Here is a 72089-nt window from a genome sequence, read left to right as displayed (position 1 = left end):
TTGATAGAATTCACTTGTGAATCCATTAGGCCCTGGGGATTTTTTCTTAGGGAGTTCTTTGATGGCCTGTTGGATTTCTTTTTCTGATATGGGATTATTTAAGAATACCATTTCTTCTTCTGTTAGTCTAGGCAGTTTATATTTTTGTAAATATTCATCCATATCACCTAGATTGGTATATTTATTGCGATATAATTGGGCCAAGTAGTTTTTAATGATTGCCTTAATTTCCTCTTCAGTGGAGGTTATATCTCCCTTTTCATCTTTGATGCTGTTAATTTGCTTTTCTTATTTCCTTTATTTTAATTAGATTGACCAGTACTTTGTCTATTTTGTTTGTTTTTATCAAAGTACCAGCTTCTAGTCTTATTTAATAGTTCAATAGTTCTATCACTTTCAATTTTATTAATTTCTCCCTTAATTTTTAGGATCTCTGGTTTTCTTCTGGGTGTTTTTAATTTGTTCACATTCAAGTTTTTTTGTTTGCATTTCCAATTCATTGACCTCTGCCCTCCCTAGTTTGTTAATATATGCATTCAAGTATATGAATTTTCCTCTGAGTACTGCTTTGGCTGCATCCTATAGGGTTTGAAAGGATGTCTCACCATTGTCATTTTCCTCGATGAAATTATTAATTGTTTCTATGATTTATTCTCTAACTAATCGATTTTGGAGTATCATATTATTTAATTTCCAATTAATTTTTGATTTGGTTCTCCATGTATCCTTACTGATCATTATTTTTACTTCCTTATGATCTGAAAAGGCTTCATTTATTATTTCTGCTTTTCTGCATTTGTATGCCATTTTTCTATGACCTAGTGTATTGTCAATCTTTGTGAATGTGTCATGTGGTGCTGAGAAGAAGGTGTATTCCTTTTTCTCTCTATTTATTTTTCTCCATATGTCTATTAACTCTAATTTTTCTAAGATTTCATTCACTTCTTTTACCTCTTTCTTATTTATTTTTGATTTGATTCATCTAAATTTGATAGTGGTTGGTTCAAATTTCCCACTAATATGGTTTTACTGTCTATTTCCTCCTTCAATTTTCCTAATTTCTACATTAGAAATTTGGGTGTTAATAAGAAAAAGAAATATAGTCCCTGCCCTTGAAGAGCTTATAACTTAAAAGGGGAATATAACACAGGAAAGGATGTTGAAAAAGACCAGGAATAGCAGAAGATACTTGGTGCAGGGGCATGATGTTCCATGGACTGAAAATCAATCAGAGCTGCTGGTGCAAGGTAGACTTACTACTTTCGTATGTACCTAAATACACTGAATCTGTGTCAGCTTGTTTACATATGACACCATGCATGAAACACAGCCCCCGAAACAGGTTTATCTTTTTCATAATGCAAATATCGAGTGAAACAATGCTGATGGCTAGGATGGATAATTTACACATCACAGACACTTTCACTTTCTGATAGGATCAGGGGTTTTCCATTTGCTTCTGACATAGGAGTTCATTTTCCTTAATAGGGAAAAAGTCCTCTGGAACTTGATCGGTCCCTGCCTCCCTTGATGTAGCTTCCTTGTCACCCAAGGGCATAAAACACCTGTCCATATAGAGTTGGGACTCCTCTGACTTGGGGGATTTCTGAAGACCACAGGACTCACCCTACCCTGACTTACTGACCAAACAAGTTCCCATATAGAGACAAAGCAGGTCCGTGTCCAGAAAAATAAGTGCCACTGTATCCTGGTTGCATATCTTTGTTTACTATGTGACTAGGTGAGCCGGTGGATAGAGTTCTGGGCCTGAGGACAGGAAGCCCTCAGTTCAAATCTTGATTCAAATATGAGGTTTATGACCTTAGGAAATCCCTTCACCTCTGTCTGCTTCTGTTTACTTAAATATCAAAATGGGATAAAAATATCTCCTACCTACCTACCAGGATTGTTGTGATATTCAGATGAGATAGTTTTTGTAAAACATTTAGTATAGTTATTGGCATATAGCAAGTGCTTAATAAATGCTTGTTCCCAACCTTATATTGGGGCAAGGAAATCCTCCTTTTGTTAATTGCTCAAGAACATGTGAGTACATCATTTTGTTCCAACCTTGAACATAACCTAATAGACTACTGGCTTTAGACTTACTACAAAGATACTAGGAATGTTCTTGTTATGAAATAAAAGGTTTCTTCTATGCACATTTTTATATGGCTTCATCAACACATGTGTAGCAAATCTATTGTATGTATAATAACTTACTGACTGCTGGGGATATAAATAAGGCAGAAAAACTGGTTCTTACCATGAAGTTTATTGTCTAATTCAAGAGACAAATAATAAATACTTATGGAAAAACAACGGACCCTGATAATATTATAGATAATGACAATTGTTATGAAAGCACATTCATGAGGGCTTTAAGGCATTCTTCTCTATAATATTGTGAATTAAGTACTCTATATTATTGTGAAATTAAAAAGATTATATTTTTACAAATAGAACAATTAAGGTCCAGAAAGTCGGAATGAAGGTGGTATAGCCTAAGGACTAGATATATGGTATAGGAAGTCATTACAAGAGAGGCTACTGGGTCTTATTTTAATAAACCAATAATAACTTACATATGTTAACAAAGTTACAAAGTGATTTCATATCCATTTTCTCATCAGAGCATCACAGCAGCCCCACAATAGTTATTGCCAGTATTAACTCCCTGTTATGGTTGAGAAAAGTCAATTATTTGTCCCATGATCACACAGCAAATGAGTGAGAGAACTTTAAACTCAGATCTCTTGAATCAAGGTCTTCCTTCTATATTCTGCTCTCATTATTTGCCTTTGTACATGTCACCCTTACATGTAGACATGAATCAAATAGCCTAGATGATAAACAATCCTTATCAAAATCAAAATAAGAAGTAACTGGGACCAATTAGGCTGGGTGGGGATGAGAATAAGCTATCTAAGAAGCAGGTGAATTGGTTTTAGGATCAGAGGCTCATAGAATTAGAAATTAAACAGACCTCAGAAGTTATTGCCTTCCTCTTTCTTTCAAATAAGGAAACTGAAGTCCAGATCATGACCACATAGCAATTCCAAAAGGATGGGATCCATGCTCATCTGACTTTTCTTCTTCTTCTTCTTTTTTTTAAATTTAAAACCCTTACCTTCCATCTTGGAGCCAATACTGTGTATTAGCACCAAAGCAGAAGAGTAATAAGGGCTAGGCAATGGGGATTAAGTGACTTGTGCAGGGTCACACACCTGGGAAGTGTCTGAGGCCAGATCTGAACCCAGGACCTCCCGTCTCTAGGTCTGATTCCCAATCCACTAAGCCACCCAGCTGCCCCCCCCCCCATCTGACTTTTCTAATTCCAAATTTACTCCTTTTATGGGAGCTTCCTTACCAAATAGGAGAGTTTTAGGGTACACCTTAGAAAGAGATGATGCAGGAGAAAAGAGAGGGATGGAGGGAATATGGAAACCCATGCACAATGTCTTTGCTGGTGATTCTTTTCCTCTTTTTTTTCCTATATTGATCTCAAGTGGAAGCATCCTCAATGTCAATATTGTGCTCCTTTTGTCTCAGGACATAATGTCAGTGCCTAAAACTTCTACTTTCTAACTCCAACAGGCAATTATTTTTTGGTTGTGTGAGTTACACTTCAATTAGAACCCAATTTCACTCTAATTGGGTCTGTGAGATATTGTCCCCGAAGCATCAGAAAGTTTAGTTTCAGAAACTTTACACCACATTTCACTTTCCAAAAACTTTAAATTGCTTCTGGGATTAGAATCTATCCTTTAATCAACAAGGGATTTTAAATTGCCTTGTGACTGGCTACTCCAGCTGAGGCACTGGGAATGGATCTAGAACCTGGAATGCAGGAAAACATTGAAGAGAATGGGACTTGACAGTTTTATTTTTCCTGTGGACTAGCTGTGTTAAAAGAGAGGGATCACTATCACTGTTGAAAGCTTAGGTAGAGGTATTCTTGATATGCAGACTCTGCCACTTTGATATTTCTTTATTTTATTGACTTACAGTGAATGAAGAGAGAAAACTGATGACCACAAGAAAGTGAGCTTTTCAGACATCCTCCTTTACCCCCCGTTTAAAATTCTCTATAATGTCCCTCTAATTTTAGTCTAATGATTAAAATAACTACAAAAATATTTGACATACTATCTTGATCAGTGTCTTGTATTCTATGAGAGGCAATTTTCCTGGTTCAGTATATCAGAGTAGCTGGACGTCAAGTAATATTCTGCTTCTGAGTAAAGAAGGATCTTATTTCCCAGACCTAGAGGTAAATGCTCTGTTATGTATAAACTTCTGTCTTTGGAAATAGAGCTTTCTGAACGTACATGATCAGAAGTAGAGCATACATATTTTGAGTAGTTTGAGTCAGATCATTGCTAGTATCAAGTCACTATTTAAGGAAGTACATCAAATATTTTTGGTTATTATAATTACTTGTTTCCATTGACCAGGATTGTATGGAAGAAGTAAGATTACTATTAAATATATAGCTGTTTTTTTGTGACCAGTGGTAGGGTCGTCTCATGTCAAACTTCAGAAAACAGATTAATACTGCCCCAATTGCCTGTCTTTCAAACAAAATATGTCACAGTAGCTAGTGGGACCAGGAGGCAGGAAGACCAAAGTTCAAATCATGTTGAAGACATTATCCTAGGTAAATCATTTAACCTCCATGTGTCTCAGTTTCCTAATTTGTAAAATGTGAAGGATAATAACACCTATCATATAGGATTATTGTGTGGATTAAATTACTTAAAATATGCAAACACTTTGCAAATTTTATAACCCTTTATGAATACTTGTTATTTTCATTATTAATTAAAACAAATGTTAATTGTAAAGGCTCTTATTAAAACAGTTCTTTAGTCAAGATAAACTAAAATTACTTTTATTTATATAGCACTTTGTTAAGTATTATGTACATATACAGTGATTAACTCATTGAAATTTCATAAGAACTCTTAAAAGCTCATTTTATAATCTCTGTGAGATCTAGAGAGCCATAGCCTCTTGTACTTTATCCAAGACATACAGAGAATACCTGGTAGAAAATGGATGGACTTCAAGTTGGCTATTATTGATTCCAAATCCATTACTGTTTTCCATACCATTACTTTACGGAAACTGATGTGACACATCCTTTTCTCTTTCAAGTTACTACTTATTGTTCTAACTTAGATTTGTATATGAGTTATAAACCATCCTCCCAATACTCATTAATGGTTTTAGATCTGAGCTCTTTTTGCTGAGATGTCTAAGAGTATTTGTCTCATGCTGGTGATCTTTACATAGTGGGAGGAAATTTGCTTTGTGGTTTAGTCTTTAAAAATTTAAATATCTTTTATTTTCAACCATATTTTTAAACAAATTAATGTATTAAAGAGTCCAATGGTATACTCTGCATTCTGCACCTGTACCTTCTTCTTCTATCAAGAAGGTAGTGGAGTGCTTGTTCTCTTCTATTCTACTGGCCAGGCTTACACACACACACACACACACACACACACACACATTATAATTATAATTTCATTATACAGGCTTTGTTATTTTTCTTTCTATCTCTAATCAATGACAAATGGGGCATAATCTCACTAGGGGGGTCTCTTAGGGGGTCTCTTGAGTTAAATTTTTTTGACATTTTATTCACTTGCTTAGCATATTTTCAAATGGTTTTCTAGGCTGGTTGGTTCACAACTCCACCAAAATCCTATTACTGTGAAAGTTAGAAAAAGGCCTGACAGTTGTTTTTTCATTATTATCATTTTGAAGTAAACCTCTTATAGTTGATTTTTTAATATATTTTTAAAAATATGTTTTGTTTTAATTAGCCAAGATCCAACTTCTTTCATTCCCCTCTTTCCACTCTAGGTGAGAATACAAGAAAAACAAAACCAATTACAAACATTTATAGTCAATCAAAACAAATTTACAAATTGGCCATGTCAAAAAAATTTTTTTTAGGTCTCATTCTATCAGGATATTGTAGTGAGGGATTTCTAGCAGGGCATAACAAGACAGGGCTGTTGCAAAACCAAAATTCCACAGAGCAAGGACTGGGTCAACATTCTAGGCACTGAGTATCTGAGAGGCAGTTGGGGACTGAAATTTGGGAACTGAGAGTGACTCCCTGGAAGAAGACAGAGAAGGTGTGGCAGTATCTTTTTCTGAGGCAAACAACTTTGGAGCTGCCAGGGAATTGGACCATCTTCAAGGAGTGGTTGAGTGAGTGATTACCCCACACTGGTGGGCAGTGTGTGTGTGTTAATCCTCATTCCCCCTTGAATCCTGTGAGGATGCTTCATCCTGAGACTGTTGTTTGACCCAAAGGAGGACTCAGGTGTTGTGAGAATCTTGGGACCTGTTGACTTTACAAATCCCTCTTTATCTAATTACTCCTTTAATTAGTTAGATTAAGATAATTTAGAAAGTTTAGGTTTTTAATAGCTGGGTGGGGTTAGAAGTAAGTCATTCCCTGATTCCCTTCCCTTCCTTTCTTCCTTTAGTTAAATCAACTTTTATTTTATATTTATATATAGTTTAAACCCTTCCTTTAACCCTTCCCATAACAATATTTATAGCTTGTTTACTCATTTGTCCCTTGGAATCCTGGTTGATATGACTTATATGCTCATAAGAGTTGATCCCAATAGTATTCAGTCACATTTATATATCAGAACTTGTTCATTCATTTCTTAATTTATGAGCACCCTCTAAAATTCTCACTCTTTGCCATCTTAAAAAGGGTTATGCATATTTTTGTACAGCATTACAGTTTGTTTTATTTAGGTCTAATCTCTCCCCTTTTCTATTCATTTTAATTTCCTTCCCCTCCTTCTTTCCTTTCTTGCTATTTTCCTGTTGAGTGAAATATATTTCTGTACCCAACTTGAGTATGTGTGTATATATGTATGTATGTATATATTCTTTTGCCCAGTTAAGATAAGAGTTTCATATGCTATTCCTCTCACTCCTTCTTCCTTGTGTGCATAGGATGGCTACTCCATATTTGAATGTAAGCAGTTTGTCTTTGTTTAGTCCTTTATGTTTGTTCTTTGATGTTTAACTTTTTATGTTTCTCTTCCTTCCTTTGTTTGATTGTCATCCCAAGTGTAGAGAGGTCCACCTATGATGAGGGCTACTGTTTTGTGGTTTGAAGGTGAGGAAGAATAGAGATCTTTAGCCTTAACTTAACACCCTTCCCCCTTATTCCTTCTCCAATGAAGACATTTAATCCTGTCAGGCAGGGAAGTAGGAGGTTGGGACCAGATACTGATCTGAGGAAGAGGGTGTACTGTGCTAGAATTCTATCTATTTATTACCTTAAATATATTTCCTGGGAGTTGTCATATGGGAATTTATTGCTGGAGATGATCAATGTCCATTTTGCCCTTTTGTTAAAAAATACCAGGGCAATTTTCTTGGAAAATTTCTTATAATATGATGTCTATACTTCTTTTTCTTTTTTTTTTTGATCATGACATTCACATAGTCCAATAATTTTCAAATTGTCTCTCCTAGATCTGTTTTCCAGGTCAGTTTTTTTCAATGAGAAATTTTATGTTTTTATCTATTTTTTCATTTTTTAAATTTTGTTTTATTATTTCTTGAAGTCTCATGAAATCATTAGCTTCTACTTGCTTAATTCTAGTCTTTAAGGACTGATTTTTATCCATGATCTTTCGATTCTCCTTTTCTATTTGCCTTATTCTACTTTTCATGTCACTTTTGCATCATTGGATTTTTTTACTTGTTCTTCCAGCAGGTCAATTCTGGTTTTTATTATGCTTATTACTTAATTTGATTTCTGTGTCTCTCTTTCCATCTGACCAATTTTGACTTTCAAACTATTTTTTTGCATTACTTTCATTTCTTTTCCCCCACTTTCCCCCCCATTTTTCTTCTATCTATCTTACTTGTTTCTTGAACTTCTTTTTGAGTTCCTCCAGAGCTTACAACAAGTTTCCATTTTACTTTTTTGAGAGAGTTTCATGTGTTTGCTTGTTTCTTACCATTTCCTCTTGCTTCTGATTTTTTCTCTTTATCTCTGTAAAAGTTTTCTAGGGTCAAGAGATTTTTTTGCTGCTGCTTACTCATTTTCCTGCTTGAGGACTGGGAGACCTGTAAGTTGATGGCCATTTCTGTCTTAGCTTATGACTCATAGGATTTTGCCTTGGGGCTATCATCAATGCCTTGTCAGAGGCCCAAGTAAGCTTATTGGTATGGAGCTCTGAACTTCACCTCCAGTGCCAAGGATTTCCTGGGGTAGGTCTGCAGCATTTTTTTTTTTGGTTGTTGGTGGTATAGCATGATTTATTGTATTTTGCTCTGAGGCTATCTAGTTATTGATTGGGATCTGGTTCTTGGTTTTAAATATTAAAACATATTTTGGTATTCAATCATAGATTTAGTTATACACTAGAGATATAATAAAATTCTTGATGGTAGTAATATAACAAAATCATTTATGTTCTATTTCTTCAGAATGCCTGAGAGTAAAAGAAAACTTTAAAAAATGGAAGGGGCAAATCAAACCACTGTGACAGAATTTGTCCTGCTGGGCCTCTCCGGCCACCCAATGTTGGAGACCGTTTTCTTTGTGCTGGTCTTGTGGATGTATTTGGTAATCCTTCTGGGCAATGGTATCCTCATCATAGTAACTGTCTATGACTCCCACCTACACACACCCATGTACTTCTTCCTTGGTAACCTCTCCTTCCTGGACATTTGTTATACAACCTCTTCTGTACCCCTAGTTCTAGACAGTTTCCTCACCCAAAGGAAAACCATTTCCTTTTCTGGTTGTACAGTACAAATGTTTTTATCCTTTGCTATGGGAGCAACTGAGTGTGTGCTCCTGAGTATGATGGCATTTGACAGATATGTGGCGATCTGTAAGCCTCTGAGATACCCTGTTATCATGAGTAAGGGTACTTATGTGTCAATGGCCACTGGCTCCTGGATAGCAGGGGCAATCACCTCTACAGTGCAAACCTCTCTTGCAATGAAATTGCCCTTTTGTGGAGATAATGTCATTAATCATTTTACATGTGAAATCCTGGCTGTCCTCAAACTGGCGTGTGCAGATATCTTACCTAATGTGATTAGCATGACAGTTGCGGATATAATTTTTCTAGTTTTCCCAGTGCTATTCATTTTTACTTCTTATGTTTTTATCCTTTCCACCATCCTGAGAATCCCTTCAGCAGAGGGGAGACGCAAAGCCTTTTCTACCTGCTCAGCCCACCTGACTGTAGTGATTATATTCTATGGAACTATCTTCTTCATGTATGTGAAACCCAAATCTAAGGATTCTCTTGGAGTAACCAAAGAAGATGTTACTGACAAGTTCATCTCTATGTTCTATGGTTTGGTGACACCTATGCTCAATCCCTTGATTTATAGCCTGAGGAACAAAGATGTGAAGACAGCAGTGAAGCGTTTGCTGGGTCAAAAGATCTTCACTAAGTAAAGTCAGATGACCTATATCTGATCCTTGGGAAGGAGAGAACATTTATGCAAAGATATACTTGAGAAATATTTAAAAGATAAAATACTTTTAAACAAAAAGATTCTGTACAACAAAACAAAGAACTTTTTTTTGATTTAGCACTCATTACAAATGTTATTGTAGACAACAGACTAAATTTTTAAAGCCATTTCATGTAAGAAACACTTCCTTGTGAAGGTACACATAAGTATGGCATACAAAGTGTGGATAAGTTTGACCCTGAAGAAATAATTTATCTTCAACTATTCTCTTCTGTCATTATTATTCAATTATGTTCATGTTGCCTCCCTTAATTATTTCAACCTGACCAATATAAAAGCCTGCATAAAATTTCAAACAACCAATTAAACTAAATAATAGGAAGACACATAGATCTGAGATCTTTGAGAAAGAAAATTGGGATCAAAAAGAGAAATGTGAAAGTTGAGCCTTGAATGAGAAAATTATACCTCATAAATTAGTAGGTTCTTAGTGCTTAATTGGATCTGAATTTGACAACATTTTTTCCAACTATCTAATAACAAAAAGACATTGTCTATGAATTCTTTTTTATCTTTCACTCTTGTAGATAAAGAACATAATTTTTTATATTGTATGCATTAAAATAAAAATCCAATAAACAAAATTTTGTCATAAAATTTATTTTAATGGAATTTAAATGTCAAATATTATAAAAGGTAATTATTAGGAGACTGAAATATGTAATATTTTCAGATTTAAAGATTGAAAATAAAATATAGGATAAAACTGAAAATTACTTGTGTTCCAATGTAATAGTAGAATTATAGAGATAAGAGTAAGTTTTAAGAAAAGTTGAAGATTGTCTTTAAGGTGCTACCATGAGCACACATTAGGAACTCAGGAGAGAGGATTCTGGATTACAGGGGGCAGGGAAGGAAGAGTTTTGAAGGTACAACTGGCACATCCTCTCCTAGCTAGGGGAGGAAGAGATGCTTCTCTGAGATTTCCTACCTCAATTCTTTGGTGGACTAAGGGAAACCTTCAATCCATTTTCACAAGATTCCTGTTTAGCTGGTTAATATCCTGGAGAAGAATTAGTTATCCCTGCTCTGTGTGTCAACTTGCCTGGTGATTTTACCTTGAAATCCTGACTCTTTGAGACCCACCTTGGTGGACTCAGTCATCTTGGTTTCACTCTTAGCACAATTTGGAGACAACTTTGGGAGAAATAACTGAATAAGAGTTTGAGGATTATAGTCAGATGTTGGGAACATTTAGTCAGATATAGGGATCTGTTAGGGAGCCAGAAGAAAAGCATTCATCTTGTGATGAGCTTAGTTTTGGTGGGTGTGAGTTAAGAAAATTAGAGCTAGCTAAACCTTTTTTTCCTAATCCTCATTTCCTAACCTTGATCTACAATAAAATAGATACTCTTTCTCCCTATAAATTATCTCTAGGGGTATTATGCTCTACTGGCCCACTGAGGGGAACCTGCTTTACTCTCACAGATAGAGAGCTAAGATACTAAGAGACAACAACTGGGTTTCTGGGCAGCTCTCTAAGGTGGATTGCACCATCAATCCACCTTGGTCTCTCAACTAGGGACCTGTTTTATCACCAATTAGACGTTCTTTAATATTATTGAGTAGAGATTTCAAATCTGTGAGATCTATAGAAAATCATTTTTCAAAAGAAAAGTTCTTTAAAAATAATTTCCTATGTAACTTAAAGGTACAAGGTTACACAATTAAAGGAAAATGGGGCTAGTTATCCATTCTTTATGAAATAATTAAACAAATGGTGATAATCTGAATGTAATAGAATATTCTTGTGTTATCAGAAATGACAACTGTGATGAATTCAGAGAAACAGGCGAAGACATATGAATTGATGTAGTGATATAAATAGGGCCAGGAAAACCCATACATAACCATTACAGAAATATTAATAGAAAGAAAAAAAAGAAATATTACATTATAATTATAATGACCAAGCTTGGCCAGATGCACAGTTGAAGAAGGTATTCTGAGTGTGGAGTGTGTTCTATAATGTCAAATACATTATTTTTGTTGGTTATTTTTGTTAAACCTGTTCTGTTCTCTTCACAAAAGTGCAACTTTGTTGCAATACAGGTTATATGTGATACCTTCTGCTGTCCAGTATCCAGTGGCCATTGGCACATAATTACCATGATGGTAGGATGGATATCTCAGGGATTTGCAAATGGTTGCAAAGTGTTCAAATGCTATTATGCTCAGAAATGCAAACTATTTTGCTCCCATAACAAAGGACAGAAGCATGACTGAGAATTTCAAATCAGTGCAATGGTGTAGTAATTATGGACAACAAAAATAGTTAGCATTAGGATTTCTTGAATGATATCTATGCTGACCTGAGGTCCTTTCTTTTTAAGTTATGGAAATGAAAATGCCTTAATTCCAGCCATCCTAATCCTGCTAGATTCATCTATCAAAATTCTATCATTTATTTTTACCACATATTGGAGATAATATCTTTTGCCAGCCACTATGCTTCCTCATTCATAGTTTTGATTTTCATATGATGTTTATTTCTAAAAGTATCCTTTTCTTTCCCTACTGTGAATTTTAGATTTATTCCACCCTGCTTAGTCTTTAAAAATTCTAGCAACTAGGAATGTATACACCCCTACTTAAGGATTAAATGTTGAGGAGGACGGCCTATGACTGACATGTGCTAGCAAGTGACAAACAAACAATAAACAACTGACAGACCCCCTTGTCTGTCCTAAGTCAAGCTTAAGCTTCCATTGGTACATTTGAGATGCAGGAAGTGATGTAAAGAACTGTATATATGCTTTATGCTTCTCTGAATTCTTAATTTTCACTTGTTTTTATAGTGTGGCATATTTTATTTCATGAGTGTACCATAACTTATTCAATCACCGTATTTTAATTTAAAATCCAGGAATTTTTTATTTTTTGTTTGAGATTGTATTTTTATAAAAATCTAAGATTTTGATTTTGTTTGAGAAAATATCTTCAAGGAAGAAGCTTGCTAATTTCTATATCCAGAGAATGAACTGTTACAGAAAGATGCCAGAAAATCCACACTACATTAAGAAGATCAAGAATGAACTTTGGATATGGTTGATTGAACTGAACTTTGATTGAACATTTATTATAAATGTACACATTTATGCCAAAAGGGACTGCCCCTAATTTGGCTTTCTGTCAATGCGCCTAGCAAAACATTGGTTTTGCTTTCTTTCTTTTTCTATTTCCTCCCTCACTACTTTAATTTTCTCTTAGAAAACTGGATATTGTATATATCTGTAGTTAGAAGTGCATTTAGGACTACAAGATGCTCATGTTAAATGATCAATGGGGAGACTAGTCTCCCAATGATCACCAGGGGTGATTGTGAATCTTAAAAATTCTCAGACCCTACTTCATGAGATTTGGTTAAGACCATTCCCCATTTTAAACAATGAAGGAACTTAGATCAGGAATATGAGATCTCTACTCCACCCCTACTTAAGCCTGCTTTAGGGGAAGAAACTCCTTGCTGAACAATGAAAAATACTTAAACCCATACTTATAGTAAGGCAAAAGTTCTTAAGCTGTGCCTATTTTTAGATCTAATACAAAAGGGTGCTAAGTACCTATAAAGGTCAGGCAATTTGTGAATTTACAAGGAGCAAAGAGGTGAGAACTTACTCAGAGGTTTTTTCAGGTGTGAACTTAATCAAAAGTTTAAGTCTACTCAGGTGTGAATTAAGAATGGTCTGTCCTTTGAAAAATGTCTACTGTGATTGGTAGATGTGAGAACTTAGGGGAGGTGACATAGGAGAAAATTCCCTTTAAAAGGAGATCAAAAAGGAGATCTTGGGAGATTCAGCTGGGAAAAGCTGAATTGGAGGAGGCAGCTGGTGTCTCTCTGAACACTAGAATCTTGCTTGGACAAATCTTGTGGTGAGTGGATAAAAGACTGACTGATCTCTCTCTTAGGGTTTTCAGCCTAGGCTGGCTCATGCTGCCCTTGGCTGGTCTAGCCCTTTTTCTCATTATTTCCTTTCTCTCTCTCTCTCTTTCATTAATTCCTCATTTGTATTAATTAAAATCTCTATAAAACCCAGCTGACTTGGGTATATTTAATATTTGGGAATTTTTCCCTGGCGACCACCTTATATTTGATTTAAAACAAGACACTGTCTTGAAACCATATTTTCTGCGGTCACAATTTAAGCCAACCACTCTTTTATCTGTCACAGTTTATGAAACCCACTAGTTACACACCTCTCCCTGATATCAACAGTAGTCATCTTTTTTGTTTCAGTTCTCTGCTAGCAAAAAAATATAGTTGAAAATATATTGATATATATGAGACCTTACTGTCTTTGAACTCCTTGGGTTAGGGTCTCTGGGTCAAAGACATGGACTTTTAAGTCATTTTCTTACTAGGATCATAAATGTCTTTCTAGAATATTTAGATTGTTATTAGTCAGTGAGTTCTCCCTTTCTCTGTGGAGGGACCACAAAACATCTAAGACTCAGAGTTAATTATAACAGAAACCTGTTTTTTCCTTTCCTACTCCAAAACTATCTTTGAAATAGATTTTCCCACTGGATCAGAAGTCTCCACTTTATTCTTCCCTGCCATCTTCATTTTATACATCCCATTGTCAAGGCTGTACTGCCAAATTGCTCTTCAAAATGGTTGAATCAGTCCACAGCTTTACCAACAGTGTATTCATTTTCCCATTTTCTCATGTCCCCTCCAGCATTTGTCGTTTTGTCCTTTTGTCATCTTAGCCAAATTTATGGATGTGAGATGATATCTCAGAATTGCTTTGGTCTGCAATTCTACTAATTAATCCCTTTCTTAGGGAGTCTATCCAATATTCTTGGGAGGGAACTTCCTCTAAATAAGGAGGTAGTGAATTTCTTAACACGGGAAGTCATAAAGCAAATTCTGTGTAACTATTTAGTAGAAATAATAAAGCATGAAATATGGCAGCCAGAAAAGTTAATGTGATTTTGATCTACAGAAGTATAATCCCATAAATATGTGTTGATATGATATATGTGAACTCAGATCATAACTAAAGTATTGTTTATAATACTAGATACCAAACTTTAGAAATGATAATGACAGCCTTGGGTATAATTGGTTCAGTGAAAAAAAAAAAACATGTTTGATTTGGATTCACCTAGTTTCACATTCTGCTCTGCAACTTACTACCAATGTGCCTTTGGAAAACTAACTTTACCTTTATAGGCTTCAGTTTCCTCATCTGTAAAATGAGAATAATCAATTCAATTTTTTTCCTATGGTTCCCTCCAGCTCTAGATTTATTGTCATATAGCCAGAATTTTTAATTGTCAAAATACAAAGGACAAAAACATGCATTTATAATTTGAGAAGCATTTAAGTCCCTCCACAAAAGAAATACTAAGATGCTAATTTTTTTTTTTTGCATTTGGAATTTTAATGGTTCCACAAAATTCCAATCAGTTACTAGTGTGCAAATGAGTATTAGAAGATGATATAGAAGGGAATGATAGTCTTCTAGGGTCCCCAACAAATTTTTATATAACTTTGGAAAAAACAGTTTAGGGAATACTTAAACCTTGATGACTCCAGCAAATAGGAGCCCAGAAAATGTGCTCCTTTGGAACTGTGCAGAAAGTCCAGAGTCTAAAACTTAAACCATGTAGTGTGAGTATCTACTCAAGGAACCATAGGATTTTATCTTGGGGTACAGAAGGCTCGGGATGACTATTTGTTAGGGATGTGATAGAGATTAATATGGTAGCTAGAAAAGTTAATCTGATTTTGGGCTTCATTGATAGAAACATAATACATGAGGTGACTGTCCCTCTGTATTCTGTCATAATTAGCTTATACCATGGACACTGTTTACTGCCCTATGTGCTACTGTTTAGAAAGGACAATGACATCCTGGAGTATGGTTGCTCCCAGGAAAAGTATTCTTTGCTTAAAAAAAGAAAAAAATTCTCCTTATTCTCTACTTCTTTCTTCCACACAGGTGTGTCCTTCTTAAGGATAATCAGGTGTGGGTTCCTTGTCACTTTATTACTCAAAATAAGGATTTCATGTCCATTATTGGAGATGTTGTAAAGTAGAATATGACATTGCATTTTGGGCTCAGTTAACACAAATATAATGTTCATGAAAAAGGAAGTGATACTGACACTGTGTTTTTCCATCATCAGAATGCAACTGGTATGTTTCTAGACCTAGACACCACTGTTTAGAAAAACAAAAATTGATGAGAAGATAATTCTTCTCTTGTCCAGTCCTCCTATTATTCCCAGCCTATTTATATTCTTTTGGGATATCAAAGATTACTTTCACCCCAATGATTTCTGTTTCCACAATGTATCTCCTAACTCCTTCCTCTGTCTCATAATTTTACTGAGGGATATCAGGTTAAGAAATTGAGAAGATGAGGATAGATAGTATGAATCCTCCATTTCATTAATCCTTATTATCATTAGATATTAAAATTTTTCATTTCCTTATTTTCTTTCCAAAATTTTCTTAAATAATTGGAGGACATATACTTGTCTTCATTCTTCCTAGCTTATAGTTCAAGTTGAGGATAATATTGTTAATTTCAAGAGATAATGGTAATAGGAATGAAAGAAACTTTGTTCTCTCCTAAAATTATCACTTCTGCTTTTGGTAAGCCATTTCTCTAGTTTAGTCAAATTGCTAACTATCCCTATTTTGAGATCTTTAGTCCAGTGCTAACCCAATATGTTCCTTGCCATTTAGCTGAAGTACAAGATATTGATTGATTACTTTATGGCCCTAGTAGTGGTGAGAGGGATGCTTATCTTTCTCTCTGGATAAACAACTTTACCTAAAAAAAAGTCTGGTGTTTATATAGTGCTTTAAAGTTTGTAAAGCTTTAAATGAATCTTAACTAATTTTATCCTCACAATAGCTCTGGGAGGTAGATGTTATTATTGTCCTCATTTTACAGATGAGGAAAGAACTAGACATCTGAATTTCTTCATTGAAGTGATAGATGGCTCTTTCCACACATGAATTTTGGAGCAGTAATTTTTATTTTAATCATTCAATACCCAAGATTTCGAAGAGAGACTTTAAATATCTGATCCACACTATGATTCCAAATGCCAGAAGTTTTAACTATTTTTTTTTTGCTTTTTAATTACAATTTGTTTATTTTTTTTTGAACATTATTTTATTTGGTCATTTTCAAACATTATTCATTGGAAACAAAAGTTGTTCTTTTTCCTCCCCCACCTTCCCACCACTTCTCCCATAGCTGATGCGCGATTCCACTGGGTATCACATGTGTCCTTGATTCAAACCTATTTCCATGTTGTTGGTATTTGCATTAGAATGTTCATTTAGAGTCTCTCCTCAGTCATATTCCTTTAACCGCTGTAGTCAAGCAGTTGCTTTTCCTCGGTGATTTTATTCCCACAGTTTGTCCTCTGCTTGTCGATAGTGTTTTTTAGATCCCTGCAGATTGTTCAGGGACATTGCATTGACACTAATGGAGAAGTCGATTACGTTCAATTGTACCACAGTGTATCAGTCTCTGTGTACAATGTTTTCCTGGTTCTGATCCTTTCTCTCTGCATCACTTCCTGGCGGTTGTTCCAGTCTCCATGGAATTCCTCCAGTTCATTATTCCTTTGAGCACAATAGTATTCTATCACCAACATATACCACAATTTGTTCAGCCATTCCCAGTTGAAGGACATCCCCTCATTTTCTAATTTTTTGCCACCACAAAGAGTACGACTATAAATATTTTTGTACAAGTCATTTTCCTTATTATCTCTTTGAGGTACAAACCCAGCAGTGCTATGGCTGGATCAAAGGGCAGACAGTCTTTTATCGTCCTTTAGGCGTAGTTCCAAATTGTCCTCCAGAATGATTGGATCAATTCACAACTCCACCAGCAATGCATTAATGTCCCAACTTTGCCACATCCCATCTAACATTCATTACTTTCCATAGCTGTCATGTTACCCAATCTGTTAGGTGTGAGGTGATACCTCAAAGTTGTTTTGATTTGCATCTTTCTGATTATAAGAGATTTAGAACACTTTTCATGTGCTTATTAAGAGTTTTGATTTCTTAATCTGAAAACTGCCTATTCATGTTCCTTGCCCATTTATTAATTGGAGAATGGCTTGATTTTTTGTACAATTGATTTAGCTCTTTGTAAGTTTGAATAATTAAACCTTTGTCAGAGGTTTTTATGAAGATTGTTTCCCAGTTTGTTGCTTTCCTTCTGATTTTAGTTACATTGGTTTTGTTTATACAAAAACTTTTTAATTTGATGTAGTCAAAATTACTTATTTTACATTTTGTGACTCTTTCTAAGTCTTGCTTGGTTTTAAAATCTTTCCTTTCCCAAAGGTCTGACATGTATACTATTCTGTGTTCACCTAATTTACTTATAGTTTCCTTCTTTATGTTCAAGTAATTCACCCATTCTGAATTTATCTTGGTGTAGGGTGTGAGGTGTTGATCCAAACCTAATCTCTCCCACACTGTTTTCCAATATTCCTAGCAGTTTTTATCAAATAGTGGATTTTTGTCCCCAAAACTGGGGTCTTTGGGTTTGTCATAGACTGACTTGCTGAGGTCATTTATGTCAAGTCTATTCCACTGATCCTCCTTTCTGTCTCTTAGCCAGTACCAAATTGTTTTGATGACCACTGCTTTATAGTATAGTTTGAGATTTGGGAATGCAAGTCCTCCTTCCTTGGCATTTTTTTTTCATGATTTCCCTGGATATCCTTGATCTTTTGTTCTTCCAAATGAACTTAGTTATGGTTTTTTCTAATTCAGTAAAGAAGTTTTTTGGTAGTTCAATGGGTATGGCACTAAATAAGTAAATTAATTTGAGTAGGATTGTCATTTTTATTATGTTAGCTTGTCCCCCCCATGAGACCAATGATTCTTAAATTATCTCTCCTTGAACAATTTTCTAAATACTCTGTTTTGTGAATGAGATGCTTCATATTTTCCTCAATTTTTTCATTCTTTTGGCTTTGTTTTATAGTGTCCTGATTCCTTGTGAGGTCACTTAATTCTAGTTGTTGTATTCTGGTTCTTAAAGACTGGATTTCATCCTTGGCTTTTTGGTCATCCTATTCCTTTTGGTCTGATTTTCTTTGGAGGTCATCTTTCATCCTCTTTACCTCATCTTTCATCTCCTTTGCCTCATTTTACAGCTGGTTGATTTTGGCTTTAAAGACACTATTTTCTGTTTCCAGATGACTTATGTTAGTTTTTAAGTTCTTTTCCCAATTGTCTCCAGCCTCTCTTAATTGTGTTTTGAATTGCATTTTGAGTTCTTCCAAAGCATGTATCCAATTCGCTGGGATTTCTGATTTTTCCTTTGCTGATCTCTCCCCCTCTATTTCATTTGCTCTTTGCTCATTACCTGTACAGAAACTGTGTATTATAATTTCTTTCTTCTTTTTCTGTTGTTTGCTTGAGTTTACCCCTTCTTTGTTCCCCGTATTTTTCTGTGCTCTTGCTCCTCTCATTTTTTTTTTGTTGTTTTGGGGCTGTCAGTCTCCCCTCTTGGAACTTTGTCAGATCTCTTGGTACAGTCTCTAGAGGAAGAATTTTAGCTTCCCTGTCCTCTGGACACTTTTGATCGGATTAAGTTTAACTGGGTTGGGCTGTATGTGCTCTGAGGCCGAAGACTCCTGGAATGGTTGGAGCCGCCCAGGCTCTCTCCAGTTCTCTTTGGGTGCTTCTCCACTGTCGGCAAGGTACCCCAGTGCCTTTGCCCACCCCGAGGTTCCTGTCCTTGTGGGAGGCTCTGCACTTGGGGGGAGGGAGGGGTAGGTCCTGGCCTCTTTAAGCTCTGAGCAGTCCTGATGGGATTAGGTTCAACTGGGTTGGTCTGGATGTGCCCTGAGGTGAGACTGGAGCCAGATGGAATGACCCAGCCACGGGGCTGCAGGCTCCCTGGTCTCTCCCTGGCTGCCTCCCCACCACCCGTGCTGAATGCTCTGAGCCCGGCGCCCCACTGCTTATAAGGTAGACCCTCCAAACCAGCACCTTTGCCCACCCAGAGGTTCCTGCTGCCGCTGGGGGCTCAGTGCTCTGGGTTGGGGGGGGAGGGGTCCTGAGACCTTCCTTCTGCCTTCCCCTTAGACCAGAGTGTTCTTGGATCAGGCTTTTGGGGGGGGAGCGTACCTTTTGATTTGAGTCCAGAAGGAGGGTTCCCCGCCTCTGTCATGTTGTTAAGTTTGAATTTCAGTCCCCTAGAAGCATTCAGTTTGTGATTGGTAAGGAAGGGTTTTCAAAGGTCTGAACTTTTGCTGCTTCTAAGCCGCCATCTTGACTCCGCCTCCAGCAGTTTTAACTATTACCTATGCATATTTTAGGTGTAAGTTATTACAATATATCATGTACACTCAATGAAATGGTTTTTTATTCAAATCATTCTTCACAACTGCCTAAGGCAGCTTGTTTCTCAAACTATAAATGATTGCTATTGAGCATGGGAGGCACAATTCTATAGAATAATGTGATTAATCTGTCTGTGGTATCACTGTCTGCTCTTAAAGTCTTCAAATTTGCACTTTGCAAAAATGAAGATGATAGTTCTATAGAATATAATCACTACAGTCAGATTGGCTGAGCAGGTGGAAAAGGCTTTTCATCTTCCTTATGGAGAAGGAATTCTGAGGGTGACAACCAAAATGAAAATGAAACCGATGGTAATTAAAAGGTTAACTAGAATGATGAAGTTTGATCCCACTGTGCTAAGCACATTGATGAAAAAACATCCACAGGACAATTTCAAAGCAATCAAGATTTCGTAAATAGAATGATCAAAAACATTGTTCACACAGAATGCTAACTGAATTGTAAGAGATGTTTGTGCCACCGAGTTAAAAATTCCTGCTACCCTGGATACAAATGCCATTAACTCATAATCATAGGATATCTCTGAGGCTTGCAGTTTGGCAAATAGTGGTCAAATGCTCAGGCATACACATTTACTTGCTCCCATGGCAAAGGACAGAAACATCTGTACTACACAGCTGAGAAGGAAATGGTTTTCCTTGTATTGAGGAAGCTCTCTAGAGTTAAGGGCACAGAGCAGGTTGTGTAGCAAATGTCTAAGAAGAGAAGAATATGGGTGAAGGAACAAGAATATGAGTGTGTGTAGGTGAAAGCATAGATGTTTACTGTGATTAGTACTCCATTGCCCAGGTATATCCACAAGACCAGCAGAATGAAAAATGTTTCTAGCTCTGGATAATCAGAAACCCCAGGAGGACAAATTCTTTCACAGTGGTTTGATTAGTTCCTTCTATTTTTAAGTTCTCTTTTACTTGTGTGGATTTTGAGGAAAACAAAACATAAATAGGTTTTTTTTGTAGTAGTATCAGGAAGTATTTATCATTACCTCTTCAGTAAACTGTCAGCATATTTTGAATATGGGAATATATTACAGTATAAGAAAGTAGGATCCACTTCCCAGTGGTCAAAGGATATGAAAAATAGAAAATTTCCAAAAGAATTGCAGTTATTAATAACTATATTGAATAGTGCACCAGATCACTATTTTTATGGAAAATGCAAATCAAAACAGCTCTGAGGTTTTATGTCATATCCAACAAAATGTCAAAAATGTTATATAATATTCATTGCTTGAGGGGTAGAGGGAAAGCAGGGACATGTAGTTATTGTTTAATAGAGCTTCATAGTGGCCTAAACTTGTTATTGCAATTTGGAATTATCTAAAAAGTGAAGCAAATATTTAGGAAGAAAAGGGTCACATATACCTAAATATACACAGTAGACTTTCTATGATAACAAAGATCTGAAAACAAAATAGTTCCTTGTGAATTAGAGAATGGTTAAATACATGATGGTACATGAATGTAATGAAATATTACTGCAGAATAATAAATAACCAGTAGAACAATTTCAGAGAAGCATGAAAGGATATATGAACTGATGTATAGAGAAATAAGAACTAGAATTAAATGTTGAAGAAAACATTGCAAATGAAAGGGACCATGATCTTCAAAACAAACAAAGCCATGTATTTATAATAACCTTGCTCAGTCAAAGAGATAATAAAAAACTCAATTGTCTTCTTTCTTTCTAGACATGTGGAACATTGCATTTACACATATTTCACTCTCAGTTTATGTGCTGGATTGTTTTACTGACCTGCTTTTCTGTTTTTCTTTTAAAAACTTCATTACAAGGTATAGCTAACTGAGTAGAGAATGGAAAAGGGATATATTCAGAAAAGAAAATGACATAAAAACAGTAGACATGGAAGTTAAAAATTAAAAATGCTACAGCACAAAACAGGTTTGCTTCCTTGTAATGGTCGCCAGCAACAAAAGATCCACGTGGAAATCCTAGAATAGAGATTTCAGATCTAAGATAAAAACTTGACTATTGGAGATCCATTTTAAAACTCAGGCACAATTGGATTAGAGAAATGATTCACATATGCATTTGATTGTTATTTTGAATGTGACTTCACTAATGACTGAGCAATTCAGGGTAAATATAACATCAAAGAAAGTACAGATTTTGAAGGCAGAGAAGACTTGGATTCAAACCCCGGATTATCAGCTCATTAGATATGTGACTATGAGCAAAATCAAACTTCTTTGGAACTTATTTTTCTCATCTCTAAAGTATAAGGTTAGATTGAACAATTTACAAGAATCTGTCTAAATCATACAAGTTATGATTATAAATTAATGCATATAACGTATCGACAAAGATACTGGTTGGCCGTTTTAAACATTTAGACCATGTTGTCTTCCAAACATTGAAAAAAAGTGAATATTTTTATCAATGAGAGCACATCACCACTGATATTTGCGTCAATCACAGAATCCTAGTGTGTTCTCCTCAGTTCCTGAAAGAGAGTAAGACCCAAGCCTTTTTCAGCAAGATACACAGTGTTCCCAAGACTTGACTGGAATTAGACAGACATGAATCAAGAGTCCTGCCTCTATCATTGTGACCTGGATTGAGTTCAATTGTCTTTGCTTCTCTTAACCTTAGTTTCACATAGGGATAAAATGTGCTTATAAAACTTGTGAGGTTCAGAGAAGAGCATGGTTTTATATATATTTTGTAAGCCATATATATATATTTTAAACCCTTCACTTCCCTCTTAAAATCAATACTGTCTTTGGTCCAAGAGAGAAGAAGGGTGAGGACTAGGCAATGAGAATTAAGTGCTGTAAAAAAAAAGAGAATATACATGCATGCAAAGGACATCATCTGTCAATCAAAAGGTAACATTCTGGAATATTACTGGGAAAAACAGTTGAAGCTAACCCCACAGCTGAACTGAACTGGATGCTCTTGGTTTTTGAGAGAGGAGGGTTTTTGTGTGGCTGAGGGTGGTAGCTGAACCTGAAGAGCTAATTGTGTCTCTGGACTTGAATTAATCAAGCTGAGATTATCTGACTGTTTGGAAAAGAAGAAAGAAGAAAAATAATTGTCCTCTTATCTCTCTCTGACTGTCTCTACTAATGACTGACTGCCATTTCCCCAATATCCTCAAAACCAAGGCTCCTTGTATAAACTAGGGAAACCCCATCCCTCTTATCTCATCCTCCATCCTTTCCTGTCTTCCCCAATAAAACCCTTACTTGAGAAAAGAGTATCTTCTCTAAACCTCATTGTTCACATTGTAAGTCTTGAAATTTCTCAGACTTGTGAATGTTAAAAATTTCTACATTGAGGAATCCACCATTGGAACAAATTTCCTACCAGGAACATTCCCCATTTTGACTCGCCAGGATCAGAAATGGGAGGACCTCTACTCCACCCGTACTTAAGACTGCTTTAGGGGAGAAAACTCCTTGCTAAACAATGAAAGTACTTGGACCCATGCTTATGATGAGGCAGGGAGTTCTTTGAGCCATGCCTGTTTTTAGAATTGATACAATGGGATGCTAGGTACCTATAAAGGTCGGGCAACTTGTAAACTTGCCAGGAGCAAAGAGGTGAAAACTTATTCAGAGGTTTTCTCTTGAGGAGATTAGTCGACTCAGCTGTGTTTTCTCTGGTTCAGACTTCCTGAGGGAATTAGTCGACCCAGCAGTGTTTTTAGAATGGGTTGTCCTTTGGAAAACGTCTATAGTGATTGGTAGATGTAAGGACTTAGGGGAAGTGTCATAGGAGAAAACCCCCTATATAAGAAAAAGCAGAATCTCTTGAAGGACAATCCTTTTGGAGAAATCTCTTATGAGGTGGATGAGGATTGCTTGAGGAGAATCCTTTTGGAGGAAGCTCTTATGAGGATCACTTGGGAAGAATCTCTTGAGAGAGGCTCTGGAGAAGGGAAGCTCTTGGAGGACAATCTCTAAGGAGGTCTCGCTGGAGCTCCTCTGAGGGGACTCTGTCCCTCTGGAGGCTCTGGAGAGAGGCCCTTTGAAACAGTCTCTGGCTGGATCTCTCTTTGAGGAGGACTCTGGCTGGAACTCTCTCTGGTGAAGTCAGCTGAGATGGAGCTATCCTGGTGTCACTAGAATCCTTGCTTAGACAGACCTTGTGGTGAGTGATAAAAGACTGACTGACTGATCTCTCTCTCTTAAGACTCAGGTCTAGGCCATGTTGGCTTAAGGCCCTTCATACTTATTTCCTTTTTCTCTCTTTTCTTTAATTCCACATTTGTATTAATTAAAATCTCTATAAAACCCAGTTGACTTGGGTATTTGAATAATTGGGAATATTTCCCTGGTGACCACCTTATATTTGATTTAAAAACCAAGACACTGTAGTGAAACATATTTTCTGCAGTCAAATCTACTCACCCACTCTTACATCTAGCATAATTTATATCTTCCACTATTTTACTCACTACAGTTTATGACCCCAACTCTTTTAACTGCCACAGTTTACAACCTCAACCATTTTAAATCTTACAACCTTGATTACTTAGAAGGTGGATGACTAAAAGGGGGGGGGAGGCAGGAGGGAGAAGGAGGAAAAAACTGGGAGGTATTGAGGGAGGAGAGTAGGAAAATCTTGATACATTAGTCATCTAGTATAGATCAAATACACCCTCAAAGATCTCCTTTATTATAGTGCCTTGCCCCAGGTCACACAGCTAGGATATGTCTGAGGTCAGATTTGAACCCTGGAGATCCCTTCTTTAGGCCTGGCTCTCAATCCATTGAGCCACTTATATGTCAGCAGAAGTGATAATGATCAATGACTTTAATTTATGTATCAAATAAGGGTTTATCTTGATATTAAACTTTACAAATAAGAGCTCTTTTTTATTACCTTCTTTTGTGTAAAATTGAAGTACATTTAGAAGCTAAATTATAGATTTTCCAACAGAGATTAACTCAGAGTATCACTAACATTATAAAACAAGTACTCATTTTGAGATAATTATTGTCTTCTCACTAATTCAATGTCACTATAGGCAAGTCATTGTTTTGATCATAAATACTAAATGCACTTTTTTAAAACCCTTACGTTCTATCTTGGAATCAATATTGTGCTTTGGTTCCAAGGCAGAAGAGTGGTAAGGGCTAGACAATGGGGGTTAAGTGACTTGCCCAGAGTCATACAGCTGGGAAGTGTCTGAGGTCAGATTTGAACCTAGGACCTCCCATTTCTAGGCCTGGCTCTCAATCCACTGAGCTACCCAGCTGCCCCCACTAAATGCACTTTAAAATATATATAGCAGAAAGGGATTTGACACCAAGGCCCACACAGCCCACAAAATGTGTATTCTATGTCTGAGTACATAAGACTCTATTTCTAAATATTTAAAATTCAGTGATAGAGATGTCTATTTACATCTAAGTTTGAGAAATAGCTTCTTCCTTGCTCAGAAAGAAGTTTCTACCTGACCACATTCTGAGTCAGAAAACTCTTTCCTCCCAACAAATAGAGTGATGATCAATATAATATGCAAAAAGCATATGATAGCTATTTATTTCAAGCTAAACTGAGAAAATATTTATCAAAAGGTCGAAAAAGTGGCTATGGAAGAAGTCATTGAAAATTTTCATATTTTCAGCAACATAAATTTTCTGCTGTCATTTTTTGTTATTCAATGAAATAAACATCACTGCCACATAATATGGATATCAGGCATGTTACAGAGCTACTGACTAATACAGATCTCTATTAGAAGATCAAAGGTCAAAACCTTGGAAAAACGAAACTTTCAAGTTTGTTTTTTTTCAATGTTTCTGTCCATTTCAAGTTCCCAATCCATTTTGCAAAGGATCATTTGGAATAAAAGATAATTTAAATTTCCTGTTGCTTTAAGGGAAAGTTTTATTCAGGGGGAAATTTAGTTTTTATAGAAAGGGAAAAGTATGGAATCCCACAGACCCAGTTACTTTGTTTTAGTTGAAGTTAAACTTTAATATTAATAAACTATTTCTGTGTCTGTGGAATTATTTGAAAGTAGAAGTGTTCACTGACTTCTGGATTCTGGTCAGCACACTAGGACTTTGTTTTAGATGAGAATGCTGACCTAGGGTTAGGAGCTTTTTCTCTTTCTAGGATATCAAATATTAGTGTAGTGCATTTCCTCAGTTGGACCATAGAGTCATCATCAAGTGCTATGTCCAACTGGCCACTCTCTTTGGCCCTCTTTACAGCTTTGACTGATTGTCTCTGACCTTGGGACTACTGGATCAGCATATGCTGGAATTGAAGGGCAGAATGATTAGGAAGGATATACTATGGAAGAGGTATGCAATGATGACTGTTTTTCCCTCCCCATAATATACTCAGCCCTAGACCTCTCCTTAATCTCTTATTCTCTGCTTTCCTTTTTCATTGTGCTCTCTAGAATCCTCTACTAGTAACAAGAAGGGCAGCATGATCTGAAAAAAAAGTATTAAATTTAGAGTTAAAAAAATCAGACTCTTGAATCAAATCTTGGTGCTGGTAATTACAACTTTTGTGACCATGGACTAATAATTTAGGACTCTATGAGTCTCAGCTTCCTTATCTGTGTGGTCCACATATATTTTTATTCAAGCTGCTTTCCTTATTCACATTGGCAGTAGAAGGTTAGTCTGCCAAGCAGGGCAATGATTATTGTATCTCTTCTTGGGATTCTAGGTATACACAATTAGGGCAATGTGATTCATCTTATGTTGATATTAAGCCCCCAAATAGAAAGTTCTCCTAAAGCTTTGACATGGAGTGGGCCAGGATGGACATACTTGCTCTCTGTAGAAGTTCATGGGCTTTTCATTGTTCATGCCTCATGAGCCTCCTTCATGTCACTTGAGTCCAGGATCTTACACATTACTACCATGTTACTGCCCTTTGAGAGACTTCCCATTGCTGTGAGAGAATTGCTCATCTATCAACTCTCTTTCCAGAGCTGTACTGTAACCAGCATGTACTAGATCATTTGAGCCATTTCTAAAATTCTCAGTGTGAGCATTCACACTTTAGAATTTGACAAATGCTACAAATTAAAACTTTTTTATTTTGTTTATATTTTAGACATGAGGAAGTGATGGAGGAAATGTCAGTAATGCAGATTAAACTTAAAAACGTGTCATCTGTAACCCCAGTTACCATTCTCTTCCCCCTTGGTTTTACAGAAAATTTCCAGTCCCTTTTGCAAGCATTTCAAAGCTGCCAACAATTTCTCGTGGCCATTGAAATAATCATCTCCACAGGGTGGAATGAAGAAAAAAGACTGTATATCTTATGTGGAAGGAGGAGATTCTAGTAACAGAATTTACAAGAACGGGGAGAGAGGAAGATATTTTAAAAATCAAGTTAAGTTTATATTACAAATCAGTATTGTTCTTTGCTTCTGTGGAACTCTCTGCTTGGTAAGGCAACTGATTTAGTAACTGATTAGATATGGAAATTGAGAGACCTCATATTCTATCCATATATAAGTAACTACTAAATATATGAATAGTAAGTTCAATGGTTTTCAGGGTATGAGGAGGCAGCAGGCACTGGGGGATGGGATCAGAAAAGTTCTCAAAAAGAAAGTGACACTTTTCAACTAGGAATCCTACAAAATGGAGAGATTATTATGGCTATTTTATAATAAACTAATTGGTGATCATCCCAGAGAGCACACAATGGAAAGGGAAGAGAGAGGAGGACAGGGACACAGGTGGGCTAGGACTGAGTTGACTTTGAGAGTGTGAAGGAAGAGGAGAAGGGAAGAAATTCTGAATCTGAAAATGTCAGAAAACAACTGTTGAAAATTATTTTTACATGTACCTAAAAACAATTAAAAAATTCATAAGCCTGAGAATGTGAACATTTCACCTGGTTTCCAATATGGTCACATTTCCCACTTTCTAGGTAAATGCTCTGTTTTTCCATGAAATTTGAAGAAAATAATGACCACTTTATCCTCTATCCTCCTCTATCCACCCTGTCATTATTCTGGCCTTGATCATGTGCTGGGGACAACAGTGTCCTGATTACGAGTATCAGAGAAGTTATAAGTCAAGTAGAAAATTGCTTCTGAGCACAAAGAAGTCATTTTTCAAACTCAGAGGTAAATGGCCATCTGAGTATTTTGTACTTGTAAATATAGTTTTTTAACTTTGTGTGCTTATGGGAAGATCATACATAATTTGAGTTTCTTTGGTGTCATCTGCTGCTAAGCCCTTAACGTGGTGCATTGTCTTTCTGCTTACTACCACTACTTGACAACATTAAAAATGTATTTGGTTAACCTGGAAACAAATGAGATTAAATATTGCTAATATGGAAAATAGAGAAATATTTGTGTCTAAATGAATCTGGCTTTTACACAGAATGGACTACTAATCACATATCTATCTACCAGCTATATATTTAGCTACATAGTTAACCTATCTATCTTTATGTAAGAATGGTTTGAAAATAGGTAGGTTTGCATAGCAGATAGAGTGTTCAAGTCATGACTCTGACACATAGTTATTGGTGAAATTAATCTCTTAAGGCTCCAGGTGAAACTCCAAGATTATATTTCTCAGAAGAGTTGATGATCTGCATTGGTAGAGAGGATTTTCTCACTGCAAGTTTCCTACATCATTGAAATCAGAGGTTGTGATAGTCTTTCTTTTTTTATGTTTTTTTTAAAGAATTATGGCAGCTTTCTGGCTAATAAGAAAACTAAAATCCTTAGAAAAAATGACTTAAAATTTGTTTATTTATTTTTAAATTCTTACCTTCCATCTTGGAGTCAATGCTGTGTATTGGCTCCAAGGCAGAAGAGTGGTAAGGGCTAGGCAATGGGGGTCAAGTGACTTGCCCAGGGTCACACAGCTAGGAAGTGGCTGAGGCCGGATTTGAACCTAGGACCTCCCGTCTCTAGGCCTGGTTCTCAATCCACTGAGCTACCCAGCTGCCCCCTTAAAATTTATTTAATTTATAGTACTTAGTGCTTTGTACTTTATAAAGTGCCTGTATAAATATTATCTCATTTGAATTTTCCAAAAACTCTGAGGCAAGAAATATGTTACGTAATTATGCAGAATTACATAATTTTAACTACCTAATTGTATAAGAAATTTAGGCTCAGTCACTTCTATCTGCTTAAAGAGGCCCAGATGGCCCATGACAAAACCTTAACTCAAAGCTGTCTTTGGTTCCAATTCAATCGCATCCAATATCCTGCAGAGATAAATTTAACATGGATCATTCAAATTCAGTGATGGAGCAATACATTCTTTGATTCAATGTGAATTATATGACCTATTATCACAAGAATTGTACTGTCCTATTGTCAATGCCTATGAGACATAATGACCTGAAAATATTTGTTGGTCAGACAATTATTTGGACTGACATTTCAAAATATTTTAAATTATAGATAATAATATTTAGATGTTGGAGATTATCTGGCCCAACTTGTGATTTTACAAAGGAAGAAACTGTAGGTCATGGAGGTTACATAACTTGGCCAAGATCACACAAGAAGGAAGTAGCAGAATTGAGAATTTGAATCCAGGACATTTTGACTTTGTATACTGAGTTCCACCTGTTATACCACCTATATCTTAAATTTATTAATCAAGGATATAATTTTCCCTTGGCTGGACTAAGATACTACTTTTGTTTTCCCTCTTTCAAACTTCTCTCTCCTCCAATATATTTTCCTCATCCTTCCCAAAGAGATATTTGTAAAGCTTATGTCTCATCATGTCATTCTCCTACTCAGTAAAATACAGTGGCTTCCTACTGCCTTTAGGATCAAATATAAACTCTTGTTTGATATTTTAAACCCTTCACATCCTGGCCTCTTCTGACCTTTACAATCTTCTCAAAAAACATCTTAATGATGTAATTAATTTTAGTGGTGTTCCTAAACTATTATAGAGACTAGTTGTCTGAGTATGGGAACATATATATATATATATGTTTTTTTTTTTCAGAATTGGAGGCTAAAATCAGTTGCATATTAAAATCTGTGAAGTGTTATTGATATTTCCAAAGTGAGCATTCATAAAATTCATTAAAAGACATTTGAGAAGAGAGTTCATACTTGTGATACCTAAAGAAACAATTTGTCAAGAAGAAAACTTTAAAAATAATTTTCCTTTGTAAAATTGGAGACAAAAGTGAATGTGAAATGTGAAATATCACATATACTGTCAGCCTTGAGTGGTGTGTTTTTTGGTTCTGTGAAACAACTCCTTCTCCCTCTTTCCTTTTTATCTTTGGTTTCATGCATTATCTCATGGGAGAGGTCCCTATCTGAAATATCTTCATGCATATGCTCATGCCTATGAACAGCCTTGCTTAAAATCTATCTATGGAGTGGATGGTAGTTTGTAAAGCAGGTTCAAATATCACATTGTTTTTAAGAATCCTTTTTATTAATTTTTTTGTTGTTTACATTAAAATGTCCAGATCTTTCTCTCTTCCTCCCCACATTATAGAAGGCATCATCCAACAAAACAAATGCATATATAAAATTTATCTTTTGTGTTTCTACTTATCAGATCTTTCTTTGGAGGTAGACATTCACAAGTTATTCTTCAAATATTAATTCTGTAGCAGCCTAGAATGTTCTCTCAGTTATACTCATTTTATTATTTATAGTTTCATATAGGTTGTCCAAATTAAAAAAAAATTACTTGCTTATCATTTCTTATGGAACAGTAGTATTCTATTATATATCACATTCTTAAGAAATGTTCTACTATTGAATATAGTGATATGACACGATAAGGGGATTATATCTCTAATTGCCAACTTTTGATCACAGTCCTAGACATTGTTCCAATAGTTGTAGGAGCCATGACTTTTTTGGGGGGGAGATACTTGTAGCAGAGTGGCTTTTTGGGTTATTTTGTGCTATTACCCAAGACCTATTCAAGAACTGTATGATGCCTGACATTCTCTGTCTAGTTAGACCTTTTCTGACCAAATCCAGGCTTCATTAGAGTAAATTATATGTGATAGCTCCAGATGGAAATGACAAACTATTCCAGTATCTTTGCCAAGGGAACTTCAAATAGGGCAATGTAAAGTTTGATATGACTGAAAATAATTTAGCAACTGAAACATTCTGTAAAAATAATGATAGGGTACTGTATTGGAGGCTCAATTAATAGGGTATTTAAGGTAAAGAGAAAAACTGGGACAATGACTCTAAGAAATAAGGTCAAGGAGAGACTTTATTCTCAATTCTCCTCCCTCCACCCACTTCCTGCTTCCTTCTATTTGATCTTAATAGCTATTCAGAGATGGTAAGTGATAGCAGTTTTCAATAGACTAATTTCACTTCAAAATACTGGAAAAGGATTTTTTTAAAGGAAGAAAGGATAGGGAGTGGGGAATAAGGATAGAAAGAATTTTGGGTTTCCCTAACCTATTATAAATTAAATATCAAGAAAGTAGAGTTGAATTGTCTTTAAGGGAATATTGTTAATAATTTGAAAAGATCTTCAGAGCTAAGCCCAAGTCTTCAAGTTGAAACCAGTTGCCATAAACTACAGAGTGAATCTCTCTGTCAGCTTTCTTCTTCAGAGTCTCAAGGAAGAAGGAGTGAGTAATTCAGTTTGTGTGCTAGCTTATTCAAACTGCCTTCTCCCTGGCCACATTCTTCTCTGGAATTTTCCTCGATTTACAGATCTTCAAAGTTCCATGACTTACACTTGCTGGCAAGTCTTTCTGTAGCAGTAATCAGTTTTTCACAGTACACAGATTCTACTAGTCCAGTTCTTAATTTTACAGATGTGGAGAATAAGACCTAGAAGGATTTAGTGACTTTGCCAAGATTATATTGGCAGTAAATAGCAGAACCAATATTTAAAACTAAGTACGCTGATTCCAAAATTAGAACTCTTTTTCTTTCATGAATATTTCCACTAACACTTCTTTTTCCAAACTCAGAATGATTCTTTTCTAATTCAAGAGCTTTACGAATATGAACAACTTGCACTACTTTCCATTATTGTAATCTGAACAATGTAGTAATTACATTTTTTTTTGTATGTTTTTGTACCAGGACACCTATTTGAATTTGACTTAAAAGTGAAAAGATTGTTGGATTTAGTCAGAGAACCCAAGTCCAAATCCTGATCCTAACATTTACTACCTACATAAACTTTACCTTTCTGGGCCTAAATTTCTGCATCTGTAAAATGAGAAATTTGGACTTGAAGACTTTTAATTTCCTTCTTGCTTTAAATCTATGATCCTATAATTGTTTAACAAGCAGCCCTTTCCTTTTATCAGAGTAACTGTTCAATTAAGTTTAATTAATCCTCTGTTCTTTTTCTTTAATTGAAGATACCCATGCCTGATTTTTCATCAAAGTATTAAATGCTAGTTTATAATGATCAGTAATGGTCTACATTGTTTCTTGTCTTCCTTTGTATGTAGATATTAATATAAAGTAATGCCAGTATTAGGGCTAACGCTACTTATAGTAAAATGAATGGGTTAATCTTACCATTGACAAAACTCCTAAATCTTGTGGTACTGAAAATAATCTCTACTGAATTCTTTAATGAGAAAGAAGAAGATGAAATCAAGATGGAATTCACGGTGTCAAAAATACCATTTTGTGTGATGCTCTCCAATTGTACTCGAGATTCCAGGAAGTGTCATCTCGGAAATATAGCCTGAATTGTATCAGTAAGGCCTTATTATCACAGAATGCCTAGGGAAAAGGGAACATGATAGACAGATGACTTTCCTGACTGCCATTTCAAAAGTTGGCACCCTGGGAGATAAGCAGGATGATATCTATGTTTGGAAGAGTTCCTGGGAATGTTGACAAAGCAATTATATTGCATTGCATTTATACATTTTTACATTATTTTGCATTTAATCCACTAATAAAATTGCATTGACAATTGCCTTATCTGGGTTTGAAATCTTCTCCAAATGTAACAGAAACCATTATGAGACTCTATTCTAGTGACTAGTTTATTTCTTACTTAAGTAATGAATAAGCAAAAATAAATATGTGTGTGTGTATGAGTGTGTGTATCTCTCCTGGCCCAGTTAATAAGAGAAAATAAGAGGCAGATAGGAAAGAGATGATTTATTAACAAGCTAAAGTTCAAAGAAATGTCTACCTGTTATCTCTCCACATAGAATCAAGGTGCTTCTTCAAAGAATTAGAGGGGCAGCTTGCCATTAGTTGGCAAAAGATTGGTCAAATCCTTGGTGAACTTAAAAGGAAAACTTGCCAGCCCATTGGTATAGTAGACAAAAAGGAGCTTTGTGGAATGTGACTCTTACTGCTGGTCCCAGAGGACTGTGGGGGTGAGGAAGAAGGTTTCTCTCCACTCCCCATAAATCATATCAAAGTAAGAAAAAGTATGAATCATGAAAAAGTCTTTGATAAAATGCAACACCTCTTTATGTTCGGAATAGTAAGAAAATGATAGTATTAGAAGAATTTTCCTTTAATATGAAAATGTACATTCCTTTGATATGGACAATGAGTTTTATTGTTTGGTATGGATGATTGTAAATAATAAATCCTGAGAAGTAATTACATTATTAAATGACTATTTCAAGTGAATAAGAACAAATGGATACATTCTGTCTAATCATTACTTCAAATAGTGTGATTTTGAATTGTGCTTTTGAAGTGGACCTAAGCCCTGGGAGACTATATCTCTGCCACAACTTCCTCTGACACATCCCATTTCCTTTGTGGGAGGTGTCAGAGGAAGAGCACAGAGAAGAGAAGGTTTTGGCTTTTCCCCTTCCTCACACTCCTAACCTAGGTGGAGAACTTTGATCCCTGATATCCTGCTGGAGATCAAACTTTCCCTGACTTTCCCAAACCTTTCTTTACTAACCCTAAATAAAACTACCTAACTTTCTATGGAGTTCTAGCTTAATTTAATTTAATTTCCTAGCCTACCAACAAGAAGACCCTGGTCAATTTCCCTACTGTACTGTGGGGACCCCTGGCTACCTTCCGTCCCTTCCTTTCCCTCCTTTTTTTCCCAACCACAGAATACATGTGATTTTTTTATGGGATTCATTATTCATACTGTAAAGGTTAAATTAGGAGTTTGGCAAAATAAGAGAGCAACTTTTAACAATTAACAATTTAGTTTTATTAAAATAGAGATAGTAAAAGAACATAATAAAGTAAATATAGTAGAGGAGAGAAATATAGGAAAGAGATATAAAGAAAAATTGCCTAACTAACTACCTTATAACCACCTATAACTGCCATTAGAGAAAGTCCAGCTGATCCCCTTCAGCTCAGCTCACCAGCAGATAAATATCTATCTATCTGCTAACTACCAAGTAATCACCAACCCACACCACCAGCAACCAACCCCCAACGATCAACGATCAATGACCAACTACCAACTACTAATCATCTCCCAACCCAAAAAAGGTCCAAAAGCCCATCTCAGTCCCCACACTGGCCTTTTATTTCCCCTTCTTAACTCACTTCCTGTCTCTCTGGTTTCTATTTCCTTTCACTTAGGGCTGGTTAATCCCTACACATCTCTATGGTAAAAGGACCTCCAGGTCCCCAGTTAAATTAGAGAAAGGGATTAACATTTCCCTTTTACAATACTGATAGGGACATAGTTTTATAGTAGTAGTAGTCTCTCCGTAACCGAGGATGACGATTGTCTTTGTGCGTTTTCGTCTATGATAGATGAGTATGCACAAAGACACTTGTGCGTGAAGGAGATTTAAGTGGAAAAGTAGATGCACAGAGACAGTCCCACTCTCTCAGCGTTGGAAGCCTGGGTCCAGTGGCACAAAAAGTCGTTACACCTGGAGACTTCCTCAGCTGCATTGGATGGCCGTGTTGTCTTTTGTGCTCCAACACGCCCTAAACACTCCACAGTGCTTTGCTGCGTCGCCATCTCAGCCGTTGAACCTTCTTATTGGTTTCTTCCATCTGTTCGGCCGAAGCAGTCTTCACATGCTGGTGAGCAAAGCCCTAGTTCACCAGGGGTCTACAACCCGATGGCTACCCTCACAAGGTTTGGCTGGCCTGCCGAAGCCGTTGCTCGGGGTGTGGCCGCTACTGCATGCTAGCAGCTACTGGGAGCCACAAGTGAGAGCTAGGTGTCAGGTGGGGGTCAGAGGCTGGAGAGCTGCCCTAGGAGGGCACAACAAGCCCTCCATACCAGAGATACTACCCCTCCCTGAACACCCCTAGTTGTATAGGTAGTAGAAAAACATTAGAGGAAAATCTAGGCTATTTATACACATCATTACTGCTTGGCATAATTTTATAAATGCTTTTTAAGAAAGATGGAGGCTTTGGAGATGGTGGGATCACAGATTTAGAGATGAAGAAACCTCAGATGGTATTTAATGCAAAGTTATTTGTCAGTCTGGGGAAGTCTATGGACTCCTCAGAATAGTGTTTTTAAGTGCATAAAATAAAATACCTAAGGTTACAAAGAAAGTCAATTATATTGAAATAAAGATATATTTTTTTTCACTTATATAAATTCATGCCCCACCTGTAAATCTATCCATGGACCCCTTGGACATCCATGGACTAAAGGTTAAGGACCTCTTACTTCAAGGCCTAGATACAACTCATTCAATTCCTAGTTCTATGTTGACTCATCAGCATCTAGGCAGGTCTTCTCTTTATAGGCTTTTGTACTTGAGCTGGTAGGGTAGAGGCAGTCACAATCCTCTCAGTCCATCCTTTATTTATACTGTGTATATATTTTATTCTTATAGTTGTTTGCATTTTATGTTCTCCATGTCAATATGATTTGATTTAAGGGACCATGTTTTTGTTTTTCTTTGCATCTCCAGTGCTTAGTACAGTGTCTGACACATAGTTAATGTTTAAAAACTGCTTCTTGGTTGATTGACTAGATGCTTCCTTCAAGTGCTTTGAAACATGCAAGAATGGAGAAAATGAAAGATGGGTGAACAAGGCAATGGGAAAGGTTGGCCCTAGGAGGGTGGTGCCATGTAAGATTGGTATGGGACTCTGAAGGTAGTGATGTCATGTAACTGACCATGACATGTGAAAATTATGGGTCAGAGAACTGCTAAAGAGGGGAAGCATGTTTCATGATACCCTGCCAATGCCTTTTGTCCAAGTCTTAGTTCCTTGTCCTAGTTATTCTGCTTTGGGATTACAGGTAAACTTGTTAATAAAACTTAGTGTTTCATTTAGATCACAAAACTGTTTGAGGTTGGAGACCCTTTAGATATTCCTCTTCTTTTGCTACATAGTAGAAATAATAATTCCACAAGGGTGTTTTTTTCAAATTTAATTTTATTTATTTATTTCCAAAATCCTAGTGACTTTATTTCTGGGCTTTTGGTCCCATGTACATAAATTACAGTGCCTACTCTTTGTTAGGGTATGTTCCCAACATCAGACACCATTTCTCTCATTTGCATATATGTTGATCCTAGAAATTAGTAATTTCATCAGTATGGATTCTATACCTTGGGAACGACCACAGTGTTATATGAACATGTCAACTTTGAGTATGTAAGACGAGAAAGAAAAAAGTTTATGTGCTAAACCAGTATTGCCCCAGTTGGCTATATTTCTCTGCTTGATAAAGAGATCAAGTATTTGTTAATGGAAGCAGTTTCTTGGTTATTATGGTTTCAATGTGACAATTTGTTGACATTAATTGAGCTTTGTTAGGAAATAGAAGTCAGGCTGTTCTTACAAATAACAAATTATTTTTTATCACTTTTACATTTCTTAAAATTAATAATTTGCTTAAATTTGTCAAGTTAGATTAGAGTTTTTTTTTAATTGTGTGCTCTAGCTTCTTATTTTGATTCTTTATTCCAAGTTGGTATTAATTTTGTTCTAAGAAGTTGGCAACTGACCTCTTTGGTAGATGTAAAGAAATATTGATTGGTCAATGAAGTTCAGTATGTCTTAATATTGGTCTCTTTAGATATTTCCCTCTTTTTTACTATTTGGAATAATTTTCATTTATATAATTAAAATTCTTTCCTTAAGGTTTTCCCATCACTCTTGACCTACTATGATGAGTGTGAGGTTGCTGATGTTGGAAGACTAGTTCCTAAAGAATGAATAATATTAAATTATTTGGGGGCTTCTTTGAGGAAGAAAATTCCTATGCGTAAATATTTATAATTTCTTTTCAAAATAAAATATATCTACACACCTGGTAAAAAAAAAACAAAAAACCCCCTTTTCATTGTAGAATTTCATGTACTGGTACCCTATCTGCCTTCTTCTGAACTCAAAGAAATCTATGGAGTCTGTCAGATTGTTATCTTTCACCTCCTTACTTTGATACACAAATGGGTCTACGATCTTATCAATGAGAATCATTTTTAGGGAGTCTTCCCAATCTTCTTGAGAGGGTCTTTCTCTAAATAAAGAGGTAGTGAGTTCTTTGTTATTGAAGGTCTTAAACAAAATACTGAATGACAGTTTAGTAGAGATATTAGAGAGGGCAGTATGGCAGCCAGAAAAGGTAATGTAATTTTTACCTACATTAATAGAAGTATATGCCATGATACATGAAGTAATTAGACCTCTGTGTACTCAGGTCATAACTGGAGTATTGTTTATAGTGCTAGGTATCAAACTTTAGAAATGACAGTGACAGCTTGAAGTGTGGGTAGGACAGTGAAAAAAAGGTGTCCTTGATTTGTATTCAGAGTACCTGGCTTTTGTAATGATAATTTGCTGATCAGTTGTAATTGATCCTGAGGAAGCTGTTACTTGTAGCAGATGAGTGAGGAAAGGTAGGAGTCAAGATGGAATGGCTCCCATAGTACTCTCTCACTCACTCTTCCTGGGCTGTGATAACAGAAGGTATATCTCAGGAAAATGGGGATCCTGAGTTGTAGACCAGTGTTGGTAAGTTGAAGGGTGGGGTCTCCCCTATTGGATGATGGTGGGGGTACCCCCAAAATACTCAAGCAAGAATCCCCCAGGAAGACAAGCCTCCCCTCGTTTGCTGATGGAGGTGGGGAGGAGTGCCTGACCAGCACTGTACAATGACTGGTCAGTAGCCTCAGAGAATTGGTTTTATCAAAGCTCCTTACATAAAATCCCTTTCTTCAAATCTGACTGTGGTTTAAGAAGACTTTAATAAACTTAAGGTATTTTGGAAGTGGGGGGTCGGTTTGAGGTTAAGAGGTGTCCCTATATCTAAACCCTTCAAGGTCCTTTCTGGATGCTTTAGGGCATACCAGAAATTCTCCTCCCCTTCCCAGCTATCTTTTAAGCTAAATTAAAATGTTAAGGGATCAAGGCAAGAGTAAGGCAGGTGCTATAAGACTGGGGGTGGGGGGGGGGAGAAGGGGAGGCTGCAGCTCTAAGGCCATTGAGTCTGAGGCCCCACAGGTCCAATGGGACCTGCATCTTTCTTTAGATGTTGCTAGAGATATCAAGATACAGCAAAACACTTCTTGAGAAGTTCCAAGACTGTTTCTCTTGGTTATCTCTCCGCTGGCTCTTGAAAGATCTCCAGGAAGGAGAGAAACCACCTCTCACCTCGAGATCTAGTCTCAAAAGCCCCTTCTTCCTCTGGGAACTCTCTCTGGTCCTCCTTTCTTCTTCCATGCTCCTCTGCTTCCAATGGTCCTTGCCTGTCAATCATGTCTTCTTCAACGTTCCATTCTCATCTTTGCAAGCTACTCTTACACTTCATATCCTGGCTCTGCTACTTACTCCTTGTGTGCCCTTTGAAAACTAATTTCACCTCAATAGGATTTAATTTAAATACATTTAATATGAGACTATTCAGTTAGCTTTTTCTATGGTTCTCCAATCTAAAGGTTTATAGTCATAGAAGAGCAATTAGAATGGTGTCACAGTTGAAACCATATAGTATGACGATCTGCTAACAAAGCTATGGGATTTTTGTCTTGGAGAAAAGAAGACAGGTTAAGAGAAGCTTGACTGAAGTTTTCAATTATTTGAAGGACTTCCATATAAATAAGGGATTAACTTTGTCATGCTTGACCTCAGAGCATTGGTGGAAATGACAAAAGGGTAAGATTTTAGATTAAAATAAAGGAAAGGTTCCCAGTGACTAGAGCTATTCAAAATGGAAGTCCCTGATCAGTAATATTCTTCAGACTTCAGGAAAGGGTGACTACTTGTTGGAGATATTGAAAAAAAAACCCTCATGTTTTGATTTTGGTTAGACTGGGTGATTTTCATACTTCTTGGCTATATAATTTTCAAAAGTTCCGTATTGCTAGTCTAAAAAGTACTTTGTAGAACATTCTGCTCTCCATGTGCTCCATCAAACTAAGCTTTTAAATTTAGGAAACTTCTGATGTTGGTAATTTGCAGATAGCATTCTATAAACCTCATATTCAGATTTCTTCTTGAAAACAAGAGTGGGTATTTATGAAATACATAGGACTAAAAGATGCATTAATAATTTTAGAGACATCTAAATCCTTCCAACAAACAAAATACTAAGACACTAAATAACTTTTTTTGCATTTGAAATTTTAATATAATACATAATTACAATTATCCATTCATGTGCAAATTTGCATAAGAAAGAGATGATATGGATGAGAATTATACTTTTTCAAGGTCTCCAACAGATTTTGCTATAACTTGGGAAAAGCAGTTTAGAGGATATTTAGCATTAATTACTCTAGCAATTTCTATAGCAGCCCAGGGACAAGGATCATTCTCTTCCTGTCTCCAGTATTCCTACTATTGCCAGCCTGGTTATAGTCTTTTGCGATATATTTTTCTTTTTCAACAATTCCTTCCTCTATCTTGTGATTTTATTGAGAGATTTCATGGAAATTGATAAAAAAGAGGATAGATAGTATTGGGTCCTCCATTTATTTTACTCTTCTTATCATTGTATATTAAATATTTTTCATTTCCTCCCCCCTTCTATCTTCTTTAAATAATTGGGGGATAAGTACTTATCTCCTTTCTTTCTGGGTTCTAATCATCAGGTTTGGTATAATATTTTTAATTTAAACTCATAAGAGTAAGCAGAACTTGGAGAAACCTTATTTCCCCCCTAAAACCCCTACCCCCTCTTTTGGAATCTCTAATTTAATCAAACTACCAAATATTCCTATCTTGAAATCTTTACTTTGATGCTAACTGTATGTGCTCCTTACCATTCAGTTTAAGTTCAAGGTGTTATTTAATTACTTTATGGTCCTAGTAGTGATGAGAAGACTGTTAACATTCTTCTCTGGATAAATACCTTTACCTAAAAATAAACATAACTGGCATTTATATATTGCTTTAAGGTTTGCAAAATTCTTTACAAATCTTAATTTTGCCCTCATAATAGGCAGATCTTATTGCTATACTAATTTTCTAGATGAAGAGGAGTTTGATATATGAATTTCTGCATTCAAATGATAGATGACATGACTTTTGGATCAGTAATTATTAATTTAATAATTCAATGCCCAAGATTTTGAAGAGTTTAAACTTGACACATAATATATTTCGAAATGCTAACAGTTTAAAAAAAATAAAATCTAACCATTAGCAAATGCATTTTTAAGGTTCAAATCATTTTGTGCACACTCAGTGAAATGTTTTTTGATTCAAAATATTCTTTACTGCTGCCTTAACATCTTTGTTTCTCAAACTATAAATGATGGGATTGAGCATAGGAGTCACCACACTATAGAATAGTGTGATGAATTTGTCTGTGATATCATTGTCTGCTCTAATAGAGTTCTTAGATTTGGGTTTTGCATACATGAAGAAGATTGTTCCATAGAAGATAATCACCACAGTTAGGTGGGCTGAACAGGTGGAAAAGGCTTTATGTCTCCCTTCTGTAGAAGGAATCCTGAGGATAGCATTAAGTATGAAAATGTAAGAGATGGTAATTGATATTAGAGGAATCACTAGAAAGATGAAGTTTGATCCCGCCATGCTCAGTACATTGATGGAAATATTTCCACAGGCCAATTTCAGGACAGCCAGGATCTCACAAATAAAATGATCAATGACATTGTCTGCACAAAATGGTAATCTAACTGCAAGAGATGTTTGGACCACTGAGTTAAGAACTCCTGTTACCCAGGACACAGATGCCATTGCCACATAAGTACCCTTGCTCATAATAACAGGATATCTCAGGGGCTTGCAGATAGCCACATAGCGGTCAAATGCCATCATGCTCAGGAGCACACATTCAGTTGCTCCCATGGCAAAGGCCAGAAACATCTGTATTGCACAGCTGGAGAAAGAAATGGTTTTCCTCAGAGTGAGGAAGCTGTCTAGAGTTAGGGGCACGGTAAATGTTGTATAGCAAATGTCCAGGAAGGAGAGATTACCAAGGAAGAAATACATGGGTGTGTGTAGGTGGGAATCATAGATGGATACTATGATCAATACTCCATTGCCCAGTAGAATTATCAGGTACATCCATAAGACCAGCACAAAGAAAATAATCTTTATCTTTGGATAGTTAGAAAGTCCCAGGAGGACAAATTCTGTCACGATGGTTTGATTGGTTCCTTCCATTTTTAAATTATCTCTTACTTTTGTGGATTCTGAGGAAAATAGAACATAAACAGTCTTATTGTTTCAGTGTCAGGAAGTGGTTGTCTTTTTATAAAATTTAATATCTAATAAACTGTCATTTTTCTTGAATATGAGAATATATTACAACACAAGAGACTTAAGATTCATTTCCCAGTGGTCAAAAGAGGAAAAAAAAATTCCAAAAGAATTTAAATTATTAACAATCATGTCGAGTAGTACACCAGGTTACTATTTATATAGAAAATGAAAATTAAAACAACTTTGAAGTTTTGTATCCTATCCAACAAACTGGAAAACATGTCAAATAATAGTGACAGCCATTGCATAAGAGGCAGAGGGAAGGCAAGGACACTAACTTGTTGTTGGTAGACTTTTTGTTGATCTAAACTGCTGGGAAACAATTCAGAATTATGATAAAAAGTGAAGCCAATATCTCCACTCTTTGACCCAGAGTTTCCATTACACTCCCAAGGAGGTCATATAGAGAAAGAAAAGTTTCATATACACCTAAATATCCATAGTAGACTTTTTGTGATAGCAAAGATCTGAAAACAAACTGACTCCTTGTGACTTAGGAAATGGTCAGCTATTCAGCAGTGCAAAAATATAGTGAAATATTACTGCAGAATAACAAATGACAATTTCAGGGAAATACTAGAGAATATACGAACTGATAAATTGAGAAATAAGAACTTGAAAAAGAATATGTACAATGAAAAAAACAATTCAAATACAAGGAACCAATGTAAGAACTTCTTCTTCAAAAGAAACTGAATCCTAGGTATTTATAAATGAAGTATTAAGAAATCTTTTGATGAGGGTCAAAGAGGAGTGTATAAAAGTGGGCTTGAAGCTTAACATAAAAAAACAAAATAAAAAAACAAAAATAAAAACTAGGATCCTGATAATTTGTCCCATCACTTGTTGGCAAACAGAGGGAGAAGAAATGGAAGCAAAGTCATATTTTATATTCTTAGCTCAAAGATCATTGCCGATGGTGACTGCATTCATGAAATTAAAAGATACTTCTAACTTAAAAGAAAGTTATGGCAAATTTAGATAGTGTACTAAGAACCAGAGACACCACCTTGTTGACAAAGGTCTTAGTCAAAGTTGTGGGTTTTCCTTTAGTAAAGTATAACTGTGAGAGTTAGATTATAATGAAAACTGAGTGTTGCATAATTGACACAAATTATATTGCTGGAGAAGACTTTTGAGAGTCCTTTGGACAGTAAAGAAACCAAATTAGTCAGTACTTAAAGAAGTTAATTCAGACTAAACTTAAATACTTTGGCCACGTAATGAGAAGATGGAATTCTAAGTATAAGTGGTTATGATCAATGACTTTAGTTTATGTATTTAATAAGAATCTATCCTGGTATTAGCCTTCGTAAATAACTCCTTTTTTTATTACTCTCCAAAAGTGAGGTACATTTGGAAGTTATGTTAGTAAACTTTCCAAAGGAGATTAACTCAGAGTGTCATTATCATTGCCAAACAAGTACCATTTTTGAGACAATTGTGGTCTTCATACTAATTCAGTGTCACTGTAGCAAGTAATCATTGTGACCAGAAATATTAAATGCACTTTGAAAAATATGTAGTAGTAGGGGATTTGAAGCCAGGGATATTCAGACCTACACAGCTCAAATCTATCTATGAGTGAGTACATAAACTCTTTAATAGAGTGAAAATACAATAATAGAATGACATAGAAAAATAAGAGAATGAAAAGCTCTATTTCTACATAGTCAAAATTCAGTAATAGAGATGTCCATTTACCTCCAAGTCTGAGAAATTGTGTCCTTCTTGCACAGAAAGAAGTTTCTACTTGACTTCCAGTGACTGATATTGTGAGTCAGAGAACTTCTTCCCCCAACATACAAAGTGATATAAATATAGTTAATATAAATGTAGTTAAATACATATGATAGTTATTTTTCAAGTTTCATTGAGAAAATATTTATCAGAAAGTTGAAATAGTGACTGTATAAGAAGCTATGAGAAATTTTCATATTTTCAGCATCTTGAATTTTTTGTCTTCATTCTGTTAGTCAATGAAATAAAGAAACACCAGTGTGGCAGAATGTGGATATCAGGCACATAACAGAGTTCTTGACTAATGCAGATCTCTATCAGAAGTGAGCCACATCTCTGGAAAAACACAACTTTCAAGTTCAGTTCTCATAGTGTATCTGCCCACTTCAAGTTCTAAATCCATTCTGCAAAGGATCAGCTATTGGAATAAAAGGTAATTTAAATTCCTTGTTGCTTAAGGGAAAGTTTTAATCCCTGAGGCAATTTAAAATTTATAGAAAGGGAAAGGTAGGGAATTTTATAACCCAATTAGAACAAAGCTACTACTTTATTTTAATTGAAGTTGAAAAATATTAAGAAACTATTTCTGTGTCTGTGGAGTCTTTTGAAAGTGGAAATATTGTTTACTGACCTCTGGATTAGAGCCAGACCTAGCACATTGGGACTGTTTTAGTGGGAATATTGGCACAGTGGAGCTCAAGGATGAAATAGACAGAAAAACTATACTAGTGGGAGACCTGAACCTTCCTCTATCCAAACTAGATAAATCAAACCCAAAAATAAATAAGAAAGAAGTAAGAGAAGTGAATGAAATCTTAGAAAAAATAGAGTTAGTAGACATGTGAAGAAAAATAAATAGGGACAAAAAGGAATATGCCTTGTTTTCAGTAGCACATGGTACATTCACAAAAATTGACCATGTATTAGGGCATAAAAACATTGCAAACAAGTGCAAAAGAGCAGAAATAATAAATGCAACCTTCTCAGATCACAATGCAATGAAAATAGTAATTAGTAAGGGTACATGGAGAGGTAAATAAAAAATTAATTGGAAATTAAGCCATACAATTCTCCAAAACCTGTTAAAGAACAAATCACAGAAACCATTAATAACTTCATTGAAGAAAATGACAATAATGAGACATCTTTTCAAAACCTATGGGATGCAGCCAAAGCAGTACTCAGGGGGAAATTTATATCCTTGAGTTCATATATAAACAAATTAAGAAGGACAGAGGTCAATGAATTGGGCATGGAAATTAAAAAAACTAAAAAGAGAACATATTAAAAATCTTCAGATGAGACTAAATTAGAGATCCTAAAAATCAAAGGAGAAATTAATGAAATTGAAAGTCAGAGAACTTGATTTAATAAATAAGACTTGAAGTTGGTACTTTGAAAAATAAAATAAAATAGACAAAGTACTAGTAGGTCTAATTAAAAAAAGGAAAGAAGAAAACCAAATTGAGAGTATCCAAGATAAAAAGGGAGACCTCACTATAATGAAGAGGAAATTAAGGCAATCATTAAAAACTACTATGCCCAATTATATGGCCCAAAATATGGCAATCTAGGTGATATGGATGAATACTGACAAAAATATAAATTGCCTAGACTAACAGAGGAATAAATAAATTACCTAAAAAACCCCATATCAGAAAAAGAAATTGAACAAGCCATCAGAGAACTCCCTAAGAAAAAATCCCCAGGTCCAGATGGATTCACAAATGAATTCTATCAAACATTCAAAGAACAATTAATCCCAATATTATACAAACTATTTGACAGAATAATCAAAGAAGGAGTTCTACCAAATTCATTTTAAAACACAAATTGGTACTGATCCCAAAGCCAGGCAGGTCAAAAACAGAGAAAGAAAACTATAGACCAATCTCCCCAATGAATATAGATGCAAAAATCTTAAATGGGATACTAGCAAAAAGACTCTAGCAAGTCATCACAATGGTTATCCACCATGATCAGGTAGGATTCATACCAGGAATGCAAGGATGGTTCAACATTAGGAAAACTATTCACATAATTGACCATATTAACAAGCAAACTGACAAAAATCACATGATTATCTCAATAGATGCAGAAAAAGCCTTTGACAAAATACAACACCCATTCCTATTGAAAACACTAGAAAGTATAGGAATAGAAGGGTCTTTCCTAAAAATAATAAACAGTATATATCTAAAACCATCAGCAAACATCATCTGCAATGGGAATACACTCGATGCATTCCCAATAATATCAGGAGTGAAATAAGGATGCCCATTATCACCCCTATTATTTAAAATTGTACTAGAAACACTAGCAGAAACAATTAGCAAAGAAAAAGAAATTCAAGGTATTAAAATTGGCAATGAGGAGACCAAGCTATCACTCTTTGCGGATGATATGATGGTTTACTTAAAGAATCCTAGAGAATCAACCAAAAAACTAATCGAAATAATCAAAAATTTTAGGAAACTTGCAAGATACAAAATAAACCTGCAAAAGTCATCAGCATTTCTATATATCTCCAACCCATTTCAACAGCAAGAATTAGAAAGAAAAATTCCATTTAAAAATCACCCTAGACAATATAAAATACTTAGGAATCTATCTGCTGAGACAAACACAGGAACTATATGAACACAACCACAAAACATTCTCCACACAATTAAAACTAGATCTAAACAATTGGAAAAACATTGATTGCTCATGGTGGGATGAGCTAACATAATAAAAATGACAATCATACCCAAATTCATTTACTTATTTAATGACATACCCATTGAACTACCAAAAAAACCTTTTTTACTGAATTAGGAAAAAAAATAAAATTCATTTGGAAGAACAAAAAGATCAAGGATATCCAGGGAAATCATGAAACAAAGTATAAAGGAAGGAGGACTTGCAGTCCCAGATCTCAAACTATACTATAAAGCAGTGGTTATCAAAACAATTTGGTACTGGCTAAGAGACAGAAAGAAGGATCAGTGGAATAGATTTGGGGTAAATGACCTCAGTAAGACAATCTATGATAAACCCAAAGATCCCAATTTTGGGGACCAAAACCTACTATTTAATAAAAACTGCTGGGAAAATTGGAAGAAAGTGTGGGAGATATTAGGTTTGGATCAACATCTCACACCTTACATCAAGATAAACTCAGAATAGGTTAATGACCTGAATATAAAGAAGCAAACTATAAGCAAATTCAGTGAACACAGAATAGTATACTTGTCAGATTTTTGGGAAAGGAAAGACTTTCAAACCAACCAAGAGCTAGAAAAAAATCACAAAACATAAAATCAATAATTTTGATTACATCAAATTAAAAAGTTTTGTACAAACAAAACTTATGTATCCAAAATTAGAAGGGAAGCAACAAATTGGGAAACAATCTCTATTACAAAAACCTCTGACAAAGGTCTAATTACTCAAATTTATAAAGAGCTAAATCAGTTGTACAAAAAAATCAAGACAAGGGCAAAAAATCAAGACAAGGGACATGAATAGGCAATTTTCAGTAAAAGAAATCAAAACTATTAATAAGCACATGAAAAAGTGTTCTAAATCTCTTATAATCAGAGAAATATAAATAAAAAACTCTGAGGTATCACCTCACACCTAGCAGATTGGCTAACATGACAGCACAGGAAAGTAATGAATGTTGGAGGGGATGTGGCAAAGCTGGGACATTAATTCATTTCTGGTGGAGTTGTGAATTGATCCAACCTTTCTGGAGGGCAATTTGGAACTATGCCCAAAGGGCACTAAAAGACTGTCTGCCCTTTGATCTAGCCATAGCACTGCTGGGTTTGTACCCCAAAGAGATAATAAGGAAAAAGACATGTACAAAAGTATTTATAGTCGCTCTCTTTGTGGTGGCAAAAAATTGGAAAATGAGGGGATACCCTTCATTTGGGGAATGGCTGAACAAATTGTGGTATATATTTGTGATGGAATACTATTGTGCTCAAAGGAATAATAAAGTGGAAGAATTCCATGGGGACTGGTACAACCTCCAGGAATTGATGCAGAGTGAGTGGAACAGAAACAGGAAAACAATGTACACAGAGACTGATACACTGTGATACAATAGAATATAATTGACTTCTCCACTGGTGGCAATGCAATGACCCTGAACAACTTGGAGAAACCTACGAAAAAAACCACTATCCCAAACCAGAGGAAACACAGTGGGAGTGGAAACACCGAAGAAAAATAACTGCTTGAATATATAGGTTGAAAGGATATGGTTGGGGATGTAGACTCTAAATGAACATCCTAGTGTTAACAACAACATGGAAATAGGTTCTGATCAAGGACACAAGTAATACCCAATGAAATTTCACATTAGCTGCGGGAAGAGTTGGTGGAGGGGAGGCAGGGAAATAATATGATTATTGTAACCAAGGAATAATGTTCTAAATTGACTAAATAAACTTATTCAAGTGAAAAAAAAAACAAAAAAAGTACTTGGAAAGAACTACAAATTAATCTTTATTATTTTGTTTATTTTCTAGACTCAAGAAAGTGATTGGAAAACATAAATACTTCATATTACTATACTTAAATGTGTGTCATGTATAGCCCCATACACCACACTCCACCTTCTTATAGTTATAGATGAACTTTTCTATAAAATTTCTAGTCCCTTTTGGACAATAGTATATTTCTGGTAGGAAATGCTCAAGTTAATCTACCTTTATTACAATATGTAAAGAAATAGCAGTTTCTTTATGGCACTGTCTTGTCATAAAATTCAGAATGACCTTTTAGTTCTGAAATTTTGCCCCCATTTTTTATTACATGCAGATTATGTTAGGGTACACATGGAAATGATATATCTGATATCCTTTCTCCCCATGAGACTAATCATGGGAATTTATTTATACTAATGTGTATCCCATAAAATTTATAGTTTCAATGGAACAAATAATTGGTGGTTTTCTCTCATTGATAAACCATCCATTGGTGAAAACCTGCAAAAGTGATTTAGTTTTATTATAATTTATAATGAGAAGGAGGAGAGACAGAGAGTGAGAGAGAGAAAGAGAGAGAGATTCTAAAATTATTTTGTAAATCAAAAATATCCTTGGTTTCTATGGAACTCTGCTTGGTAAGGCAACTGAGTATTTGCTGGCTGAAGCAGTTTTTATGTTATTTTGCTCTTTATTTATCATGGCAATTAATTTACATGGGTTCAACTTATGTAGAAAATAGTGTTGATACACAAATTCTGTATTGCCTTTTTCAGCATTTAGAATTCATTTAAATATAACATAATACTTTTAATTGAATGCTATATCTTCTAATGCAATTATTTCTTCCAGTGTAATCTAGATTTCATAATGTTGATCCTTATCCTAAAAATTGGTGCTGGACTCCATGTGAATAACTGATTTAGAAAGGAACCCCACATTTTGCTTCCTACTTATGTATACAGTTTCTCATGATTATTTCTTCTTATATATTATTGGTTATCATCTTTGTTCTGACAAGTTAATGGATGGCTATATATGAATAACTAATTTGGAAAGAATTACCACATTTTGCTTCTTATATAAGAATTTTACAATAGTGTAAACTGGTACATTTGTGTTTAGAGCCCTACAATGAGAATGCTGCAAAATTATATAGAATAGACAGAACTCAAAGAAGAGATAAGAGAAGACATTAACCTCTTTGGGAGTAGGGTACAAGTAGGAGGTCTGTGAGTGAGGAGCATTGCATATTTTTCATTTTTTTTCAATTTATTAATGGGTTTTCTTGATTGTTTTTCTCTTAAAATATTCTTTGTTATACCACAAGGAGAAAGAAATATACAAGGGGATATTTAGGAACAAAAAATATTGATACCAATTAAAAAAAAGAAATATTCAGTAAATGTATCTTCTCAGGCATAAATCATCACTGAATAGATTGTATATCATATCTTCTTAGTAAAACATTTTTGACTCAACATAGTCTTCACAGCTGCCTTTACATCTTTGTTCCTCAGGCTGTAAATGATAGGATTGAGCATGGGTGTCACTACACCATAGAAAAGGGAGATGAATTTGTCTATAATATCTTGCTTGTTGGAATTAAATGAATCTTTGGCTTTAGGTTTTGCATACATGAAGAAGATTGTTCCATAGAAGATAATCACCACAGTCAGGTGGGCTGAACAAGTAGAAAAGGCTTTGCGCCTCCCTTCTGCTGAAGGGATCCTCAGAATGGTGGCAAGGATGAAAATATAAGATATGGAAATTGATATCAGTGGAATAACTAGAAAAATGAGATTTGAGCCCATCATACTAAGTACATTAATGGTAATATCTCCACAGGCCAGTTTCAGGACAGCCAGAATCTCACAGACAAAATGGTCAATGACATTAGCATCACAAAATGGTACCTGGACTGCAAGGGATGTTTGAACTATGGAATCGATAGCCCCAGCCATCCAAGACCCAGCTGCCATTGACACATATGTAGTCTTACTCATGATGGCAGGGTATCTCAGGGGGTTGCAGATAGCCACATAACGGTCAAATGCCATCATGCTCAGGAGCATACACTCAGTTGCTCCCATGGCAAAAGACAAAAACATCTGCACTGCACAACTGGAGAAGGAAATAGTTTTCTTTGGAGTGAGGAAACTGTCTAGAATTAGGGGTACGGAGGAAGTTGTGTAGCAAATATCTAGGAAAGAGAGATTACTGAGAAAAAAGTACATGGGTGTGTGTAAGTGGGAATCATAGATGGTTGCTGTAATGAGGACTCCATTTCCCAGCAAGATTATCAGGTACATCCACAAGATCAGTACAAACAAAATAGTCTCCAGCTTTGGGTAGTCAGAAAGGCTTAGCAATATGAATTCTTTCACTGTGGGATGATTGGTCTCATTCATTTCTGAAGTCCTTTTTCACTCACAGGGATTCTGAGGCAAACAGAGAATAGATGATTTTATTCCAGAGGTGTAAGTATTATGTCTTTCCCATGGCATATCAAGTAAACTGTAAATGGGTGAGTGAATATGGGAATGTATTGCAATGTATAAGATGAAGAGCCATTCTCCAGTGGATAATTTGTAAAAAAAAAACCATGAAAAAATAGTTATCTAAAGAATAATTGTGAACTTTTAACAACATAGATTTTCTCAAATCACTAATTTTAAGGGAAATACATGCTAAAATAGCTTCGAGGTTTCATCTTACATCCAATAAATTGACAAAGGTGATGAGAGATGGAATCATTCATTACCTGAGGAAGATAAAATGGAATGGTGAATTTTCCCAATAATTTGGGAAGGCAATTTGGAATTATGCTTTAAGTGGAAAAAATTCCTTATTCAATGCTATATCAATCAAACTATCAATGTATTACTTAATAGAAATGTGAAAAAAGAATACCAAAATTCACACAGAGGGAAAAAAGATCAAGAATCTCAAGGAAATCATGAAAATAAATAATATTAAAGGGAAACTATTAGTGCCAGATCTCAGACTATATTATAAAACAGACATTATTAAGATAATTTACTACTGGTTAAAAAAATAGACCAATCAGTGGAACATATCAGCTATACAATTTATGGAAGACAATATATCTAATACTCGAGTTTTTTGATAAAAATGAAGACCATAGACAAAAATATATGAGATGACTGGATGAATAGTATGGAAGAAGTTAGATTTAGATCAACCTTTCATATCTTATACAAAAATAAGCTACAAATGGATACATGACCTAGATATAAAAGTTCACACCCTAAACAAATAAGAGAAACATAGAAAACATTACTTATATGACCTTTAAGAGTAGAAATGTTTATGACCAAACAAGGAAAGGAGAAGACCACTGAAGATAAAATACACAAATGTTTAACTAAAATTTAAAAGTGCTCTTTTGTATTCAAATCTATTAAAAAGTGAAGATTAAAAGGGAAACAATTTACTGGAAAAAATCTTTGCAGTACATTTCTCTTACAAATCATAGGAACAATCAGGTTTCAAGGGAAGAAACCTAGGTTATAGCCGTCTGAAAAAAAAATGCTTCAAATCACTAGCAATTAGAGAAATTTAAATGAAAGCAGTAACTCTGAGGTTGCATCTCACATCATTTCCATGAGAGTGGTAAAGAACAAAAAAGGCAAATGACTGAGGAATAACTGAATAAGTTTTAGTGTAAAGATAATCATAAGATTAATTATAAAGACTAATAGAGCATTAATGATAAAATAATTGAGGAACCAGTTTTTTTTTTGAGAACACAGAAAGTCATATAAACTGATTCAAAGTGAAGTTAGTACAACCAGAAGTAAAATTTATACTAAAATATCAATGAAAAATCCCAAGGACATTTATAAATTAAAGAAAATGAAATTAACAGAACCAAGAGAACAATTTATACAATAACAACAATATGGAAACAAATTACTTTGACTGTTGTAAGGGCTATGATTAATACAATGACTATTCTTGACTAGATGACCAATAATGAAGCATGTTATTTATTATATGGATTTTGGGCAAAGAATGAAATATACATATTTTTATATACAGCCACTGGAAGTATTTGTTTTGACTATGCATGTTTGTCAAAAAGAATTTCTTTTTCAATTGGTTAGGGATTAAGAGGGAGAAAAAATAGATTTCTGTTAATTAAAAAAGTGCTGTTAATGCTACAGATAAATGTTTTTATTATTTTCTCATTGGTATCATATTAGTAATTTTTCTTGACTGTTTTACTTTTGTTACAAGAGACTTCACAAAATGGGAGCAATCTGTAAATATTTGTAACATGAAAATAAAATATCAGTAAAACTTTGAAAGTTAACAAATAGATTATTATTTCATCAATGAAACAATGAATATGAAGAATTTGGAAAAAATAAGGGAAGATGTAAGGTGATATAGAGAAGTCATCAGAATTAGGAATACAATCAACCTAATAAGTTTTGTGGTTGCAAAAGAAATTGAAGACTGTATTCATAATGCTAATGGCTGGCCAAGAGAAAAGATGATAAATATGCCTCTCTCTTTTCTTTACACAAGTTTGAGAAGTTAAACATGGAATATTGGACATACTTTCAGAATGTATTGATGTATTGATTAGGTTTGATTAGCTTCCCCTGGCTTCCCTATATTTCTTTCTACATCTTTATTATAAGGAATACTAGCTCAGTGGGTAGGGTATGGGAAAGAAATTAATTAAGAAAAAAGGTATTAACAAAAGTTAAAAATTAACAAATTGTGAAACAGGTAATTGTTTTAATTGTATGAATAATTGCTGCTTTATAATATAGTTTTGGATCTGGTACTGGTTTTTTAATCAATATAAAGGTTGTTGTCTTCAGGAAAGCTATCTAGAGAAGACACTTCAGATCTAATATCATTGATGTTATTAGAGAGCTAGTTTAAGACTCCTTTACCATTGCTGAGTAGAAATGTCCCATTAACAATTTCTATTTCAACTAGGTGATAATTTCGATAGTAACTTGACTAATAAAGTTTCAACTAAACAATTAAGGACAAATGGAAGCTCCAATAGTGAGAAACCAAATTAAATTCCAAAAGGACCTAGACCCAAGTCTTGGCTCATCTACCTATTAGCTGTGTAGTTTCAGATAAATCAAATTGGCTCCTTTGGGTCTTATTTTCTTCTACAAAATAGGAAGGACTCAGTGATCTGAAAAGCTTTACATTTTTTCTATGATCTATGATAATAAAACATGAAAAGAGCATTCAAAGCAACTGTTGTTATTTCTCCCAAATATTGATAACAAGAAAGGACATGGCAACTAAGAGTTAGAGAATCACAGAAACTATTCCCCAGTCAGTAAAACAGACTATTAAGTGGCATCTGTGTTCCTGCAGGAAAAGTAGCAGAAACAGGAATAGATTTGGAGTCAAGAGTCTGGACTCTGCTAAGTACTATCTGTATGACCCAAGTTAGGAGCTTCTCTGAATCTCAGGTTCACGAACAATTACATGTAAGCAGGAATTCTAAAACTCATGTTTAATTACCTCAAAGAATTGCTTTGAGGCTTAAATGAGATAATTATTATATGCATACTTTATATTCCATAAAGCACTATATAAATAAATGGTAGTAATTGTGATGAATGGCTATAGTTCAGGTCTCAAGTTAAAATCTGTCCCTAAACGAATCTTTACAAAAATATCTATTTTTATTGCCACATTTTGTGTCTGTGAGGCACATGTGGATGCTATATTGGCTCATTTCTCAAAGGCTTATAAAACAAAGTCTCACTAATATCTATGGGAAAAAAGAGCTAAATCATTCCAGAGAGCTATGGTTGTCTTGCTTCTTCAAAAAAATCCTTGTCACTAACCAGGTAACTATAATGATCAGAAAAATGTAATGTTCCTCCTTAAATATTGTAGCAAAAGTTGACTAGACATCTGCTTATGCAACTCTAGCTGTATATGCTCTCCTTTTCTGTGCATAAGCTCAAAAAGCTCTATTTCCAAATATGGAAGACTTTATATAACAGGGAAGCCCATTTACCTCTTTATACTCTAAGTCTAGGAAATAGCTTCCTTCTTGCTGAGAATCAGATTTCTTTTTCACTTCCAGTGGCTCTAATAGTCTGTGTCAGAAAACTGTGCCAGGATATAGAGCAATGATCATTATAAAGTGGATAAATATTTTTGGATGGATGATATTTTCTTTGAGATTTGCTGATAGAATATTCCTCTAAAAAGTTGAAAATTTGGGCTAAAAAGAAAGCTGTTTGAAATTTTTGTACTCTTAGTCTCCTGAATTTTCTGTCTTCATTCTCTATAAATGGATGAATTAAAGAAATACCCATGTGGCCAAGTGCAACAGCATATTAAAAAGCTTCCATGAATACAGAAATCTATTAGAATCCAGGCAAGTTCCCGGAAACAAAAGTTCAGTTCTTTCTGGCATTTCTGTCCTTTCCAAGTTCCAGTCCCATTTTCCAAAGGATCAGCTATTGGAATCAAAGGTAATTTAAATACTTCTTTACTTTCAAGGTAAGTTCTAATCCCTGAAGTAATTTAAAGTTTCCAGAAAGCAAAATGGGGGAGCTTGAAACTTTCTGATACTTCGGGGACAATTTCCCATAGACCCAATTAGAGGGACATTATTACTCCACTCTAATTGAAGTCTAGCTTACAAAAAAAGGAAACTATTTGTCTATGTAATCCTTAGATAGAGGAAGTATTATGCAATATTCACCAATTTCAGAATCCAATCCAGGACTAGCATGGGGCAGCTGGAGCTTTGTCCCAATTAGTATGCTAACATTGAAGAGCTTGGGGACAGGGTCAATCATGCTTCCTTTGCCTGGTAGTTTGAATGTCTTGAATTGTCCAGTCTCTCACCTAGCATCTGGAGTCATGAGATGCTCTTGCCAAGTGTTCCCTCTCCTTGCCTCACTTTCCAATTTTGGCTTGGCCTGGAGTCAAGCTACCTTATTCACTTAGAATCAAGAATGGAGTCAGGAAGGAGAAAAAGGAAGGCTCAGTGCTAAACCCAGCATGCACCCGTATTTGCTTTTTATGGTTCTCAGATTCCTTATCAGTAAAATGAGGATGTTAGTCAGAATGATCTCTAAGAACCCGTCAAGTTCTGTGAACTGGATCTATGAACTTATATATCTTATGACCAAAACATTTATTCTAGGTTTCTTCTTTTCATTTTCTTTACATTTTATACACATACTGCCTATTTATGTCTGACCTTTGGTAGAGCATTCTAAGCTCATTTTGGTCTGATCAGTTGGGAATACTATACCAAGTTGACCGTCACATTGTGATATCATTTTGGTCCTCTTTGAGTACGAAGGACATAACAATAGCAACAATGCTTTGGGGATTGCTGAAATCTAGATTTCATATGAATTCCTCATATCTCCTAAATCCCTCCCTAACTTTTCCTCACACATTCTAAAACATGGGACCATGTTTGTTCCTCAATCTCTCTGTTCCCTAAAACCACTTTCAGACCCTTTTTTGTCACCATCACTCAGCAATTTTCTCTTCCTCTAAATTTTACTTGATCCTGTCTAGATCCTTTTTGCTGTTGTAGCTGAATCTCCACATCACACTTTTCCTCGTGAAATTTACTTATAGAAAATATCCCAGTCTTCTTTCCTCTTCTTAATCATGAACACTTTGGCCTCCCCTCCCTGTTTCTCAAGTTCTCCAGCTCATGACCTGCCTCTCGAATCCTTCTCAACCATATATAGTAGCTGTCAGACCTTAGATGTCTATCTCTCTAAAGTGAATTTGTCTAGTTGCCAGAAGTCCTTGTTGTGGCTCAGCTGGGACTATCCAAAACTCGTCCCCTAACTCATGGAAGGTAACAGTTGAAAACTCTTTCCTGAGGTATCTATATTTGTGAGTGATGTCTGCAAAGGTAAAAGCAACATGTTGCAGCAGGAAGACAATGAGTCTAGAATTATGACGATCCGGTTTCAGGCAAAGGCTCTGCCATTGACTAGTTTGGTGAATGTGGAAAGATGAGAGCAGCATGCCATCTGTTAGCAAGGAAGGAATGGGTACAAATATAGGTGGCTATTGGTTTAGGGATAGTTAAGCAAATTATGCTACATGACTAACAAAATATTATTGCATTAAGAAAAAAGATGAATATCAAATCATGAGATGTTTTATATGAACTCATGCAGAATGAGGGAAATAGAACCAAGAAAACAGTATACACTAGAATGAGCACAATATAACTGAAAACAGCAACTGAAAAAATCAGAACTTGAACCCTGCACATAATAATTAAGCTTGACCTTAGAGAGGAGCTGTGAAAATGTGCCCCCTTTTCTTCATGTAATAGTGGCAGACTATGGGTAGGGAATATTGGTTACCTATTAAGTTGTGTTATAAAAAGAAAAAGAACACTCAACAGGAGACATTTGTGAGGAACCTGGTTTCAAGTCTATCCTGACATGACCAGATTTCTGTTCTCTATGCCTCACTTTCTTCTACAAAAAAAGAATAGACACAGCAACCTCCTCCACTCAGACTTATCATATTGTAATTTCACTCCATGTATTGATTTCAAGGAAGAAGAGTGGTAAAGGCTAAGCAATGGGGGTTAAGTGACTTGCCCAGGGTCACACAGCGAGGAAGTATCTGAGCCCAGATTTGAACCTGGAAACTCCCATATCTAGACCTGGCTCTCAATCCACTGAGCCACCCAGCTGCTCCATGGGGGTTTTCTTGACAAGGATACTAGAGTGCATTGACATTTCCTTCTCCAGTGGATCTAGTGTCTGGCAATCAGAGGTTAAGTGACTTGCTCAATGTCACACAACTAAGAAGTGCCTCAGGTCAGACTTAAACTGGTCTTCCTGACTCTAGGCTTAGCACTCTATCCATTGAGCCCCCTGTAACAATTAAAATTAACTAAAAGTATTATATTTTTAGAGGTTTATTAAAGATTAAGAAATAAAGAAAATACAAAATAAGAAAGCATGTGCCTAGGAGGACCGAAAGGCCCATTCAATTTCACTTAATACATCTTGAAAGACACATGTGCTTAGAAGCAGAAACAGAGAGAGAGGAGAGAGAGAGAGAGAGAGAGAGAGAGAGAGAGAGAGAGAGACAGAGAGAGAGAGAGAGAGAGACAGAGACAGAGACAGAGAGAGAGAGACAGAGAGAGACAGAGAGAGAGAGAGAGAGGGAGAGAGAGAGACAGAGACACAGAGAGAGACACAGAGAGAGAGAGGGAGAGAGAGACAGAGAGACAGAGAGAGACACAGAGAGAGAGAGGGAGAGAGAGACAGAGAGACAGAGAGAGACACAGAGAGAGAGAGGGAGAGAGAGAGAGAGACAGAGAGAGACACACAGAGAGAGAGGGAGAGAGAGAGAGAAAGAAAGAGAGAGAGGGAGAGAGACAGAGAGAGAGAGGGAGAGAGAGAGACAGAGAGAGGCACAGAGAGAGACACAGAGAGAGAGAGGGAGAGAGAGACAGAGAGACACAGAGAGACACAGAGAGAGAGAGGGAGAGAGAGAGAGAAAGAAAGAGAGAGAGGGAGAGAGACAGAGAGAGAGAGACAGAGAGAGAGAGACAGAGAGAGACAGAGAGAGAGAGAGAGAGTAGGCAGAACAGTCAGTTTCTCTGGGAACCACCAAGGACTTCTGGGAATTGAAGTCCAGGGTTCAAATCTCCATTTTTACACCTCTTAGCTGCCTCCTATAAAAGGGAGTATTTATTATTGTTCAGGCTTATTCAACTCTTCATGATCCCATTTTGGATTTTCTTGGCAAAATCAATGGAGTGGTTTATTTCCTTCTTCAGCTCATTTTTACTTATGAGAAAACTGAGGCAAATATAATTAAGTGACTTGCCCAGAGTCACATAGCTAATAAAATATCTGAGGCCAGATTTGAATTCAGGTAAATGAGACCTCTTGACTCCAGACCCAGCCCTCTATTCACTGTGCCACCTAGTTGCCTTCTGATTGCATAGTTTTCCCAGAATCTCCATTTTAGGTAAAATACCCAAGCCAGTCATTCCTCTCTAGGATATACTCCTGAATCTCTGGATTTTCTCTATTATTTTCTATTCTGTTGATATCACTCTCCACTTTTTATCTTCTTTTAATATTGCCCTTTTTCATTAGAATTCAAGTTCCTTCAGAGCAGAGTTTGTCAGTTCATATCTGTTTTCAGTACTTTGTACATTTCTTGGCAACATAGTAAATTATTAATAAATTCTTATTCACTTGTTGACTACTAATATATGCTTATTAGGAAAGAGTACTATAAATCTCACATAAAAATGAGTTGCTATTATTACTATGTTTCACATTCCATTGAGTATTCCCATGCACATTTTTTCTCCTTTTTTAGTTTGAATTCTCTTTTACAAAATGAGATTACTAATTACTAATTACTAAGTACAATTACTAATATGGAAAAAATATTTTACATGATTGCATATATAAAATCTATATTAAATTATTTACCATCTCAGGGAGTGGGGAGGGTTGGGAGGGAGTAAGGGAAGGAAAGTGGGAAGGAGGGAGAGAATTTGAAATTAAAAACTTTAAAAAATATAAAAATTATTTTTATATGTAATTGGGGAAAATAAAATGAAACCTGCCATCTTGTAATTACTAGAATAAGGCATACCTCCAAATTTGGGCATTTTCACTGACTGTCCCCTGTGCTTAGATTGCTCTCTTCTCATTTCTGCCTCTGCTTCTGTGATTTTCTTCAAGTCCCACATAAAACCACATTTTCTGTAGGAAGCCTTTCTCAATGCCTCTTAATTATACTTCTTTCCTTCTTTAATTATTTCTTTATCCTGTATCTTTGTTTATATCTGTTTTTGTGTTGTCTCCCTGATTGGATTCTGAGCTATTTGACAGTAGGAGCAATCTTTTGCCCTTTTTTTTGTACCCTTCGTACTTGTCATAGTGCTTAGCAGATAGTAAGAGCTTAATAAAATATTTTTTGACTGCATAATGGGAAATTGACTCACTCATCCTTTATAGGAATGATGCTGTTGACAACTGTTCCCAGAGCAAAGTGGAAAGCAGAGGGAATCAGACATGAGTATAGCAGTATGGCAGGAAGATTGCCACTAGTAGGTCTGGGGACACCTAAATAAGACCTCAATCTGGAGCCCAGGACTCTAGAGCTGAAGCCAGAGTACTGGGTGGGAGGAGAGGTAATGGAGATCAGCAGCATGGCAGGAAAATTGCCATGGAGTGGGTCCATGGGGTTCTTGGACATAATGAACTCTCACCAATAAGGGTTGAGGGAGAATATTCCAGATGTGGGGCAAGAGTAGAGTTGTAAATGGACTAATTTTAGTGTTTTTGAGAAACATTGCATATTGTCTCTTATTTTAAATTTAAAATGTGGTCAGTATGAATTTAAAACTTCCCAGCACTGATGACTTGGAATGAATATAATCTGCAGTGAGGAAGACGTTTCTATGTATGATCCAGAAAGACTTTGATGCTATTACTTGGTTAGTGAAGATACCACTTGAGGAAAGAAAAAATTAATCTTTCTTCCTGAATAATTAATATAGTGACACACTACTTTTCTATAATCTTAAAGAAGGCAGTATTTGAACTATTTAGATGGTTTATATTACCCATACACAGAACTCCAAATGTTACAAAATATTTGAGTGACATTAATAAAATGCTTTTGTTTAGTTTATTAATTCAACTTTTTAACTTTCAAATTGTTAATTTATACATTGATAGTGTTTTTCTTTGGGCTTATTTAAGTGTATTACTTTGTTAATTTTTTTTTAAGCCCTTGCCTTCTATCTTAGAACCAATATGTTATTGGTTCTAAGGCAGAAGAGTGGTAAGGGCTAGGCAATGGGGGTTAAGTGACTTGCCCAGGGTTATACAGCTAAGAAGTATCTGGGGTTAGATTTGAACCCAGGACCTCCCATCTCTAGGCCTGGCTCTCAATCCATTGAGCCACCCAGCGGCCCCCTGTTAATTTTCTAATTAAAAAATAAACAGTTTTTTATCATGTCATTACTTTTTTGTTAATATAAGTATTCAGTGAATACATTTGCCTCTACTGTTTTAGCTACATGCCATAATTTTTGTCATGTTATATTAATTTTGTCAATATCTTTATTTACTTGTTTGTTTTTGTTTTAATTTTGTCTTTGATCCAACAACTGTTCTAAAGCAAATCATTCTCTAGTCTCCATTTTAGACTAAGTCTTTTGACCACACTTTCCTCATTGATTACTCTTATAATTGCGTGCTGGCCTCTAATAGTGGCATTTACATTTTTTATCTTTAAAAGCTCTTTAGGATATATATACACAAACATATATATATATGTAATTATTTATTTTTGTAAATATATCTCTTATAACACGCTTAGGAAGGCGTGCGATTGCAAATTCTAGTACAAGGAAGCATGCAGCACACAGAAGAATGAAGCAAGTCAACTTTATTGAAGAAACACACAATATGAAAGAGAGTTAAGGAAGATGGTACAAATGCATCACATCTACTAAAACCCTAGGTGGAAATGGGTGCACCCTGTTTGGGTCCTGGATGGAATGGAATACCTCCAACCAGTAAAGTCTGGTGAGTTTTTCAGGTTTGTTATTTGGGTCTAACTGGACTGGACATGGGGGAAAAAAGGTGAAGAATCTGAAGATGGAGGCTGTTGCTAATTCAATTTAGTGGAGATGGAGGGAAGAGTCTTGGGGAATTGACTGCTTGTTGATATTCAAATTCTTCAATATCAGGAAAAAGGCTTTGGCTCATTACTGGCAGAGGGACTCAGGATTTGGAGTTTCTTTAACTGGAGTGGTGTGGGTGTTGAGAAGGAAACAAACACTTATTAAGCACTTGCTATGTGTTAAGTGCTTTGCAAATATCTCATTTGATCTTCACAATCATACTGTAAAGTAGGTGTTATTATGATCACCATTTTACAATTAAAGAAAGCTGAAACATACATAGGTTACATGATTTGATCAGGGGTCACACAGCTAGCAGGTATTTGAGGCTAGATTTGATCTTAGTCTTCCTGACTTCAGACCCTGCTCTTTATCTACAGCCCCATCTAGCTAGGACCATCAGTGTCAAAAGGTGAATTGTTTAATAAACTAATTTTGTTTTCTTTAAAAATCTATCAAACCACAGTGAGTTTTCAAAAGAGAACCTAGAAAAGCTCTGAAAATATGAACTAGAAAAGGTGTGATCATTTATTAGATTCAAGTATGTTCCAAAGATCTAAAAAAATAGATATCCCTCAGACCAAAAAGAACTTACTATAATGTCCAAGGGAGGCATGAGTTTTGAAACAAGAATATCAAGTAGCCTTTCTGGGATTTGGAGTAGCTAAGGTAAGGGATACAGGATAGGGAGATAATGGTATTTGCCACTAGACAGAGTAGGCCCAGATGTTAGTCTAGAATAACTATTTTTAAAGTTTTGGTCCCAAGACCCTTTTTTATTCCTAAAAATTATTGAGACCCCTAACTCCAAAGAGCTTTGCTTTATAACTATCAATATTTGCCATATTAGAAATTAAAATGTCTTAGTATTGTTATGAAAATATTTTTGACATCCATGGGCCCCCTGAAAGGGTCTTGAGGTTCTTCATGGGACCCTGGGACACATATTGAGAACTTTAAATCTAGCATAATAGATAAAGGACTTCAGCTTTGTTAGAGTTAGGAGCAGCATATAGAAAAATCTAGCGAATATAGTTCTGGCAATTTTCATTGAACGTAATGATTGTGCATATTTTCCCCATTTAATTTCTATTTGTGTCACTACAGTGGAGAGAATGAGACATTATGGTTTGGTCACTGGAATATTTAGGAAATAAATAGTAGATATATAGTAGATAAAGGATTGATGTATTTTAGAATGAACTGAGCTGTCTATGGAAGAAATAAGGAAAGCAAAGAATGCACAGTGGTGGAACTTTGTTCTTGAACCTGCTTCATATCCTGTATAAGTGTCCTGGCAAGGGTATTTTATTTTATTTTATTATTTCTAAATTTAATTTTATTGATTAAGAAAATTTTTCCAGGGTTACATAATTCATGTTCTTTCCCTCTCCTCCTTTCCCTTCTCCTCCCCTCCCCACCCCCAGCCAATAAGTAATTCCACTGGGATTTACATGTGCCATTGATCAAGACCCTTTCCCATATTATTGATAATAATTACACTAGGGTGATCATTTAGAGTCTACATCCCCAATTATACCCCCATTAACCCATGTGATCCAGCAGTTGTTTTTCTTCTGTTTCTATTCCCACAGTTCTTTCTTTGGATGTGGATATCATTCTTTCTCATAAATCCTTCAGTATTTTCCTGAGTCATTGCATTGCTGCTAGTAGAGAAGTCCATTACATTTGATTGTGCCACACCTGGTTCTGCTCCTTTCACTCTGCATCAATTACAGGAGGTTGTTCCAGTTCACATGGAATTCCTCCAGTTCATTATTCCTTTGAGCACAATAGTATTCCATCACCAACAGATACCACAATTTGTTCAGGCATTCCCCAATTGAAGGGCATCCCCTCATTTTCCAATTTTTTGCCACCACAAAGAGTGCGACTATAAATATTTTTATATACCCATATGTGTACCTAATTCTATAATGTATATTTCAGTATAAGGTATATATCTATTTCTATAAAATTGATGTTTCCATTATTAGAATACAAGTTCCTTGAGGACAGGTACAGGTCTTGCTTTTATTTGTTTCAATGGAGCTTAGCACAGTGCGTGGCACATAGTAAGTACATAAATGTTTTCAGACCCACTAGGGCTTTTTCCTAGGCAACCTGTTTTTTTCCCCTTCCTTTAATGACATCTAACAAATAGAAGAACATAGGAACACCGAGCATAAATATAGAGTTGGAAGAGACCTCAGAGGCCATCTAATAAACTCTCATAATACAAATGAGGAAACTAAGGTGGAGGGGTGGTGAGATAATTTGCTTTAGATCAAACAGTTAGTAAGCATCTTAGATAGATTTGATCCCAGGTCCTTGGACTCTACAGATACTTCCCATCACTCTCCAGGAAACTTGCTGAAGATGAAAGTTCTTCTGTGAAAATGCCCAGCAATCCCACTGTAACCTATTTTCACCTCTATAGTAGCACATAATAGGGGTACTGATTTTTAATGATGCCCTAAGAAATTAGGTTTCCTCCTACATTGTTAGTTTTAGAATATGGCTCTCTATATTCCTGTGGGAGGAACTGAGACATGGGATAATGACGAGAGAGAAAATAATCATGGCTTTCTTGACTTGGGGGCCCATTGGAGGCTTTTAGATGTCACAAGTGAGTAGTTTATTTGTATGAGAGTGATAATCTTTATTCTAAGTGGCAAAAGTCTAGTAGAAAAAGTAGTAGTAATAAAATCCTTTTCTCCTTAAAAATGTAGAACTTCTAGGTTTACAAAGTACTAAATCTTTGGGTGGAGGGATGCAAGTCTTGTGATCTCCCATTTTCTAGAAGAGGAAACAGTTTCAAAAACTTGTTCAAAGACAAAGAATCAACCTTTTGGAGGTGTAAGAGTGATCTAGTCCAACTCCCTCTTTCTATAGATGAGGAACCTGAGAAATTAGGTGACCTTCTCTTTTAGTCCCATGTGGCTTACCTTTTTCAATGCCTTTATATTGGCTGACATCCATGCCTGGAACAGCTGTCTTACATGTGTCTTGTGGAATTCTTCTCTTCCTTTGAGATGTTGCTCAAGCATTGCCTTTTAAATGAAGTCTTACCTGCATTTCCAAATGTTATTACTCTTCTTCCCTAATTCCCTAATTCCCTGTCCTGTATTTATTTTACATTTATTTAGTTTATATATATTTACAGTCTATATATATATATATATATATATATATATATATATGCTGATATCCCTCAGTAGAGCATAAGCTCCTTCATAGTAGGAAATTTTCTATTCTAGCATTTTCCTATCATTCCTCTCTCTTTTTACATCTTATTTCCTGCCATCTGCTCTTTGATCCGGTTGCTACAGAGGGTATTCTATACCTGTTCTGTCCTTTTCTCTCCTAATAGCCCATCCTTCCTGTTTCAGCATTTGGGTTGCCCTTTTCCTTTATAATGGTCAAAGCCACTTTGTGAAAACTCCCTAGAATTTCCTCTTTTCTTCCTCAAATATTTCTGTTTCCACACCCTCTTCATCAACAGAAAATCACTCTGTATCTACAGCCATTCTTTTGTTCTTTCTCAGAAATGAAATTCTTTTTTTCCCCAAGGTTCCTGATTGCCATACTTAGCTGACTTCCTCCAGCATTGTGTTTGGGTTACCACCAAGGCTAACAACATCTTTGCTCTTTAAAAAAGGTGTCTATTATTTTTAAAAATATGCAAATAGTGTTTCTTCGACTGCCCGTATCCCAATTGGATAATGAAAAAAAAATAACTCACAACAAAGTTTTATAGCCCAGCAGAGCAAATTCTCATATGGGCTATGTCTGCAAAAGTTTATCTCAGTTTGCATTTTAAGTGAATCACTTTTCTGACAGTAGATGGTATGGCAAGATTCATTTTCAGATCTTGGCTTATTCTTTTATTAATAAGAATTCAAAAGACTTTCAAAGTTTTTTTTCCCTACTATTTTTTCCATTAACATCTGGTCTTTTGTTCCCATCTCTTCCTTACTCTTCTAGGACTCTGCTCAATCAAGAATCCCCTTTTATAACATCTTTAATCTCCCTCCCTTAACTCAGTTTATTCCTTCTTTCTTCTCAAGCTAATATTTTATATTTCTTCTTCCTTTGCCTTCAAAGTTGTCTAAAGAATTTCCTGTATAAACTGCCTGACTAAAGGACTGGATCTAAATTCAGAGGATCTGGAGCTTTGCCACTGACTACCTCTAGTGTGATACAGGCCAAGTCTCTCTGGGTCCAAGGTTCTTGTCTGTAAAATGAAGATGCTGACCTCAGTAACCAATCTCCAATTTCCCTTTTAGCTCTAAAAACATGAGTGTATTGTCTGTCTCCCAGCAATGACTGGCTCTTTAATTTGTAACCTGACATCTTCTACTATTCTGTTATCACATCTAGTCAACGAAGTCTCATTGCGCTTCCTTCATGATGTCTTTCGCAGCTGCTTCACTTCCTCCTGTCAGCATTCCCACTGCAACCAGAATAGCTCACTTTTCTATATAACTAACATTTTCAAGAATCTTACCTCCCAGTAATTCTGAGGCAGATTATACAAGTATCAGTATATCCATTTTAAAGATGAGAAAACCAAGGGACAGAGACTATTAATAGTCTTCCAGCTAATGAGAATTTAGATCTGAAACAAAGTATTCTGACCCTAGGTTAAATGCTCTTTCCTCCATATCCAACTGCCTCTCCCCAGGGTTGCCAGTCATTAGAGCAAACCAGGTAAAGTATTAAATAGGAAATTAGACTTGAAGTCAGTAAGATTAGAATTGAATTAAAATACTCCATCAGACGAGCTATGCAACCCTATGTAAGTCAAGTAATAACTTCCCTCAACTTTACTTTATTCATCTATATAATCTATGTAATAGGTCTAATAATAGCACATACCTCACAGGGTTGTTGTGCAGATCAAATAGAATTATATAATCATATATAAATACAGATATACAAATTTATATACATATGTACTTATAGACAAAATATGTAATCATGTATATATACAAATAAAACTATATAATCATGTATATGTATACATGTACAAAATTATATACATATATACTTACATATAAAATGTGTAATCCTGTATATATACAAATAAAATTATATAGTCATGCATACATACACATATACACACAGAAATATGTATATATATACATTTATACATATAAACACACATAATATATATGTATATATATGCCTTCCATATAGCCTTCCATATAATAGATGCCTAATAAATGTTGATAGATGTATAAAATGCTTTGCAAAATTGAAAGTGCTATATAAATTGGAGTTAATTCAGTATTGGGTCTAGTAATTGGAATAATTAACTCCAATAAATGGTAGCAATTATTAAAAAGAATTAGCATAATTTTTGTTTAGGTCCCTCACAATGTCATTCCCTGAAGCTCCTTTTTTTTGGGAGGAAAGATTTAGCTGGCTTTGACTAGACTAGACCAGGTGAGAATGCTCATCTTCTGCTCTGAGAGTGGACCATCATAGGGTGAAAGTGTGATTTTTAAATATCCTCCATCTTTCTTGGTCTAGCGTCCAAAATTGTGCACACCCACAGTACACGGGCATTGTTAAGATTAAAATCGCCAAACTGTGGCAGGTAAAAATTAGTTTCTCTGTTAGAAGTATTATATTTTATGAGGTTTATTAAAGATTAAGAATTTAACAGAATAAGAAAGCACATGTCTAGGCCCAGAGAGTCCATTCACATCTTGCCTGCTAGGTAGAGAGCCATGTGTGCTCAGAAGCAGAAGTAGGAAGAGAGTTCAGTAGGCTTTTACAGCCAGTTAAATAGAAATTTTGATCTTGCCCAGGTGAAAATCTCAGTGAGATTAGAGGGCATCTCGGGAACTAGAGCAAGCACTTCTGGGGATTGAAGTCCAGGGTTCAAATCTCCATTTTTACATTTTCCGTATGATCCTCTGGGGGAAAAAAAAAAAGGTTTTTCCCAAAGGATCATGAAAACATAATCAACTGAAAGATTACAATAATTTGAGGACAAGAGGAAAAAAACAAAACAAAACCAATAGTTGCTAGATGCATTGACAAAAGGCCAGTTAGGGGGCAGTCCCCTTTGACATGAAAGTATACATACAAATAAATGTTCAATCAACCACACCCAAAGTTCATTCTTGATCTTCTTGTGCAGCTTGTGGTCTGGAGGCTTCTTCATGGTGTCTTCTCCAACAGTTCAATTCCTGGATTCAGAGAGGTATCATCTTTCTCTACCTAAAATTTTTCTTAAAAGGAATTTAAACTTTGCAATTAATATTTTTTACATTTCCCCGTCATGAGGGTGATTGAAAAACCCAGGGATCACTTAGGGATGCATAGTTGAGTTATGAGGTATATGAATCAATTGGCAAGATATTAAAAAGACATCAGAAAAATTGAAATAAAAAAAGAAAATTATTGGATGAAAATATAGACTATCGAAGTCTTCTGTGTAAAAATTCCAAGTAAAGGAAAAATAAATCTATAACAGGTCCTTGAATCAGAGCCCAATTAAAATGATCTAAGCAATGATGCATTTACCCAGTCAGTAGCCAGGAATACAGAAAGTTTCCACTCTATGAAAGACAGAAAAGTGACCAGATTATAGGAGCCAGGTAGACGCCAAGGTTTGGGATACTCATCTGTAAGTATTTTCAGAGTGAGTGTGGACACACAAGGAAGGTCTATGTTGTAACAATGTTAAACATAGCAATCTTGAGGCTTCACACTAGGTTCAAGTCTTTTGTATTGGCTTGGAAGTGCATCAGTCTGTCCTGGATTGGCTTGTCTTTGGCCCTAAGCAATGGCTCTTTTGTGTATATCTTGTTCTGGAATCAGACAGAATTATTAAGCAAAGTTCCATAATTTTTTTTAAACAATTAGTGGCATCATTTGTATAGTCTCTAGCTTTTTGGGGCATGCATTAGTATTATAGCAAATGTATTTTAAACTTATATTACTGCAAAATCAAAAAGTTAAAGAAAATCTTAATGCTGGTAACATGTGCTTCAAATATAAAAAGGAGAGAAAAAATAAAAAAAACTGAAATAGTGTATTGCACATGCAAGAAAAATATAATAAAAGAGTTTTAAAAATAAAAATGTAGTTTGTAATCATTGACACGCTATGTCAGCTAAGAAAATATAGAATGCAAGGCTTTCTCACAAAAAATGAGTTCCATTTCCTCTTCATATCTGGCCATGATCCACTGTGAGTATGAGCAAATGAATGTTACTAGGTTTGTTTTTTTTTAATAAAGAACAGTATTACAAATATGTAGATATCAATATCCCCAAAATTCTCAATAGCCCAGTTAATTACAGTAGCAAACAAACACACTATCATATTTCACATAAGTTGCTGTATGGCATTTTAAAAAGCCTATGAACCAATGGATATTTGTCACAAGTTTTTACAAACATAGCAAATCTTTCAACCTTGGTATTTAAACAAAGTAAAACCTATGTTGGGTTAAGAACATCATCAAGAAATCTAGATATCATTCTGGTGGAAGTAAAGTGGTCAGCTGGAGAGTATAAATGTGTGATGCTCCTTTTTTTGGAGTCTTTTTAGGGGTACAAATACCCTGAGATTAACTACCCAACTTCCATTCATATATTTAGAAATGCAGGAAGGTTGGGGTTATAATTGTATTTCACTTCAGCTACTAGAATGGGCTTTACACCTTGTGTTAGGGGCAGGCAAAAATGACCAGAGATTGTTAAGAAAATTCTAAAAATCATGTCTAAAAAACCCTTAAAATCAATTGATATATTTAGCACATTAAATCCTCCAAAGGTTGTTATACAATTGAAACCAGTTCTGATGAAGTCCATCTATCCTCTATGTGACAATTTACAAAGTCAAAATTAGAAAGGCTGTTTTCATATATGGGATTAATTACAATGATATTTGTTCAATATGGTTATAGGGGAAAAGCAACAGTACAGAATATAACAGTAGTTAAAACTCAGTATTAAAATGATTCAGTGTACTAGAATAATATTGAATGCAGTAATATATGAACTTAAAATCACAAAGTTAAACCATAAACAAAACAAACAACAAAATGCAATAGAATACAGAGATTTTCATTGAAGTTTGAAATGCCTTAAAAATATAACCTCCAGTCTTTAAAGTTCCTTGTTTTTTTTTTTTTATCCATTTAGATGCCTATTGTCGGAAGGCAGATTGGTAATGGTTAGGCAATGGGGTTTAAGTGACCCATCCAGGGGCACCCAGCTGTGAAGTATCTGAGGCCAAAGTTCAACTGAGGACCTCCCATCTCTAGGCCTGGTTCTCAATCCACTGAGATACCCAGCTGCCTCCCCAAAGTTAGCTAAAGAGTTGCAGAGAGCTGATTTTTTTTTAATCTCATGTGAGGTTAATGAAAGAACCAATATAGTTAAAAGATATCCTTTTAAATAGCCCATTGCTTGTAAGTTCCTGTTGGAAAAGTCTCTTCCTTCTCTCCCTTTCTTTCTCCCCTTCTATAATCCCCCCAGTCCACCTGGAGGCTAATCTTAGCCTAAGGGAAAATTACCTCCCTGTCTTTACCAGCTGGTAGAAATGAGTCCTGGGCCTGGGTGATGAGCTGTCTGGGTCTGGGGCACAGAAACAGGAAGGCAGTGGCCTGGGGTGGCAATTGCTGGGGCACAGAAGCAGTCTGCTCCGAGGCTAGATTTTTCTGGGGCACGCAAGCGGGTCATCAGGTGAGCAAGATCTGGGTCAAAAGGCAAACAGGTCTGTAGCGGAGGCGGGAATGCAGGCAGGCAGGCAGAAGCAACTGGGCCAAGCTGAGCCGAGCCAAGCCGGGCAGAGGGAAGGGCTCAAAAAAAAACTGAAGCAGAGTTTTCTAAAAAAGCATCTTGGAGAAACATGGCTTAAAAATAATTCTAGGCAGTAGCTATGAAAAGCTGAACTTAAAAGATCAGAAGCTTGAGGGTATATCGTTTTCCTGAAGTGGTTATGCCAAACTGTTAAGATTAAAATCGCCAAACTGTGGCAGGTAAAAATTAGATTCTCTGCTAGAATTTAATTAATTAATTAATTAATTAATTATGTATATTATTATTATAAGAAGGTTTATTAAAGATTAAGAATTTAACAGAATACAGAATAAGAAAGCACGTGTCTAGGCCCAGAGAGTCCATTCTCATCTTGCCTGCTAGGTAGAGAGCCATGTGTGCTCAGAAGCGGAAGTAGGAAGAGAGCTCAGCAGGCTTTTACAGCCAGTTAAATAGAAATTTTGATCTCACCCAGGTGAAAATCTCAGTAAGATTAGAGGGCATCTCGGGAACTAGAGCAAGGACTTCTGGGGATTGAAGTCCAGGGTTCAAATCTCCATTTTTACAGCATGTGCTAGTCAATGACAAATCAGAAATAACTAACTGCCCACCTGGGATGTCCTAAGCCAAGCTTGAGCCACCATTGGCACGTGTGAGGCACAGGAAGTGAGGTAGAGAACAGCCTCTGGAGTTCACTCACATCCTGGGGGACAGGGCTAGGTGCCAGTTGGTTCTAGGAGCTCGAGCAGGGAGGAGGCCCACAGACAGCTTTCCTTCAGATCAGTCACATGAGTGAAGGACTGATTCCCTTCCCTACCTTGGCCTTCCAAGGCCTAAACTCCCTCTGGCTCTGCCAGAAGGTTGAGTTAACCTCTTTCCTCATCCCCTTCTTTCCTTCTCTCCTTCTCCTTCTTTCTTACTTCCATTGTGATTAAACTACCATAAAACTCCATTCTGACTTGAGTGTTTCATTTAGGATTTTCATAAGTAAAATCCTTGGCGACCTTAAATTAATATATATCAGTCTTTTAAAAGTGATTTCATTATCACAAAAGAAAAGTCAAATGCTATCAGACATTTGTGGCACTGTTTTTTTTTTTTTTGATTTTTTGTTCTTTCCTATCCTTTCTGAGATATGTCTGATTTGTGAGGGGAGAAATGATGCTGCCAGAGAATTCTTAGCTTGGTGAAGTGAATACATCAATGGCCTAGGATTCAGAGATTCCAGGCCTACCCTTTATTTCCTAGGTGCATGACTTCAGGTGGCCAGGACTGCAGCTATGTGGGTAAGGCTGATGGAGAATAGGGTGGAAGAAGCCTGCCACTTCTAAAAAAAGAATGTTGTCTTAATCTATAAGGTAGCCTGCCAGTTGCTGATTTTTTGGGCTTCCCTTCTGGTATTTTCCTGACTTTTTATTAAGGGCATCCAACTCAAAGTTTAGAAGTTGGATGCAATTCACTCCTTGTCTGGCTTTCTGAGTGAGCTGCTTCTGCAAACTCCTGGCTTTGACCACCAATTTATTTACTCTTGAATTATTCCTTTTCACTTCAGACACATGTTAATAATTACATCTAAACTCTTTGATTCCCCTAGAACCATGTTGGCGAACCTATGGCACACATGCCTAAGAAGGCTACTTCTTTCCCCCTCTCCATGTTCTCCTGAGGACATTTCTTACATCACTCACTCCTCTTCCCTGCTGTCTAATGGGTGAGCTTTGTGATAGAGACATAAGAGAGAGAAGTTTTGCAGGACTTGTGGACCAAGATGCAAAAGACAAGATTCCAATGGAATGTTTCCAGGAGGTGCAGTTGGGGATTTGCTGGACATACTCTGAGAGGAGAAACTTGGCTTTTGGACTTTGTCTCTGACTGGGGGACACACACTCTCCCTTGGGGTTTGAATCTGGCTGTAAGGACCCTGGGGGGGGCTGACTTGGCTTTTGAACTTTGTCTCTGACTGGGAGACACACACACTCTCTCACCCTGGAGGTTTGAAGCTGGCTGAGAGACTTTTGTGAGGCTGACTTGGTTTTTGGACTTGGTCTCTGTCTTCCTGGCTCTGAGCAGTGGGTGCTGATCAGGGAAGAAGCTTTTGAGTTGGTGGTCTATAAGAGAGTTGAGATGACCAAGAGAAAAGGAGAGACTTTGAACTTTGTTTCTTTCTGGAGTTAAGTTGGGAGACCAGCCAGTCTGAATTTGTGAAGAAGAAGAAAGAAGATTTTGAAAAGCCATTGACCTCCATCTTCATAACTGTCTAAGAGTCACATTTGTGACTCTCCAAACCCTCAATTTTATATCACTTAGATTAGGGAAATTCCTCATCCCTCTTACCTCAGTTTCCCATCCTGTTATCCCAATAAACCCCTTGACTGAGAAAGCAACTAGAGTATCAGTATAGTTCAACTCAGGAGGGAGGGAAGGAGCCAAAGATCAAGAAGAACTGGGAGGTGAGGGAGGCAAGGGAGTGAGTGAGGGAGGAATGAGGTTAGGAAATAGATTGAACCATTAGTCATCGGTAGGGATCAATAGGCAGAAACTCCAGAGCAAATCCCAAAGCACTGTCCCCTGCGTACCAGCATCTCTGTGTGGCATCATCTTCCAGCATTTCTCATTTCTATCTCCATTACCATTAAGCAGCCTCAGGTCCCTGTAGCAGCCTCTCTAGTCACAGCCAGCCAGAGAACAACAGTCATTGCTGCAGAAATAGTTTCCCCTCAGTTCACCTTCTCTATCTCAATAAGTGATAGTTTTCAGTCAGCTTATATTCTTTATTTCAGCTTCCCCCTTCCCTGGTCTGGGGTAAGGTGGGGGGCTCACATGCAGTGTAATATTTTCAGTTTGGGCACTCAGTCTCTAAAAGTTTCACCATCACTGCCCTAGAGCAAGAGAGACACTA

At 35.9% G+C, this 72089-nt stretch overlaps 3 protein-coding genes and 1 pseudogene across 3 annotated transcripts; 1 reads left to right on the top strand and 3 right to left on the bottom strand.

Annotated features, from left to right (window-relative positions):
- The first annotated feature begins 8399 nt into the window (after positions 1-8399).
- LOC100010173 (olfactory receptor 13C7-like) lies at positions 8400-10087 on the top strand. Its single transcript, XM_001362978.4, has one exon. It carries the CDS (start codon positions 8519-8521, stop codon positions 9473-9475), a length of 957 nt encoding a protein of 318 aa, XP_001363015.2. The 5' UTR covers positions 8400-8518; the 3' UTR covers positions 9476-10087.
- Positions 10088-19972: 9885 nt separating this feature from the next.
- Positions 19973-38520, bottom strand: LOC130455593 (olfactory receptor 13C8-like; annotated as a pseudogene).
- Positions 38521-40346: 1826 nt separating this feature from the next.
- On the bottom strand, positions 40347-41396 carry LOC100010126 (olfactory receptor 13C8-like). The gene has a single exon (XM_001362893.4). The coding sequence runs from the start codon at positions 41394-41396 to the stop codon at positions 40446-40448; it is 951 nt and encodes a 316-aa protein (XP_001362930.3). The 3' UTR covers positions 40347-40445.
- Positions 41397-49118: 7722 nt separating this feature from the next.
- Positions 49119-50124, bottom strand: LOC100010080 (olfactory receptor 13C7-like). Its single transcript, XM_001362805.4, has one exon. It carries the CDS (start codon positions 50122-50124, stop codon positions 49162-49164), a length of 963 nt encoding a protein of 320 aa, XP_001362842.3. The 3' UTR covers positions 49119-49161.
- Positions 50125-72089: the final 21965 nt, after the last annotated feature.

This window comes from Monodelphis domestica, chromosome 7, assembly GCF_027887165.1.
Source record: "Monodelphis domestica isolate mMonDom1 chromosome 7, mMonDom1.pri, whole genome shotgun sequence".
Taxonomy (NCBI): Eukaryota; Metazoa; Chordata; class Mammalia; order Didelphimorphia; family Didelphidae; genus Monodelphis; species Monodelphis domestica.
Note: the sequence above shows the minus strand (reverse complement) of the source record. Positions and strands in the feature narration are given on the sequence as shown.

Coding starts and splice junctions, on each gene's coding strand:
- LOC100010080 (XM_001362805.4), bottom strand. CDS start 50,124: ATGAATGAGACCAATCATCCCACAGTGAAAGAATTCATATTGCTAAGC.
- LOC100010173 (XM_001362978.4), top strand. CDS start 8,519: ATGGAAGGGGCAAATCAAACCACTGTGACAGAATTTGTCCTGCTGGGC.
- LOC100010126 (XM_001362893.4), bottom strand. CDS start 41,396: ATGGAAGGAACCAATCAAACCATCGTGACAGAATTTGTCCTCCTGGGA.